At 35.9% G+C, this 72,089-nt stretch overlaps 1 pseudogene; it reads left to right on the top strand.

Moving 5' to 3' along the window:
- The first annotated feature begins 11,829 nt into the window (after positions 1-11,829).
- On the top strand, positions 11,830-25,883 carry LOC134732834 (uncharacterized; annotated as a pseudogene).
- The last annotated feature ends 46,206 nt before the right edge of the window (positions 25,884-72,089 follow it).

Here is a 72,089-nt window from a genome sequence, read left to right on the forward strand (position 1 = left end):
AAGAAATAGATTTGAGGCATTCTGTAACGTAACTAGGATATAGGTTAAAATTTTGAATAAAATGATGTTAAAATATGTGTATTTCTTTCTTAATATTTAAAGTTTCAAGTCCCCATCATTATACACTATGTTTTTATCCTTCTCTGCAGTACATGTGATTAACATTTCTAGCTGAAGTGGAAATAGGAAATTGTCATGGCTAAATTGCTTCTTGTTAGGTCACTTTCCATTACAATGTGTGTAGTAAAATCTCAATGTGCTCAGTCATTTCCAGGAACAAGAACCACTTTATGTTTTTTATTCATTCTCTTTAAAAGTTTTGCTTTGATTAATCATAAGGTGCCTGAACATTCGTTCGAAAGCTGTGCCAAGTATCTTCAAAGTCACTGGTGTGTAGAAATAAAATACACACTTTCAAGTTATTTTAAAACATAAAATACTGACTTTAAAGGTTCTAATACTTCTGTGACATAAATGCTATTTATATCAGATGTAGGCATCTCTGAAACTCACCAATAAACATAGATAGATTTCTACGTTGTGGAAACCATCTGAAATATACATTTAGGCTCTTAGGCATGAACCATTAATGTTTGTTGTGGTTTAAACCTCTATGACTAAAATATTCATCCTGAAAAAATACTATTCTACTAATAGCTAATCAGAATGCTTCTGCTTTAATTGTATGATTAACGTTCCTGTTTGATCCTTACACACATGCTCCTGGAGCTATGTGGCACATGCTTCAGTTTGTCCGGCTTTATCAGCCCTGGCTCTACTTTTCTCACTCCAGCCTCATTAGCTAGGTGACTTTGGGCAAGTCTGTTAACCTCCCTGGACCTCAATTACATCTTCTATAACAGGAAGAAGTTAGAATAGAAGCCATCTAAATTATAATCTAATACTGATGTTCTATGATGAATAGCAACCTTTAGTTAATCGTGAAACTGTCTCAGTACTCTGATTCTAAAGAATTACTTTACTTAATTTGAATAAAATGATCACAGCCTTACTGCATGTTAGCCTTGGGTGTATTTTTTAAGTATAGTTTCATAATATCTCAGTAAGACACAAATTAGAAAACTTGGTAAACAACATTAGCTCATTAAGGTAATATTTCAATATTCTGAATATAGAAAATGTATAGTTCTCCAATCTGAATAATTGGCATGCTCATATGAAACTAATTTATTCACATGAATAATAGCAGTTCTTTGTATCCCATTTGTTCACCCTACTCTACTCCAGAAGCTGAACAATAGAGCAATACATTAAGGAGCTAAGTGACACTTAAAATATCCTGAGCACTTTGTTGTTCATAAAGCTGTATTTAAGAACTTTATTGGGCCCCAAGCTGAAGCTTCATGCATTTTCCCCTAAAATGTCAACATTAGAACTTGCCAGTAAGGCAATTTGGGTTCTTAAAGCTTAGCTAGCCAGACACAGGAAAATAATAACCTGTAATGATCTGCCCTGCATTGCAAAAGAGACCTTTCTCAAGGAAGGCTCAGAATGAGGCAAGAGTATGGTGAGGGAGTGAGAGAGTGAGGGAGACAGGACAAGGAGGGGAGGGGGACAGAGAGAGAAAGAGAAAGAGAGAAAGAGAATTGACCATGTTACAGACATAGAAATTGAGGCTCTGAGAATAAGAGACTTTCCTCATCAGAGTATTAAGAAGGTATAAGAATGGTCTGGTTAGCGCTGAATCTGGTCCCTTTCACTTTCACACTCTCTTGCTCTTGCAGGCATGTCTCACAGGCACAAGACATAGATACATGTTGATGTGTACTTCACAGCCACTAAATGAGCCTCCACTTTATACTTTGATGCTTCCTAATCCTTTATAAAGAGAACAAACATATCAGTGTAAAACACGACCAAGGAATCAGAGTATAATTTTAGGACATACGGATGCATAAAGACAGATATACTCAAATGGATATACTAAATAGATATACTAAAATGTTTAACTTTATTGAGCTTACAGTTTATGAAAAAAACAAAATGAAACAGAAAATGCATTTTGCAGTAAATTTTCATGTAGTAATTTGGATATCAAGACTAATTTAAACCCTAGTTTGTCTTGTGATAAGCATCATTAGGCAGTAAGTTAGACAATCCTGAGCACTATAGCACCTTCGTCAAAGGCATCCTTGAAGGTGGCCTTGTACTTTACCTCTTCCACCCCAACTCCATTCTCCAACACATTATTTAGCTGGAAAGCATACAATCTCTGATTGAAGTTGTGACTAGACCAATATGAGCCAGGCATGGGCTGATGCACAGTCTCAGTGATTTAACTGCTTTGCCATGCAGTGCTGAACAAGCCTAGTAATAAGTTCTGTCAGATTCCTTGGAAGGAAAAGTAGTTGCCCCAAGCGATAGAGCTCACTAGTAGGGGACACCAACTATTTGCTTCACTAGGCTAACAGCCTCCCCTTTATCAAACTGAAGGTGGGGTGGGATACTGTGAGATCCCTTACAAGCTGAAGACCTGTTTTTATGAAATCCTTTTAGTATGTAAATAGTGACTTTAAAGGACAGCCAAGATAAAATACATTTAAGTTGAATTGCTTTTCTCACTGAACAAAGTTGTGGAAATCTTGTCTCAGAAAAATGTCCCAGTAAGTTTGTATTCATGAGTACTTTTTTTACTTAATATTTACTTTTGTAAGTACTTAAATATATTATAATTTATTTATATAATGTTTATATAATTTAAATTTATATTAAATAGATTTATTACAAACTATCTTGAAACTGTGGATTAAATAGAACATCATTTAATTTTGACATTGGTTAACCTGCACTGCAATATTACCTTGATATAATTTAGGAAGAGAATTATGGCATTATAATAAAACGACTGAGTTGAGTGACCGTTAAGAGAAATAGCAACAGGTGCAAAGAGGAAGAGTTATGAAAACCACCCATATCTGCATTAGACAGAAAAATTATCTGGTTTTAGTATTTGCTATTTTGTTTTGAAAAATATCTTAAGTCATGACATCTTCATAAAAATTAAGAATGGTTTAAATAAAGGAGCTAAAATAAGATGAAGGTAACATTCTTATTGGATGCCAAAGACAGCTTTAGGAAAAGTCTAGATTTTAATCAAAAAGATTGCATTTTAAGGAATACCTTGGAAGAGGGGCTCGCTATTGACTGAAAATGATGTGACCACTTTTACTGATAGGACCATTAAATTCTCGCCATCAGTACTCGTGATCCCTGCCTAGGTTATACTTTAATAGCATGAGCTTTTAGAAGTTTCACTTGTATGAAAAATAAAATTGGGAATAGAGTGATGGTTTTCTTTTTTCTTTTCTTGTTTTTTGAGATGGGGTCTTGCTCTGTTGCCCAGGCTGGAGTGCAGTGGCTCCATCTCAGCTCACTGCAACCTCCACCTCCTGGGTTCAAGCTATTCTCGTGCCTCAGCCTCCCGAGTAGCTGGGATTACAGGTGCCCACCACCACGCCTGGCTAATTTTTGTATTTTTAGTAGAGATGTGGGACTCACCATGTTGGCCAGGCTGGTCTCGAACTCCTGACCTCAAGTAATCCACCTACCTCAGCCTTCCAAATTGCCTGGATTACAGGTGTGAGCCACTGCTCCCAGCCTGATGTTTTTCTTTTTAATCTAGAATAGAAACAAACAAAAAACTAGAATGTATGACTTCTTATTTTAGTAAACACTGAAAAATATTCTAGATATATAAACAGTTATTGGAAATCAAAACAATTTAATTATAGAGAATATAAGGTTTTTAAATAATTTTTATTTTAGAGACAAAAAGTTATATTTTTTAAAAAATACCTTTCTCAGAAAAAAATGTACTGATAATCTAATGCTCTGTTACAATATAAGTTAAGGTAAGATATATGCACAAATCAATATATTATTTAGTATAAATTATTGTGTTAGAGTAGGTAGTTAGGTAGACATGAGCAGGGCAGGAGAGGGCCCTCCCCGACCAACCAGGGATGTCAGGTGACCATCAGGTGAGGGTCAGGCAGCTGTTAAACTGTATCTCTAAAATAATAATAGTTTGTAGCCAGTGCCAGGGAAACGCAGCCTCCTAATAGATAGAAAACGCCCAAAGCTGGTGATCAGCAGCTTCCCCATAAGATCTCAGTAGTTGAGTGAATGAGGTCAAGAATGTGTACTAAGAAGAAAAATGGCAGAATTTAACTGGTATATAACTTTCTGCTAGGAACATTTGACTAGTAAGGGAAGAATGCCTCACGTGAACATGTGTGCAACTTTCGGAAACACACTGCACATGTGGCCCTTCCCAAGTGCTGGCAGACCACTGCACACACAGACAGCCCACCCCAAGGGAAAAATCAGGGGAGAGATAACACAAGCCTGGAAGCATGACAACACACCAAACCTCAAGTCAAAGGTCAAACCACAGAATTGAAACTCTCAAGTCATCCACTTGGTCTGCTTCCCAGTGTACTTTACTTACTTCTTGCCCTAAAAGTTTTTAATAAGCTTTCACTTCTGCTCTAAAACTTGCCTCAGTCTCTCACTATACCTTATGTCCCTTGGTCAAATTCTTTCTTTTGAGGAGTCAGGAACTGAGGTGCCTGCAGACCTGTACAGATTTGCTTCTGCTAACAATAGAATCACAAAATGACAAGGAATCCTGAAATTAATCAACAATTTCTTTATTGATGCATCAAGATTATTCTTAAGCACTTCTGGAAAGAGACTTATTATTTAGATAATGTAACTCTTATATATGAATGCCGTCTTTGAGGAGGTTCCTCTTAATGCTAAATATTTCTGCTGTGGTGTATAATTTTGAAGGAGTAGAATTTCTAATAGAATATATTTAGCATATTGGAGTTTAAATAATATTTTTCAAATAAGTAGAAAACTACCTGAGTTTTTTTTTCCTCACAAAAGAGAACCAAAATAATGAGGGCAGTATAAAGGGAGATGTATCATATAAATACCAATTGGCATACATGGAAGTGAGAGACAAGCAAATCAAAGGGCTGGTGTATATATATATATATATATATACATATATATATATATATATGCATAGAACAGCATATAATACATATAATATATAATATTGCTATTATTTTGCTGTTGTTTTGATTGTTTAGTGATTTATTATTTAGCAAATAAATTTTTTAGCAGTTATATGTTATAGGTTATTTATATTTAATATATTTATCCTTTATTTTCTTTCTTATTTTTGCTATCTTACATTGTTCCCAAAAGATACTTCATTTTTCCACAGGAAATTAAGGTAGAAAAATTAATATAAGAAACAATGTATTTAAATAGCTTTCTCAAAGGTAATTTTTTAAAGCTGAGAGAAAAATATTAAAAGGCAAATGGAATATTACGCCAATAAGGAAAAAAAAACTTTGTAAGTGTAGTTGTAGTAAATGTTTTATAGAATTAGTAGAGAAATAGAAGCATATATACACATAATAATGATGGTACAATTAGAAATATAAATACTGAATTTAATACTGCCAGGAAGTAACTGAACAGCTTAGCCCAGAGGCAAGAATAGAAGACTGTACAATGTATGTAAATGGAAAGATCTAAATGATTTAGCTTCTTTTGAAGACCATATATTTGTATTTTAATGACTCTTAAAGATTATACTACAATGATTATTGCATCTGTATACCAGAAATGAGGATTTAAAGAATAAAATGAAAAGCCAGTGTATTATGCTATATTTTCTAAATTTAAATAATTTATTTCCAAGTTAGGTTTTTTCCACCAGGGTTATTGGGTTATTGAGGCATAATTGGAAAATAATGATTGTATATACTTAAGGTATTACAACGTGATGTTTTGGTGTACATCTATATATTACACATATATATGTGTGTATACATATATATATGTGTGTGTGTATATATGTGTGTGTGTGTGTATATATATATGTGTGTGTGTGTATTACCACAATGTAATTAACTTCCATTGCAAGAACTCTTGACACAGGGGATCAAAGCAGACCCAGCTACCACATTATTTATACCTCTACAACTTGCATTCTTAGGTCTAGTTTGGTAAGAAAGAACACTCACTCCAGTCTAGCAAAGCAACTTTATTATTCACAATAATAATCAACAGAAGTCTGGAATCCATGGCAAGCCAATTTCCCAAGGATTAGAAGAGCTGCCCAAGATGGCTGGAGTCTCATATACATGTGCCCCATTTTGTAATGTAGTTGAGGTACCCTGAAATCACTCTACTCTGGGTTTCATATCCCAAGTGATACTTGGATGACTAGGAAAAAGTATTGCAGGCCACCCTGCTCTGGAACCGAGGAAAACAGAGGAGGATGTTACATAACATTACTCCTTATCTTAGGATACTGCATTTTTGGCACATTCTACAATTCTGACAGCTACAAGCAGGATGAGGTAGAGAGCTGGGTCGAGGCCATTCAGTGGCCTATCCTCCTGCAATTTACCTCTTATCTTTAATATTACACATATAAAAGCCAGTATATTTTTTCATGCACACTAACTTTCCTCAATCTGGAGGCAGAAGTTTGTCCCATCAGATTGATGTACACCTTGATTAATGCAATCTCTTTGCAACATCATTGAGCCATAGGCAGATGTATTTCACTAGGACCATGAATATCACTGCCACAAACAGCATGCTCAGGCCTGCTTGAAACAGTGAATAGCTCAGGATTCCAGTGATTCAGGTAGAAAGCGGCTAAACAGATAAATTGCTGAATGAATTAGAAAACAGACAAATAAATGTAATCCAAGTTTATGCTGCCTACAAGAGTACATCAGGCTTACTAGAGACCTACCAAACCAAGTATAGTTCATTTATGTCTTTTATGAGATCTTTGGTATTATACATAGGAGTCAGTGATAAGTGACAAAAAAGTGATAAGAAATCTGTCCCTGTCCATGGCAGGCATTACTTCCTCCACTGCCACTGCTTTGTCAGCTCAGCAGACATCCCTCAACTCCATCAGGAAGAGTATTTTAAAGAACATAATTGTTCTAGACTTTAATTGCTAGACAGAATTGCTCGGTCCAACTGAGAGGAGTGTGTGTAGTTGTCAGTACTTCCTGCTGGATCAGTGTTTCAAGAATTATAGACAAGTCAAAGAGATTTTCCACTCTGCAGATCCACTTGCTGCAGACAGTGAGACCATTAGAAGAATCATTTATTGATCTCTTTAGCCACCTTTTACCTGAATCACTGGAATCCTGAGCTATTCACTGTTTCAGGCAGTGAATTTGATCAACTGGAAAATTTAATCTAATAATTTGAGTAATTATTGATAGATGAAACTTATTTCCATTTTGTTAATTGTTTCTGGCTGTTTATTATAGTTTTTGTACTTCTTTCCTGCTCTGTTGTTATCTTCCTTTATTATTTGATGACTTTGTGTGCATTGACTCCTTGCCCTTTATCTTTTGTGTCAGCAACAGTTTGTTTGCTGTCCAACTTTTTGGATAACTTGGGGCTCACCTAAAGCATCATATAGTTCAAACAACCTGTCTCAACCTGCTAGTAATTTAACTTAAGCCACATATGAAAGGTCTACACTTTAACTTCGCTTTCCACATTATTATTGTCATAACTGACATCTTTTTATAATGAATCAATTAAGAAGTTATTATAGCTATAGCTATTTTTAATATCTTTCTTAACTTTCATACTAGAATCAAAAGTGATTTGTAGACTACCATTACAGTATTCAAAGATTCTGAATTTTACTATGCTCTTACCATTAAAGTCAGTTGTATACATTCATACATTTTACTGTTGTTAGTGAGCATCTTATTTTAACTTAAGAACTTCTTTTAGCTTCTGCTAAAGCAGATCTAGTGGAAAAAAAACCTCCCTGATGTTTTGTTTTAAAGTATTTACCTCCCTGTCATTACTGTAGGAGGGATTTTCTAGGTATAGTTTTTGTTTGGCAGATTTTTTTCTCTCTCAGATCTTTAAATGTTACCTCCTACTCACTCTGTGTCTGCAAGCAGATTTCTGCTGAGAAATCTGCTCACAGCCTCCTGGGGTTTCTTTCTATGTTATGGGTCACTTTTTTCTTGTTGCTTTTAAAATTTTCTTTGGAATTTTGAGAATTTGTTTATACTTTATGTTGGTGAAGTTGTGTTTAATCCATTTGGGATTCTCTGAGATTAATGAATCTTAATGTTCATTTCCTCCTCCAAATTTGGAAAACTTTCTGTCATCATTACTTCAATAAGTTTTCTGTCATTGTTTTTTCTTTCTCTGCTCATTCTGGTACCCCCATAATGTGTATGTGTGTGTGTGCATATATGTATATATTTATTTTTTTAATGGTGTCCTGTGAGTCTCACAGACTTTCTTCACTATTTTTCATTCTTTTTTGTTGTTGTTGTTCCATTGACTAGGTAATTTTAAATGACTTATTTTTAAGTCTCTGATTCTCTTTTCTCCTTTATTGAGTCTGTTATCACAGCTTTCTGTACAGTTTTTCACCCAGTTTTATTCTTCAGTTCCAGAGTTTCTCTTTATTTTTATGGCAGTTTATCTTTGTTGAACTTCTCATTATTTTCATCTTTTGTTTTCCTGAATTTATTTAGAATTTATTTAGTGTATTCTCTTGTAGCTCACTGAGCTTCTTTAAGATGGTTATTTTGAAATCTTTGTCAGGAAGTTCATAGATCTCCATAGGGTCAGTTACTGGTGCTTTATTTTGTTTCTTTCATGTTACCATATTTCCCTGATTATTTATGATTCTGTGTTTCTGTTTTGATGTCTACTCTTTAAAGAGTAAGCTCCATTTTCAGTCTTTAAAGATTGGCCTTGGCAGGAAAATCCTGTCAGCATTCAGCCCATCCATAGATTTTGAGTGGGCCGACTGTGGAGATCTGTGGGCAGACTTACTAGTGGAATCCTTGGGCAGACTGGTCTAGTGCCTATGTCAGTGTGTGTGAGCAGGTCTTGGGTCTGGGTCCATAGAGGTTTGCCTGTTGCCTGGGTCTGTGGTGGCAGTCAGAGAGCCTGAGTCCATGGAGATGGGTAGGGAACCTGGGTCTGCAAGAGCCAGACAGACAGTAGAGTCCCATAGGGTTGTCCTGGCTGCTGAGACTGTGGGAGCAGGCATTGAGATTTGGTCAAGACAGCCCAGCATGTGGCCTGGGTTTATGGAGTCAGATGCGGCAGTAGGGCATATATTGAGTCTTAGTCTTCAGGGACTGGGTTGCCACTGGGGCAAACCTTGTGCCTTGACCCACAAAAGTAGGCTTGGACCTGATTCCATGAGAATGCCCTGATGCCTGGGTCCATAAGTGCAGGCAAGGTGCCTGAAGTCATGGGGACTAACCTCGGGCTTAGAAAATAAGAAAGAGGTAATGAAGGTAATATAAAAATGTTCTTCCTACTCTCATCAATTTGTATTTTCTTAACTCGTACTTTAGGGATGGTTGTTAAAATTCGTTTTTCTGAGGAGTGAGCAGTGGAAACTATTATTCCACCATCTTGCTTATGTCACTTCCCTGAAAATAATCTTTAAAATGTATTTAATTACGTTACATTACAAATATATTAGACTACAACAATTAGCTCTTCAGAGTAGTTGAAGACAATATTCCATGGACAGGTACTTTTTTTCAAGCACAAAATCTTTTGAATGTTGCTTTTTAAAAAATCTATAATTCACCATGTCACTGTTTGCAAATTAGTTCAACATGTGGCAATATGTGAGAAGCTAATGCTATTTAAATCATGCTGATTAAATAGATGAGCATCTCAGTTCTAATGAACATTAATTTCATTCCAAAATACAAGATGATGGAAAAAGAAACAATTTTCTATGTCATTACAGCTGCAGCAAAATACAACATGATTGCTCATCACAAACTTGAGCCTGCTTAATGCTTTTATCAAGTGCAGTTTCTAATATCAAACAGCAAATGTTTTATTAAAAGTTCAAATTATATATAGTTTTACATTCTTGATTCTAAATTAATAAACTTTAGGTTGTTCTAAAGCTATCTTATTGCCATGGAAAATAATTCTGATCATTTTTTATTTTAATAGCAAAATAAGTAGAAACTACTTATTGGAAAATGCAAAATGTTATTTGCCATTAAGTTTTACTAAGAATAGATTTATTCTATAATAGATAACTCATGGGAAATTTAATATCCTCATGAATACTAATACAAGGGGCATATATTTGTTTGCTGACAGCTTAGCCTTCAGATAGAAACAAAGAAACTATTCTATCATAAGAAGTCAAGAAAATTTTATTCTAGCCTTAAGTCACCATTGTTTTCTTTATGCAATTGTAGCAGCAATGCAGTTGAAGGGCATAAGGAGTGTACACATACCATTATGCCCATCAATCAGGGCAACTGCTGTTTTCCTAACTTGAACTCTCAGAATGTCAAAGTTTCATCAAAATTCAATTAAAATAATATAAAGTTACTGACTACAGTGGTGTTTGCTTTTTACAAAAGTTTTTTTTTTTTTTTTGGTGAAGAGTGACAGAAGTTGATACTTCTGTTTTGATAAACAACATGTTATTTAGAGTTGATATGAAAAAGGTAAATAGAACCTGGTAAATAAGAAATTCAAATCAAACATTAAAATAAATCTTTATTTTTTTTTGCTTGATTGTTCCTTCAGCTTCATCATGAAATGCCACTTGTACTTGTATTAAAGCAGATCTGGAGGAGCCATATATATGTATATTTATTTACGTATATATTTTATGGAAGTTGTTTAACACACACATTTCATAAACAAATAGATTAAAGTGTTTAGAGGTACGGAAAGATTTTTGTCTTTTTAAAACATAAAAAAATTAAATACTAATTAGGAAACCAGCTTAGAAATACATAATGACTGTAGAGCAAGGAACATTTTTCATTATTCCAGTATAAATGCTATGCTGTCAAAAGAAAAGTAAATGTGAAGGGGCAGAGATAATGGCAGAAAATGAGAACAGCATTCCTTATAAATAACTTGAGCATCAAGAAATGGTCCTTAATTGTAAGGTGAGATTTGGTCCTTGGCATAATAGAAGAAGTATATAACTAATGTGCTTACCGAGTGCTCCAGAGAAAATGACCTGGGTCTAAGAGAGCAAATGGAACTCCATCAACTTTCATGAATAATAAATTCAGAATAAATTTATTTTCTGGTTAAAAGTGAATTGTAAATTAATGTCATTTTATAAGTAAGTCAATTTAAAATACTTTTTTTAAAAAAAAAAAAAACCTCAGATCTCCGAGACAGGCAGATCACTTGAGGCCAGGAGTTCAGGATAAGCCTGTCCAAAATGGTAAAACTCCATCTCTACTGAAAACACACACACACACACACACACACACACACACACACACACACACACACACACACACACAAATTAGCTGGGTGCGGTGGCAAAATGCCTGTAATCTCAGCTACTTGGGTGGCTGAGGCACCAGAATTGCTTGAATCTGAGAGGTGGAAGTTGCTGTGAACAGAGATGGTGTCACTGCATTCTAGCCTGGGTGATAGAGAGAGACTCTGACTCAAAATCCATCCATCCATCCATCCATCCATCCATCCACACAAAAAGAAACAACAACAAAACTTCTCAGATCTATATATCATAAGGTAGTTTAGGCACGTTTTTCATTACCATTTTTAGGTTTATTGGCTGGAGCCCTATAAATTAGACTGATAAAAGATTAACAGTAGAAACGGCATGCAAATTTTATGTGATGTCAATTTTTACATGACACAAATGCCTTCTTAGAGAAGAAGACCCAAAAAAGCAATTGACCTAAAAACTTATATACTATTTTTAACAAAGTACAATACATTGTGGAGATGTCACAACACAAGGTAAAGGTTTTGGGGCTTCCAAGGGCAGCAAACTGTGGGAAGGTAAATATATGGTGAAAATTAATGGAATATAAGGACTATTTTAGCAAGTTTTGTTTGCATAAGCCCATCTCTGTGTTAACTTTCTGTGTTCTTCATAGCCATAAACTTTCCATGAAAGAGGGTATTTACATCAGTCCTTGTTTGTAAGGAGTTTCTTCTTTTAGGCAGATGAGGGGAGCTTTGCCAAGGCTTCTTACTGCATCTCTTGAATCTCAAATGTCTTTAGCTCAAAATAATCATTATGCCAAAGTGAAATATTTTGGGTGGTGTAGATATAGAGGTAGAGATAGATAAATAAATGGAGACATAGATATTTTACCACGTTAATCATTTTTAATCTATAATTCAGTAATGTTAAGTATGTTAACGTGGATTGTGAAATTGATCTCAAAAACATTTTCATCTTGCAAATCTGAAACCATGTAGCCAATAAACCACAACTCTTATTTGTCTCCTTCCCTAAGACCACAGTAATTACTGTTGTACTTTTAAATTCTGTGGATACTTTAGGTACTTCAAATAGGTGAAATTGTACAGCATTTGTCTTTTCATGGCTAGTTTATTTTACTAAACAATGTCCTCATTTTTTATATTTTAGAATGTGACAGAATTTTCTTCCGTTTAACACAATAATATTCCATAGTATGTATATACTTCATTTGTCTCTTCATCCATTAATGGATGTTAGAATTGCTTTCACCTCTTGATGATTGTGAATGGTGCTATTGTTAATATGAGTGTACATTCATCTCTTTGAGATCATGCTTTCAATAATGTTGGCTATGTACCCAGAAATATGCAGAATAGAGAACCCAGAAACAAATCCATACACTTATATTGAACTCATTTTTTTAAAAAGGTGCCAAGAACATACTTTAGGGAAAAGACAGTCTCTTCAATAAATGGTGCTGGGGAAACTGAATATATATATATGCAGAAAAATGAAACTACTCCCCTATCTCTTACCATATTCAAAAATCAATCTAAGACCTCAAACTAGGAAACTCCTACAGGAAAATATTGGAGAAAATCTCCAGGACGTTGGTCTTTACAAAAAATTTTTGAGCAGTAAACCAGTAGCACAGGCAACCAAAGCAAAAATGAGCAAATGGGATCGGATCAACTTGAAAACTTCTTCATAGCAAAGGAAATGGTGAAAATAATGAAGAGACAACCCAAAAAATGGAGAAAATATTTACAAACTACCCATCTGGGTTCTTTATTCTGTTACATTGATATATGTGTCTGTTTTTATGACAGTAACATGCTATCTTGGTTATCACAGCTCTGTAGTACAACTTGAAGTCAGGTAATGTGAATTCTTCAGTTTGTTTTTCTTCCTTTGGATAACTTTGGCTATTCTGGGTCTTTTCTGGTTCCATATAAATTTTAGAATTTTTTTTTCTACTTCTGTGAAGAATGTCATTAGTATTTTGATAGGGATTGAATTGAATCTGTAAGTTCCTTTGGGTAGCATTTACATTTACTAATATTCATTCTTTCAATTCATGAAACTTGAATATTTTTCCATTTTTTTGTGTCCTCTTCAGTTCCTTTTATCAGTGTTTTATAGTTTTCTTTATAAGACTCCTTCATTTCTTTGGTTAATTTAATTATATTTGAAGCTATGTAAATTGGATTACTTTTTTTTTTTTGAGACATTGTCTATCACCTAGGCTGGTGTGCAGTGTCATGAACATGGCTCACTGCAGCCTCGACCTCATGTACTTAAGTGATCCTGCCACCTCTAAACCTCCCCAGCAACTGGGACGATAGTCATGCACCACAAAGCCTGAGAAATTTTTGTGCTTTTGTATTTTTTTGTGTGTATAGATTGAGTTTTACCATGTTTCCCAGGCTTGTTTCAAACTCCTAGTTTCAAGCAGTCTACCTGCTTGGCCTTCCAAAGTGCTGGGATTATAGGCATGAGCCAGATTACTATTTGTTTTTCTACATGGCTCATGACTTCCAGTACTACGGGGAATAACAGTGGTGAAAGTGGGCATGCTTGTGTTTCAGATCTTACATAAAAGGCTTTCCATTTTTCCCCATTCAATATTGTACTAGATGTGGGCCTGTCATATATAGATTTTATTATATTGAGGTATGTTCTTTTGATCCCCAATTTTTTGAGGATATTTTATCATTAAGGGATGTTGAATGTTATCAAGTGCTTTTTCAGGAACACTTGAAATGATCATACAGTTTTTATCCACCATTCTGTTGATATGTATCCTGTTGACTGATTTGCATGTATTGAACCGTTCTTACGTTCCAGAGATAAATCCCACTTGGTCATGGTGAATGATCTTTATAATGTATTGTTGAATTTGATTTGCTAGTTTTTTGTTGAGTATTTTTGCATCAATATTCATCAGAGATATTGGCTGGTAGTTTTCTTTTTGTGATGTGTCTTTGTCTGGTTCTGGTATCAGGGTAATGACCTTGTACCATGAGTTTGGAAACATTCCTTCCAGCTGTATTTTTTAGAATAATTTGAGTAGGATTGGTATTAATTCCTCTTTAATTGTTTGATCGAGTTCAGCAGTGAAGCTATCCCACTTGGTCATGGTGAATGATCTTTATAATGTATTGTTGAATTTGATTTGCTAATTTTTTGTTGAGTATTTTTGCATCAATATTCATCAGAGATCATTGGCTTGTAGTTTTCTTTTTGTGATGTGTCTTTGGTTTGGTATCAGGGTAATGACCTTGTACCATGAGTTTGGAAACCACCCATCTGGGTTATAATGTATTGTTGAATTTGATTTGCTCGTCCTGAGCTTTTCTTTACTGGCAGTTGTTTTATTTTGGCTTCAATCTCATTACCTGTAATTTATTTTTTCCAGTCTTGGATTTCATCCTGGTTAAACTTTGGTAGATTGTATGTGCCTGGGAATTCGCCTACTTTTTCTAGATTTTCCAATTTCTTGGTATATAGTTACTCATAGTAGACAATAATGATCCTTTGAATTTCTGGAGCATTAGTTGTAATGTCTCTTTTTCATTTCTGATTTTATTTATTTAGATCTTCTCCCTTTTTATCTTAGTCTGGCTAAGTGTCTGTCCATTTTGTTTTACTTTTTTTTTGAGATGGAGTCTTGCTCTGTCCCCAGGCTTGAGTGCAGTGGTGTGAGCTCAGCTCACTGCAACCTCTGCCTCCCGGGTTCAAATGATTCTCCTGCCTCAGCCTCCCAAGTAACTGGAACTACAGGCATGCACCACCACTCCCAGCTAATTTTTGTATTTTTAGTACAGATGGGGTTTCACCATATTGGCCAGGATGGTCTTGATCTCCTGACATCATGATCCGCCTGCCTGGGCCTTCCAGAGTGCTGGGATTACAGGTGTGAGCCACTGTACAAGGCCTACTTTTTTAAAAAAAACAAAAAAACAACTTTTTATTGTATTGACTTATTGTATTATTTTCTTCATTTGAATTTCATTTACTCCTGCTCTGATATTTATTATATCTTTTCTTCCACTAAATTTGGGATTGATTTCATCTTGTTTTTCCAGTTCTTTAAGATGCATAATTAGATTATTTATCTGAAGTCTTTCCTTCTTTTTGATATAGGCATTTATAGCTATAAACTTCCTTGTGAGTACTGCTTTTGCTATAGCCCATTGGTTTTGGAATGCTGTGGTTTCATTATCATTTGTTGCGTGAAAGTTTTCAATTTCCTTCTTAATTTCTTCATTGACTTACTGGTCATTCAGGAGCATATTGTTTGATTTCCATCTATTTTTATAGTTTCCACAGTTGTTCTTGTTATTAATTTTTTGGTTTATTCCATTCGGAGCAGAGAAGATGCTTGATATTATTTCTAATTTTTGAATGTGTTAAAACTTGTTTTGTGACATAAAATATGGTCTATCATTGAGAATGATCCATGTGCTGAGCAAAATAATTCGTGTTCTATAGCCATTGAATTAAATGTTCTGTAAATATTAGACCCATTTAGCCTATAGTACAGATTAAGTTTGATTTTTCTCTGTAGCTCTTCTGTCTGGAAGATCTGTCCAATATTCAATCTGGGATGTTGAAGTCTCCAGCTAGCTCTTATAATGATTTCTTTATATATCTAAGTGCTTCAGTGTTTGGTGCATATCTATATTTAAAATTATTATATCCTCTTGCTGAATTGACCCCTTTATCATTATATAGTGACCTTCTTTGTCTCTTCTTATAGTTTTTGTCTTGAAATCTATTTTGTCTGTAAAAAGTAGGGCAACTCCTCTTTTTTTGTTTCCATTGGCATGGAATACCTTTTTCCAGTCTTTTTTTTTTTTTTTTTCAGTCTATGTGTGTCTTTATAGGTGAAGTGTATTTCTCGTAGGCAACAGATGAATGGGTCTTGTTTTCGTATCCATTCAGCCAGTCTATATATTTTGGTTGTTGGAAGGTTTAGTCCATTTATATTCAATATTATTGATAAGTAAGGACTTACTCCTGCCATTTTGTTATTTGTTTTCTGTTTTTTGTTTTGTTTTGTTTTGTTTTCTGGTGGTCTTGTCTTCCTTCTATCTTTGTTTCCTGTCTTCCTTTAGTGATGGTGGTCTTTTCTGGTGATACGAATTAGTTTCTTGCTTTTAAGTTGTTGTGTATTCATTGTGTGTTTTTTGGTTTGAGGTTATTATGAGGCTTGCAAATACTGTCTTACAATCCATTATTTTAACCTGATAAAAACTTAATATTGTTTCCGTAGACAACCAGACAAAAAGAAAACTATAAAAATTCTATGCCTTAACTTCATCCCCACTGCTTTTTAACTTTTTGTTGTTTCTGTTTGTATCTTCTGGTACTGTCTATGTCTTGAAAAGTTGGTGTAGTTATTATTTTTGATTGGTTCTGGTTAAAAATGAATAGTTTATATCCTACAGTTACAGTTTGCAATACTCTGTGTTTGTCTGTGTATTTACTGTTACTAGTGAGTTTTGTACCTTTGGGTGATTATTTATTCTTCATTAACATTCTTTTGCATTTGTTTCTTTCTAATTAAAGTATTCCCTTTACCAATTATTGTATGACAGGTCTGGTGTTGGTGAAATCCCTTAGCTTTTGGTTTGTGTGGGAAAAATATTTATTTCCCCTTTATACTTGAAGGTTATTTTTGCCAGATATACTATGCTAGAGTAAATTTTTCTTTTCCTTCAGCACTAAATGTGTTATGCCACTTTCCGCTGGCTGGAAACGTTTCTAATAAAAAGTCTGTTGCCAGATGTATTGGAACTTCATTGTACATTTATTTATTTCTCTTGCTGTTTTACGATCCTTCTTTATTCTTGATTTCTAGAAGTTTGATTATTAGATTCCTTGAGATAGTCTTTTCTGGGTTAAATTTGCTTGATGTTGTATAACCTTCTTGGACTTGAATATTGATATATTTCTCTAGGTTTGGGAAGTTCTCTGTAATTATTCCTTTGAATAAACTTTCTATCCCTATCTCTTATTCTGCCTCTTCTTTACTGCTTATATTTAGCTGAAGGCCCTGGGGTGCTACAATCAGCAGGTGGTAAAGCTAGCTGCATGTGAAAGCCTTTGATCTTCCATTTAGAGCAGTGAGGTCCCTAGGCCCTGGGTGAGTCCAGAGGTGCATTCCAGGAGTCGGGGACTAGATTCAAAAACCTTAGAAGTCTATCTGGTATTTTATTGTATTGATGCTGTGTTAGCACTCAAACCACAAGATATAGTCCTTCCTAGTTTTCCCTCCACTTTCTAAAGGCAGAGGAGCTTCACCGTGTCATCATCACCACCGGAGACCATGTAAAGTTCTGCTAGACTAACACTGATATTCCCTTAAGGCCTAAGGTCTTTTAAGTCAGCTTGTGGTGAATGCTGCCTGTCTTGGGACTTCCCCTTCATGGCAGTGGACCTCCCTCTGGCCTACAGCAAGTCCAGAGATGCCATTCAAGAGTCAAGTCTTATAATTGGGTACCCCAAATGCCCACTTGGTGTTCTACCTCACTGTGGCCACGCTGTACCTAATGTGCAAGACAAAAGTCCCCTTTACTTGTCACTCTGCTTTTCTCAAGCAGTAGTTTCATCTTTTAGTCACCAAAGCTGGCAATGTACTTGAATCTCAAAGCCACTCCACCCACACCATCAATTAGCATAAGCGTGGTGCAGGGAATATTTCAAGGTACTGAGGGAGGGAGAACACAGCAATTGTGAGTGCTGTCTTACCTGAAGCCAGCAAGTCACAGAGGCTCATCCAAGGCCTTCTACATAGTACCTGGGTATTGCAGCTAGTTGTTCAGGGCCCAAAGGCTCTTCGGTTAGCTGGTAATGAATTTTTTCAGGAGTGGGTTCTTCTCTTCAAGGCAACATGTTTATTTCTGGCCCAAAGTGTGTCTAGAAATGTCATACGGACATCCAGGTCCCATTCTAGGACCCAGAATGAGGGCCTCACCACTCTGACCAATTCCCTATCCTGCTGTGGCTGAGCTGGAATCGAAGATGCAAAACAAAGTCCTCCCCACTCTTCCCTCTCCTCTCCTTAAGCAAAGGAAGGGTTGTCTTTTGGAGCCACAAGCTGTGTAGGCTGCTGTTAGAGGAGGGGTGATGCCAGCACTCCTTTGGCTGCCCCATCTAGTGTCTCAGTAAGTTGTCTGACCCCCACCATCCCACTGTCTGTGGGTCTAGTTCAGACCTGGACTCACTTAAGAGTTGCAGTACTTATGTCCTAGAATACCTCAGAGCACTGTAGCCCTTGGTTGTGAGGTTTGCAGACACTCAAGTTTGGACAACTGGGATCCATGATACCACTCTGACTAGGACTGCTTCAAATGCTCCCTCTCTGGGCTGGCATCAGCTGAGTTTGCTCTGGATTTTCCTTCAGCTCTAACAGGACAGCACTCAGAATTGCTGTGCTCTTCCTCCCTCAGTACCTTGAGATGCTCCCTGCATCAACTTCTGCTGATGGATGGCGTGGGAGGAGTGGCTTTGAGATTCAATACTTTTTTTTAATCCCTTCAGTGCCTCTTTCAATGTTATATAGTCCAAAGAAGGTACTATGTGAGGGCTCACCTTATTTTTTGTTCTTACGAATTTTTGTGTGTGTAGATAGTTGTTAAATCGGTGTTCTTCTTGGGGAATGATTGGTGGAGGCTTCTGTTCTGCTTTCTGTTCTGTTCCCAATCTTCATTAATGTTTTGATTTGCACTTCTCTGATGATTACTGATGTTATCTTTTCATATGTTTCTTGGCTATTTTTATACCGTCTTTGAAAAATATCTTTTCAAGACCTTTGCTAATTTATATGTATATAGACATATACATAAGTATATGTATGTATACACACATATACTTATGTATATACATATAAATATGTACATATGGAGCCGGGCATGTTGGCTCACTCCTGTAATCCCAGCACTTTGGGAGGCTGAGGCGGGAGGATCACGAGGTCAGGAGATTGAGACCATCCTGGCTAAAATGGTGAAACCCCATCTCTACTAAAAATACAAAAAATTAGCCGGGCGTGGTGGCGGGCACCTGTAGTCCCAGCTACTTGGGAGGCTGAGGCAGGAGAATGGCATGAACCTGGGAGGTGGAGCTTACTGTGAGCTGAGATGGCGCCATTGCACTCCAGCCTGCGTGACACAGCGAGACTCTGTCTCAAAAAATATATATATGTACACATGTATATATATATACATATATATACATGTGTACATATATACTTATGTGCGTATATGTATACATGTATGTATATACGTATACATATGCATACATACGTATATGCATATACGTATACATATGCATACGTATATGCATATATGTATACATACTTATGTACATATATGTATATACATAAGTATGTGTGTAGATACATGTATGAATATACATATCAATATATATAACTATATAGCAACAATATATTTATAGTTGAGCTGTAGGAGTTCTTTACACATTCTGGGTGTTAACATCTTATTATATGTATATGCTTTGTAAATATTTTCTCCTATTGTGTAGATTGCCTTTTCATTGTGGATTTTTCTTTTGATGCACAAAAGTTTTTTAGTAAGCTTGTCAGCTTGTTATGTCTTATTTGTCTATTTCTGCCTTTGTCACCTATACTTTTGTCATATCCAAGAAATCATTGCCAAGTCCTATGTTCTAAAAGCATCTTTCTTATATTTTCTTCCAGGGGTTATATGATTTGTGCTTTTACATATAAGTGTTTTATTAGTCTTAATTTTTGTTTATGTTATAAAATTAGCATCCAACTTCATTATTTTGCATGGGCAAATCCAATTTTTCCAATACCTTTTGATGAAGAGATTATTCTTTCCACATTATATGGTCTTGATATATGATATCTTGATATTAGATATCTTGATGTTAAATATCTTGATATTTAATAGTCAAATATCAAAGATTATTTGACTATACAAGATAGTTTATTTCTGGGATATGTATTCTTCCTTAATTTTTAATTTTTGTGGGTACACAGTAGGTATACACAAATATATACTTGTGGGGTACATTAAATATTTTAATACAGGCATGCAATACATATTAATCACCTCATGGTAAATGAGGTATCCATCACCTCCAGTATACATCTTTCATGTACAAATAATCTAATTATACTTTGTTATTTTAAAATGGATAACTTAATTATTATTGACTATAATCACTCTGTGTTATCAATTATGAGGTATTATTTATTCTAACTTTTTCTTGTACCCATTAACTATCTCCACTTCTCCTCTCCCCACCACTACCCTTCTCAGTCACTGTTACCATTCTTCTACTCTTATCTTCGTAAGTTAAATCATGTTAATTTAAATTATAAAAATAATGTCATTCTTTTTTATGGCTGTACACTACTCCATTATGTATATGTACCACATTTTATCAATACATCTGTTGATGCACACTTAGATTGCTTCCAAATCTTGGCTACTGCGAAGACAGCCGTAGTAAATGTGGGGGTGCAAATATCTCTTTAATATCCTGATTTCCTTTCTTTGAGTGTGTACCTAACAGTGGGATTGCTGGATCATATAGTAGTTCTGTCTTTATGTTTTTGAGGAAACTCCAAACTGTTCTCCATAGTGGTTGTACTAACTTATATTCCTACCAACAATATATGAGATTATTTTTCTCCATATTCTCCCCAGCATTTGTTATTTCCAGGACTAATTATTTTTCTTTTCCCTGAGGACAAATTCTGACTCCCAGCAAAGCATATATAAGGACAGCTTTTAATGCAGATCTCTCTAGATACAAGCTTTCCTACCTAACACATACCTTCCTAATCATTCATGTGGTAGCCCATATCTGGGAATATCAACTATCATATTCTATGAGATTCTGATTTAAGGCCTTTAGGGAAGAAGAGCCCATTTGTGGCTTAAATAGAGCCCTGGATTTGTCCCTTTTTAGAGTATTGGCAGAAAGTCCTTATGGGATTATTTAAGGCACTTGTTCTCTATGGCTGACCTTGACAGGTTTCCTTGTAATTGGGCAGTAAGCTTATCAAGATAGACATATATGCCATTCCCATTTAAGAAAAGTTGGCAGCACTTATAATGTTGTAGATGGATATTAATACTAACTCTTGGGCTCTGTATTCTATTGCATTGGTCTATTTGTCTGTCTTTATGCCAGTGCCATGTTGGTTTTATTACTATGGCTTTGTAATATATTTGAAATCAGAAAGCATGAGTCTTTCAGCTTTTTTTTAATTTTGTTGTTTAGAATCTCATGAGATTTTATATAAACTTTAGAGTTTTTTTAATTTCTTCAAAAAATTCATTTAGAATTTTGATACAGTTTTATTAAATCTGAAGATCGCTTTGGGTAGTATAAACATTTTAATTATATTTTTTTCCAATCTACAAATATAACATCCTTTTTTATTTGTGACTTTAAAAATATCTTTTAACAATGTTTAAAAGTTTTTTTGTACAATTCTTTCACCTCTTTGGTTACGTTTATTTCAAAGTATTTTCTTTTTTTATACGCTGTTGTAAATGTAATTGTTTTCCTAATTTTCTTTTCCGATTGTTCATTGATTGTGTATAAAATGCAAATGACCCTGTGTACTGAATTGCATTTCTATACAGTTACAACGAATAATCTGAGAAGAAAATTAAGAAAAAAATACTTTTACGGGAACAACAGGCACTGGGGATTACAAAACAGGAGAGGGAGACTGGGTAAGAGTTGAAAAAAACTACCCATTTTTACTATGCTATCTGTATGATGGATTCATTCATATGCTATACCTCAGCATCACACAATATCCCTTCATAACTATTTGCACATGTATCCCCAGATTCTAAAATAGAAGTTGAAGGTGGAAAAAAATGCAATCGACTTTTGTGTGTTGAATTTTTATCCTGCTACTGTTTTGAACTCATTTATTAATTCTAATTTTTTTAATGTAGAATCTTTAAGATTTTCTATATATAAGATAATATCATCTATGGACAGAGAAAATTTGGCTTTTTCCTTTCCAATGTGGATGCTTTTGATTTTTTTTCTTCTTGTCTAATTGCTCTCGGTAAGGTTTCCAGTACTATGTTGAATAGAAGTGGTGAGGGTAGGAATCCTTGTCTTGTTCCTCATCTCACAGGAAAGGATTTCAGTCTTTCCCCATTGACTATAATATTCATTATAAAATCTTCATATGTGGCTGTAATATTTTTCAGTAGTTTCCTTCTATTTCTAGTTTGTTAAGGGTTTTTATTATAAAAGTGTATTGACTTTTTTCAAATACTTTGTATAAATTGAGTACATTCCTTTAAAAGACAAGGTAAATTTAAAACCTGTAATTAATAATGGCCACTTTGTTGTCAGTGTAAATAAGGGCGTAGCAAATCGTTAACCCAGTAACCCGTGGATGGGCCAAATGCACTCAGTTGGTAGCGGCAACTGCTTTGCTAAAAGTAGAAAAATAAATTCTAGAGGAAACCCCGTTGTGAGCACACCTCACCAGTTCAGAGATTTTCTAAGTCAAAAAAAGCAGAAAAGTAGCTTACTAACTCAAAAATCTTAAAGTATGGGGCTACTATGTTAGAAAAGGGTAATTTAACTCCAACCACGGATAATTCCATTAACCCAGCAGATTTCCTAACAAGGGATTTAATTTTTTTTTCTTTTTTTATTATTATTATACTTTAAGTTTTAGGATACATATGCACAATGTGCAGGTTTGTTACATATGTATCCATGTGCCATGTTGTTGTGCTGCACCCATTAACTCGTCATTTAGCATTAGGTATATCTCCTAATGTTGTCCCTCCCCCCTCCCCTCACCCCACAACTGTCCCCAGAGTGTGATGTTCCCCTTCCTGTGTCCATGTGTTCTCATTGTTCAATTCCCACCTATGAGTGAGAACATGTGGTGTTTGGTTTTTTGTCCTTGCAATTGTTTACTGAGAATGATGGTTTCCAGTTTCATCCATGTCCCTACAAAGGACATGAACTCATCATTTTTTATGGCTGCATAGTATTCCATGGTGTATATGTACCACATTTTCTTAATCCAGTGAATCGTTGTTGGACATTTGGGTTGGTTCCAAGTCTTTGCTATTGTGAATAGTGCCACAATAAACATAAGTGTGCATGTGTCTTTATAGCAGCATGACTTATAGTCCTTTGGGTATATACCCAGTAATGGGATGGCTGGGTCAAATGGTATTTCTAGTTCTAGATCCCTGAGGAATCGCCACACTGACTTCCACAATGGTTGAACTAGTTTACAGTCCCACCAACAGTGTAAAAGTGTTCCTATTTCTCCACATCCTCTCCAGCACCTGTTGTTTCCTGACTTTTTAATGATGGCCATTCTAACTGGTGTGAGATGGTATCTCATTGTGGTTTTGATTTGCATTTCTCTGATGGCCAGTGAAGATGAGCACTTTTTCACGTGTTTTTTGGCTGCATAAATGTCTTCTTTTGAGAAGTGTCTGTTGATGTCCTTCGCCCACTTTTTGATGGGGTTGTTTGTTTTTTTCTTGTAAATTTGAGTTCATTGTAGATTCTGGATATCAGCCCTTTGCCAGATGAGTAGGTTGTGAAAATTTTCTCCCATTCTGTAGGTTGCCTGTTCACTCTGATGGTAGTTTCTTTTGCTGTGCAGAAGCTCTTTAGTTTAATTAGATCCCATTTGTCAATTTTGGCTTTTGTTGCCATTGCTTTTGGTGTTTGAGACATGAAGTCCTTGCCCGTGCCTATGTCCTGAAGCGTATTGCCTAGGCTTTCTTCTAGAGTTTTTATGGTTTTAGGTCTAAGGATTTAAATCTTAATTACCAAACAAAGATCCGACCAGACCTAGGAGGAACTCCCTTCAGGACAGGAGGATAGATGGTTCCTCCCAGGTGATTGAGGAAAAAACCACAATGGGTATTCAGTAACTGACACGGAGACTCTTGTGGAAGCAGAGTTAGAAAAATTGCTTAATAACTGGTCTCCTCAAACGTGCGAGCTGTTTGCACTCAGCCAAGCCTTAAAGTACTTACAGAATCAAAAAGACTATCTCAATTCTGACTCAAAAGGTTACCTACACCCTCTCTGAAATGAGTTTGCATAAGAACTGCTTTTATGGGAATGCATCTTGATGGTGCAGCTGTGTTGTTATGAAATACTCAGGAATTCAGCCCAGCTCTAGGACTCACCCCTGAGCGCAAAGGCAATGTTGGGCATGCTGGTAAAGGACCACTAGAATCCAGCAGCCTGGACCCATTTCTTTGTGGTCAAGAGAGGCAGGAAAACAGGTGCAGGACTGCTACATCAGTGAGCCTAACTAATCCGATAAGCAGAGGTCCATGGGTAGTTATGCACCCTGGAAAAGAATAAGCATTAGGCCCTTAGAGGACATGCTAGGACTAACGCTCATTGGAAAATGACTAGGGTTGCTGGCATCCCTATGTTCTTTTTTCAGATAGGAAACATTCTCCCCACCCCAAGGCAAAAACGCCCCTAAGATGTATTCTGGAGAATTAGACCAATTTGACCCTCAGACGCTAAGAAAGAAATGACTTATATCTTCTGCAATACTGCCTGGCCATGATATCCTCTTCGAGGGGGAGAAACCTGACCTCCTGAGGGAAGTATAAATTATAACACCATCTTAAAGCTAGACCTCTTCTGTAGAAAGGAGGGCAAATGGAGTGAAGTGCCATATGTGCAAACTTTCTTTTCATTAAGAGACAACTCACAATTAATGTAAAAAGTATGGTTTATGCCCTACAGGAAGCCCTCAGAATCTACCTCCCTATCCCAGCATCCCCCCGACTCCTTCCCCAACCAATAAGGACCCCCCTTTTACCCAAATGGTCCAAAGAAGATACAAAAAGGGATAAACAATGCACCAAACAGTGCCAATATTCCCTGATTACGCCCCCTCCAAGCAGTGGGAGGGGGAGAATTTGGCCCAGCCAGAGTGCATGTAACTTTTTCTCTCTCAGACTTAAAGCAAATTAAAACAGACCTAGGCAAATTCTCAGATAACCCTGATGGCTATATTGATGTTTTACAAGGGTTAGAACAATCCTTTGATGGGACATGGAGAGATATAATGTTACTGCTAAATCAGACACTAACCCCAAATGAGAGAAGTGCCGCCATAACTGCAGCCCGAGAGTTTGGCGATCTCTGGTATCTCATTCAGGTCAATGATAGGATGACAACAGAGGAAAGAGAATGATTCCCCACAGGCCAACAGGCAGTTCCCAGTGCAGACCCTCACTGGGACACAGATTCAGAACATGGAGATTGGTGCTGCAGACATTTGCTAACTTGAGTGCTAAAAGAACTAAGGGAAACTAGGAAGACTATGAATTATTCAATGATGTCCACTATAACACAGGGAAAGGAAGCAAATCCTACTGCCTTTCTGGAGAGACTAAAGGAGGAATTAAGGAAGCATACCTCTCTGTCACCTGACTCTATTGAAGGCCAACTAATCTTAAAGGACAAGTTTATCACTCAGTCAGCTGCAGACATTAGAAAAAAATACTTCAAAATTCTGCCTTAGGCCCAGAGCAAAACTTAGAAACCCTATTGAACTTGGCAACCTCGTTTTTTTATAATAGAGATCAGCAGGAGCAGGCGGAACGGGACAAACGGGATAAAAAAAAAAAAGGCTACCATTTTAGTCATGGCCCTCAGGCAAGTGGACTTTGGAGGCTCTGGAAAAGAGAAAAGCTGGGAAAACTGAATGCCTAATAGGGCTTGCTTCCAGTGTGGTCTACAAGGCCACTTTAAAAAAGATTGTCCAAGCAGAAATAAGTTGCCCCCTCGTCCATGCCCCTTATGTCAAGGGAATCACTAGAAGGCCCATTGCCCCAGGGGACGAAGGTCCTCTGAGTCAGAAGCCACTAACCAGATGATCCAGCAGCAGTACTGAGGGTGCCAGGGGCAAGCTCCGGCCCATGCCATCAGCCTCACGGAGCCCCGGGTATGCTTGACCATTGAGGGGCAGGAGGTTAACTGTCTCGTGGACACTGGCACGGCCTTCTCAGTCTTACTCTCCTGTCCCAGACAACTGTCCTCCAGATCTGTCACTATCTGAGGGGTCCTAGGACAGCCAGTCACTAGATAGTTCTCCCAGCCACTAAGTTGTGACTGGGGAACTTTACTCTTTTCACATGCCTAATTATGCCTGAAAGCCCCACTCGCTTGTTAGGGAGAGACATTCTAGCAAAAGCAGGGGCTATTATACATCTGAACATAGGAGAAGGAACACCCGTTTGTTGTCCCCTGCTTGAGAAAGGAATTAATCCTGAAGGCTAGGCAATAGAAGGACAATATAGGCTAGCAAAGAATGCCCGTCCTGTTCAAGTTAAACTAACGGGTTCCACCTCCTTTCCCTACCAAAGGCAGTACCCCTCAGACCCAAGGCCCAACAAGGACTCCAAAAGATTGTTAAGGACCTAAAAGCCCAAGACCTAGTAAAAGCATGCAGTAGCCCCTGCAATACTCCAATTTTAGGAGTACAGAAACCCAACATATAGTAGAGGTTAGTGCAAGATCTCAGGATTATCAGTGAGGGTGTTGTTCTTCTCTACCCAGCTGTACCTAGCCCTTATACTCTGCTTTCCCAAATACCAGAGGAAGCAGAGTGGTTTATAGTCCTGGACCTTAAGGATGCCTTTTTCTGCATCCCTCTACATCCTGACTCTCAATTCTTGTTTGCCTTTAAAGATCTTTTGAACCCAATGTCTCAACTCACCTGGACTGTTTTACCCCAAGGGTTCAAGGAGAGCCCCCATCTTTTTGTCCAGGCATTAGCCCAAGACTTGAGCCAGTTCTCATACCTGGACACTCTTGTCCTTTGGTACAGGGATGATTTAATTTTAGCCACCTGTTCAGAAACCTTGGGCCATCAAGCCACCCAAGAGCTCTTAAATTTCCTCGCTACCTGTGGCTACAGGTTTCCAAACCAAAGGCTCAGCTCTGCTCACGGCAGGTTAAATACCTAGAGCTAAAATTATCCAAAGGCACTAGGGCCCTCATTGAGGAACGTATCCAACTTATACTGGCTTATCCTTATCCCAAAACCCTAAAGCAACTAAGAAGGTTCCTTGGCATAACAGGTTTCTGTGGCATATGGATTCTCAGGTACGGCAAAATAGCCAGACCATTATATACACTAATTAAGGAAACTCAGAAAGCCAATACCCATTTAGTAAGAGGGACACCTGAGGCAGAAGTGGCTTTCCAGGCCCTAAAGAAGGCCCTAACCCAAGCCCCAGTGTTAAGCTTGCCAACAGGGCAAGACTTTTCTTTATATATCACAGAAAAAAAAGGAATAGCTCTAGGAGTCCTCACACAGGTCCAAAGGACCGCAGATTCCCCCAGGAAATGAAATAGAAGAAAGGCTTGACCCCTTCACTTTATGTATTTGATTAAGCATCAGACTTCAGCTTTAGAGATTTCTTTAATAAGAACTATTCATAGTATTAAAAAAATGCTGCCCATATTAGTCACTTATCAGAACTAGTTAAAAGTCCTATGTAAGCATTTATTCCTAAATAAATCAAGTCAAAAAAATTACAGAAACTCACCCCACAGGTAAAGTTTTTTTTTCCTAAAGAAAACTTAATCCCAGGCTCACCCTGAGTAAATTATAATATAATAAATGCAAAGGAATAAGATGATGAAAAAAAGAGTAATAGTGTGATTATCTGTCTACTTAATAAAATAAATAAATTATACATAAATAGAAGTGATGCAGCAAGAATATGGACTACCAAGCTCCAGACCCTTCTTGCCTGGAAGAGATACTGAATTAATAACCACACACTGCCTAGAATACCTCCACTTATACTCTAGAAACTAGTTGGGAAGTTACAGTACCCAGGCCAATATAAAACCAAAAAGGATTCCAGAGAAATGTGTAGAAAATTTGCAGTGTTTTGAAGGCATGCCCGTGTTCTCCCCTCCATACAGCACAGCATATACAACTGGAAAGAAACTTCCCAAGCTTGGGCTGTTCCCTAGGGTTAAAAACAAAATAGTGAAGAATTCCTCTTTGGTATTTTGTTCATTCATTCTTTTGCCCCTATCTTAGGTTAGAAACAAAAGAGGAGGCAAGTATATCTTGGGAATTTTAGAATTTTAGAAACAGAGAAGGAGACATTATTACTTCTTATTTGAGAGAGAGCTTATTTGAGAAATGATGACTTCAAGCTCCCTAAATTTGAGGAATTAAATGGACATAAAAAATAGAAAAGCTGAAAGAACTCTAGGACATATGCAAGGGAAACCACACTCAGACATTGTAATAAAACTGTCTATAGTAAAAAAAAAAAAAAAAAATTGAAATCAACAAAGAAAAAAGTCATCACATACAAGAAAATTTACATAAGAGAATCAGTGAATTTTTTTGCAGAAATCTTGCAGGCCAGAAGGAGGTAGTAGTTACATTAAGGTGCTGAAACAACAATCCCTATCATCCAAGAATCTTGTATCCAGTAAAACTTTTCTTTAAAAGTGAAAGAAGATTTAAGACTTTCCTCAATAAATAAAAGTTGAGAAAGTGACCTACACTAAATCTTCTCTACAGAAACACTGAGGGAAATCCTCCAAGTTGAAATGAAGAAATGCTAGAAAGCAACACAAAGCCAAAAGGAAATTTAAAGTTCAACAGTAAAGGTAAATATAGGAACAAACTTAGTAGCCTGTACAATTTCAATATCAATTCATAAAATTTTAATGACAAAAACTGTAAATCTGTGCTAATTAGAGAAGACAAAGAATTTGTGGCACTAATAACATAATGTGTGGGATGGAACTGTGAAGAAGAGTTTTTGTATGAAATTGAATTGCAATTGCTATTAGTTTAAAAGAGAATGGTGTAACTTTAGGATCTTTTGTGTAATTTTAATGGTAATCTAAAAGAAAATATCTACAGAATATATGCATATGAAAATGAGAAGAGAATCAAATATTATGACTATAAAAAGTTATTAATACACAAAAGATGACAGTTAAAAAGTAAAGACAAACTAAAGCTAAAAGAAATACAGTAAATAATTAAAATGGCAGTAAGCCTTTGCCTATCAGTAATTCCTTTATTTTATTATTTATTTTTATTTTTATTTTTTTGAGAAAGAGTCTCACTCTGTCATCCAGGCTGGAGTGCAGTGGCATGATCTCAGCTCACTGCAACCTCCGCCCCCAGGTTCAAGTGATCCTTGAGCCTCAGCCTCCCATGTGGCTGGAACTATAGGCATGCACCACCCTGCCCGGCTAATTTTTGTATTGTTAGTAGAGATGGGATTTCATCATGGTGGCCAGACTGGTCTTGAACTCCTGACCTTAAGTGATCCACCCATCTTGGGCTCCCAAAGTGCTGGGATTACAAGTGTGAGCCACCACGCCCAGCCTATCAGTAATTATTTTAAATGTAAATAAATTTAATTTCCCATTCAAAACACATAGATTAACTGAATTATTTTTTAAGGATGTAACCCTAAGGCCTTCTCTAGAGAGATTAATTTTAGTTCTAAAAATAAACATAGGCTGAACATTTTTTCTTGAAACAGAGCAGAAAAACTGGAAACTCTAAAAAGCAGAGCACCTCTCCTCCTCCAAAAGAATGCAGTTCCTCACCAGCAATGAACAAAGCTGGACAGAGAATGACTTTGACAAGTTGAGAGAAGAAGGCTTCAGACGATCAAACTACTCCGAGCTACGGGAGGAAATTCAAAACAATAGCAAAGAAGTTAAAAACTTTGAAAAATAATTAGATGAATGGATAACTAGAATAACCAATGGAGAGAAGGGCTTAAAGGAGCTGATGGAGCTGAAAGCCAAGTTTTGAGAACTACGCGAAGATTGCAGAAGCCTCGGTAGCTGATGCGATCAACTGGAAGAAAGGGTATCAGTGATGAAAGATGAAACGAATGAAATGAAGCAAGAAGGGAAGTTTAGAGAAAAAAGAATAAAAAGAAATGAACAAAGCCTCCAAGAAATATGGGACTATGTGAAAAGACCAAACCTACGTCTGATTGGTGTACCTGAAACTGACGGGGAGAATGGAACCAAATTGGAAAACACTCTGCAAGATATTATCCTGGAGAACTTCCCCAATCTAGCAAGGCAGGCCAACATTCAGATTCAGGAAATACAGAGAACGCCACAAAGATACTCCTCGAGAAGACCAACTCCAAGGCACATAATTGTCAGATTCACCAAAGTTGAAATGAAGGAAAAAATGTTAAGAGCAGACAGAGAGAAAGGTCGGGTTACCCACAAAGGGAAGCCCACCAGACTAACAGCTGATCTTTCGGCAGAAACTCTACAAGCCAGAAGAGAGTGGGGGGCCGATATTCAACATTCTTAAAGAAAAGAATTTTCAACCCAGAATTTCATATCCAGCCAAACTAAGCTTCATAAGTGAAGGAGAAATAAAATACTTTACAGACAACCAAATGCTGAGTGATTTTGTCACCACCAGGCCTGCCCTAAAAGAGCTCCTGAAGGAAGCATTAAACATGGAAAGGAACAGCCAGTACCAGCCACTGCAAAAACATGCCAAATTGTAAAGACCATCAAGGCTACGAAGAAACTGCAACAACTAACGAGCAAAATAACCAACTAACATCATAACCACAGGATTATATTCACACATAACAATATTAACTTTAAATGTAAATGGGCTAAATGCTCCAATTAAAAGACACAGACTGGCAAACTGGATAAGGAGTCAAGACCCATCAGTGTGCTGTATTCAGGAAACCCATCTCACGTGCAGAGACACACATAGACTCAAAATAAAGGGATGGAGGAAGATCCACCAAGCAAATGGAAAACAAAAAAAGGCAGGGGTTGCAATCCTAGTCTCTGATAAAATAGACTTTAAACCAACAGTGATCAAAAGAGACAAAGAAGGCCATTACATAATGGTAAAGGGATCAATTCAACAAGAAGAGCTAACTATCCTAAATATATATGCACCCAACACAGGAGCACCTAGATTCATAAAGCAAGACCTGAGTGACCTACAAAAGGACTTAAACTCCCACACAATAATAATGGGAGATTTTAACACCCCACTGTCAACATTAGACAGATCAACGAGACAGAAAGTTAACAAGGATATCCAGGAATTGAACTCAGCGCTGCACAAAGTGGACCTAACAGATATCTACAGAACTCTCCACCCCAAATCAACAGAATATACATTTTTTTCACCACCACATCACACCTATTCCAAAATTGACCACACAGTTGGAAGTAAAGCACTCCTCAGCAAATGTAAAAGAACAGAAATTATAACAAACTGTCTCTCAGACGACAGTGCAATCAAACTAGAACTCAGGATTAAGAAACTCACTCAAAACTGCTCAACTACATGGAAACTGAACAACCTGCTCCTGAATGACTACTGGGAACATAATGAAATGAAGGCAAAAATAAAGATGTTCTTTGAAACCAATGAGAACAAAGACACAACATACCAGAATCTCTGGGACACATTCAAAGCAGTGTGTAGAGGGAAATTTATAGCACTAAATGCCCACAAGAGAAAGCAGGAAAGATCCAAAATTGACACCCTAACATCACCATTAAAAGAACTAGAAAAGCAAGAGCAAACACATTCAAAAACTAGCAGAAGGCTAGAAATAACTAAAATCAGAGCAGAACTGAAGGAAATAGAGACACAAAAAACCCTTCAAAAAATTAATGAATCCAGGGGCTGGTTTTTTGAAAAGATCAACAAAATTGATAGACTGCTAGCAAGACTAATAAAGAAGAAAAGAGAGAAGAATCAAATAGATTCAATAAAAAATGAAAAAGGGGATATCCCCACCAATCCCACAGAAATACAATCTACCATCAGAGAATACTAAAAAAACCTCTATGCAAATAAACTAGAAAATCTAGAAGAAATGGATAATTTCCTCAACAAATACACCCTCCCAAGACTAAACCAGGAAGAACTTGAATCTCTGAATAGACCAATAACAGGCTCTGAAATTATGGCAATAATCAATAGTTTACCAACCAAAAAGAGTCCAGGACCTGATGGATTCACAGCTGAATTCTACCAGAAGTACAAGGAGGAACTGGTACTATTCCTTCTGAAACTATTCCAATCAATAGAAAAAGAGGGAATCCTCCCTAACACATTTTATGAGGCCAGCATTGTCCTGATACCAAAGCCTGGCAGAGACATAACCAAAAAAGAGAATTTCAGACCAACATCCTTGATGAACATTGATGCAAAAATCCTCAATAAAATACTGGCAAACCGAATCCAGCAGCACATCAAAAAGCTTATCCACCATGATCAAGTGGGCTTCATCCCTGGGATGCAAGGCTGGTTCAACATACGCAAATCAATAAATGTAATCCAGCATATAAACAGAACCAAAGACAAAAACCACATGATTATCTCAATAGATGCAGAAAAGGCCTTTGACAAAATTCCACAACCCTTCATGCTAAAAACTCTCAATAAATTAGGTATTGATGGGACGTATCTCAAAATAATAAGAGCTATCTATGACAAACCCACAGCCAGTACCATACTCAATGGGCAAAAACTGGAAGCATTCCCTCTGAAAACTGGCACAAGACAGGGATGCCCTCTCTCACCACTCCTATTCAACATAGTGCTGGAGGTTCTGGCCAGGGCAATGAGGCAGGAGAAGGAAATAAAGGGTATTCAATTAGGAAAAGAGAAAGTCAAATTGTCCCTGTTTGCAGATGACATGATTGTGTATCTAGAAAACCCCATTGTCTCAGCCCAAAATCTCCTTAAGCTGATTAGCAACTTCAGCAAAGTCTCAGGATACAAAATCAACATACAAAAATCACAACCATTCTTGTACACCAATCACAGAGAGCCAAATCATGAGTGAACTCCCATTCACAATTGCTTCAAAGAGAATAAAATACCTAGGAATCCAACTTACAAGGGATGTGAAGGACCTCTTCAAGGAGAACTACAAACCACTGCTCAATGAAATAAAAGAGGATGCAAACAAATGGAAGAACATTCCATGCTCATGGGTTGGAAGAATCAATATCTTGAAAATGGCCATACTGCCCAAGGTAATTTATAGATTCAATGCCATCCCCATCAAGCTACCAATGACTTTCTTCACAGAATTGGAAAAAACTACTTGAAAGTTCATATGGAACCAAAAAAGAGCCCACATCGCCAAGTCAATCCTAAGCCAAAAGAACAAAGCTGGAGGCATCACGCTACCTGACTTCAAACTATACTACAAGGCTACAGTAACCAAAACAGCATGGTACTGGTACCACAACAGAGACATAGATCAAGGGAACAGAACAGAGCCCTCGGAAATGATGCCACATATCTACAACTATCTGATCTTTGACAAACCTGACAAAAACAAGCAATGGGGAAAGGATTCCCTGTTGAATAAATGGTGCTGGGAAAACTAGCTAGCCATATGTAGAAAGCTGAAACTGTACCCCTTCCATACACCTTATACAAAAATTAATTCAAGATGGATTAAAGACTTACATGTTAGACCTAAAACCATAAAAACCCTAGAAGAAAACCTAGGCAATACCATTCAGGACATAGGCATGGGCAAGGACTTCATGTCTAAAACACCAAAAGCAATGGCAACAAAAGCCAAAATTGACAAATGGGATCTCATTAAACTAAAGAGCTTCTGCACAGCAAAAGAAACTACCATCAGAGTAAACAGGCAACCTACAGAATGGGAGAAAATTTTTGCAACCTACTCATCTGACAAAGGGCTAATATCCAGAATCTACAATGAACTCAAACAAATTTACAAGAAAAAAACAAACAACCCCATCAAAAAGTGGGCAGAGGACATCAACAGACACTTCTCAAAAGAAGACATTTATGCAGCCAAAAGACACATGAAAAAATGCTCATCATCACTGGCCATCAGAGAAATGCAAATCAAAACCACAATGAGATACCATCTCACACCAGTTAGAATGGCCATCATTAAAAAGTCAGGAAACAACAGGTGCTGGAGAGGATGTGGAGAAATAGGAACACTCTTACACTGTTGGTGGGACTGTAAACTAGTTCAACCATTGTGGAAGTCAGTGTGGCGATTCCTCAGGGATCTAGAACTAGAAATACCATTTGACCCAGCCATTCCATTAGTGGGTATATACCCAAAGGACTATAAGTCATGCTGCTATAAAGACACATGCACCCATGTTTATTGCGGCACTATTCACAATAGCAAAGACTTGGAACCAACCCAAATGTCCAACAATGATAGACTGGATTAAGAAAATGTGGCACATAAACACCATGGAATACTATGCAGCCATAAAAAATGAAGAGTTCATGTCCTTTGTAGGGACATGGATGAAGCTGGAAACCATCATTCTCAGTAAACTTTCGCAAGGACAAAAAACCAAACACTGCATGTTCTCACTCATAGGTGGGAATTGAACAATGAGAACACATGGACACAGGAAGGGGAACATCACACACCGGGGACAGTTGTGGGGTGGGAAGAAAGGGGAGGGACAGCATTAGGAGACATACCTAATGCTAAATGATGAGTTAATGGGTGCAACACACCAACATGGCACATGGATACATATGTAACAAACCTGCACATTGTGCACATGTATCCTAAAACTTAAAGTATAATAATAAAAAAAAGAGTTGCATGAAAAAATATTTGAAAATGGTTATGGCATGATTTAAAGTTGTTTCTTGGTTTTTCCTTGGTTTACTCCTTAAGAAAATGAAAATCTTTTGTGAACATTAAGAATGAAAACAATGTTTTGATTTTAATGGAAACTATATTACTTTGTAGAATCATATTTAAAAATTTAGTAAATTAACTATTTATGCTGTCTTTTTCTTCTCGTTATTAGGTATAAGGCCTGAAATGAAATTCATTCTCATGTCTTTCACTGACAGACCACTTTTATCAATTGCAAGCTGGGCTTGTATGCAATACATCAGTATGTGTGAATTTGTCATTTTCATCACAAATTTGACCCCTGTTGAAATGTGTCTACCTGAGTCACAGCGAGTATATACTGAAATTACAGTGAGAACTCTGATTCTGAGAGTTCACCAGAGAGATAATTAAATTAAGCTTGTTCACCTTCAAAAAGGAAATTTTGTTAACATTTGGAATGGACGGCAATAACGAAAGTATAAAACTCGGTTTACTTGACATCCTGATAAGGATGACAAATTAATGCTGATTTTTGGGGGTTGGGGAAATTAAAATTGAAATGATGAGATAAGAATCTTATAAGCACTGGATCTTTTTCTAAACAGCTTAAGGATTTTTTAATACTCAGTTTCACCAAGTTTTATTTTGTTTACCTCCTACTATATGCCAGGGACTATGAAACATTTGGAGGTACAAGTAAGAGTGAAATCTGTCCATGTCCTCCTAGAGCTCATATTTGGTCATAATAAATATTTAAACAAGTATTAATTATGCTTACTCTGAGGTGGAAAGTGAAAGGTAGACATGTGCTGGAGCTGCCCATTTAGTCTTGTTAGAGTTGATTATTAAATATTTAAGAATTTTGCAAGCTGGCTTGGGAGCTTGAAATTGGTCACGGTGGGAATAGTCACATGTTGGAAGTTGATACATGCTGAAAATCATCTCCCTATATTCCTCCCCAGCTGCTTTCCCAGAACACCACTAGGTATACCAAGGTGACCACAAAATGGTGGCCCAGTCAAGATAATACTGAGATATTCATTCAAACAAATATCCTTAACAGTATTTTTTAGTGTCAGTTCAATGAGGCTATTGAGTTTTGGGTACGAAAAGGATGGAAAGTTATATATACGCTTGATAATCTTAAGCTTTTCTACATGCTAAGTAATTTGGCACTTTTCCAGGCATTCCTAGTCCATTGCAAAAATAAATAAATAAATAAATAAATAAATAAATAAATAAGGTAATGCTACTAACCATATTACTCTCCTAAGAGGCAGTTTAACAAACTCCATGGGACCTAAAGCAGCATCCCAAATTATTCTTTCAGTAACATGGTTCTCCTTCTGAGAAGAATTCTGGCACATGGATTTAGCTCCATACTGTTACACTCCCAGTCCTCTACCTAGGGCCCTATAATGTTTAGCTTCCTTTATAAAACTGATCACCAGAAGCTGCCAAACTGGCCTTTAGCTTAGCCTATATTTGTTGTAGATACCTGCCTGTGGGCAGTGGCTTATGTGGCTGTGTTGACTTCTAGTAACACCTTCTAACTAATAAATATTCCAAGGTAGTCCAGAATATTGAGCTATCTCTTTTATTTCACTTTTTCTATGCCTCCTTTTGAGGGCTACCAGATAAAATGCAATACAATATTATTCATTGTTTATTTGAAATTACAATTTAATCAAGAATACCGTATTTTTATTTTCTAAATGGGACAACCCTGTTCCTCTCTAAATTGCAGTCTGACCCCCAGAGTTGCCGCATAATTTTGGAAAGTGTATAAGCATTTTAGATTTGTGATCAAAGGCAGTGGAAGTGAAGAGGAGATCATCTTTTTAATCTGATGTTTTTCTGTGAAAAGTTGCAGAGGCTTACAGGCTCATCTCTAAAAATTCTATTGAAGAATATATTTCTTGAATACTTTGAGCTTAGAGAAAAAGGGAAAATAAAGTTTAAATTGGAAAATGTAACCGTTTTTCTGAGGGAAGGTACATCAGAATGTCTCCAACAACAAATTAAAAAAAAAAAAACAAGAGGGGTGAAATAACCTAAACATATAGAAGAAGGGAAATCTCTAGGTCATAAAATTTTAAATTAAAGCCTTTGTGTGAGGTTCCAATGTAATTATTGGAGATTCCAACATGTGAGGTTTTAAACTTATTTAAAAAAAGCTTCTTAGTATCTGGAAGGCCTATTTCATGGAATATTGGTTAGAGAGCAGGCATTCAGGTCTGTCTATCTCAGTTTAAATTCGATCTCTGTTTTCATTCACTATGTGACTGTGCAAGTTACTTAATTTTCTGGGTCACAGTTTTGTCATTTCTAAAATAAAGGTGAGTAAATCACCTTACTCATAGAGTTGTTGGATGGTAATGTGTGTAAAATGCTTAGAACATTGCCTGGCACAAGATATATAGTCAATATGAATCAACGGTTAGAATTATCATAATTACTACCTGCTAAAAGAAAAAAGATGGTTACCAAACAAAGAACTGTGAAAAAATGTGGAAAATGGTTAATAAGGAGTAGTAATAAATGTGTAGTATGTTAAGATACAGTATGGGATTTTCATGGTTTATGTTATTACTTATGCAGTGAGTCTATGAAATAAAATGGGGGAGTCAGGTGAAAAGTATTCCAATTGTCTGGCAGCCTTCATGGGGTGTATCTTTCGCAATGGGTAGCAATAAGTTGATGGAAAGCCAAAAGAGTGCACTTTTCATATGAAAATTATTCATTTTTATTGAGTCAATTTAAAAAATATTTTTACTAAGGACTTGTTGAAATATCTTGACAGCTCAGCACAGTCTTTCAACTTTAATGTTATATTTATAGAAGTAGCTAAGTGTATAATATCAATAGTTTTATGTATTAATAACTATTGAGTAATACAAATCAAACTACAAATCATAAATTGACAACAAAATGGAAGCCTTTTAACTGACATTTAATAATCACTATTACTTTAGAGGAATAGCCTTATAAAAAGATGAACAACCTGCTTTTGTTCACAGATAATTTTCTAATTTTAGCTAGGATGACTTTTGCAGGAAATCCATTTCCTGCGGACTCTATTATTCCTTCTTTTCAGTCAGTGCATATACACAGTATATGTAAACAGGAAGATTTCTAACAGTCAGAACACTAGCAATGCAACTTCTTAACAATAACAACCATGGAAAAAATTTTAAATGGGCACGTTTATAAAAAGGAATCATACTGTTCAAGGTCCTCCTCACTTCTTTTGGTGACTCATTGTAGCTATTTATTTATGAGTTATGGGAAATGACAACTATGGTCTTAAACTTAATTTAGAAACTATTTTAGTTGCACAAATAGAAATTGTTTATTCACAAATCGTTTTTAAAGGAAAAGGAAAAAAAGAAAAATTCTACTGAATTCTAGACAAAATTTAATGGAATTATGTCATTTAAAATGAAGTACTTTATAGGTTTTAATGAAGTGTCTCGTCAGCCTTTAAAAATTCTGTTTCTGTGCTAGTTTCCATTCACTAATTTTACTTCTTTCTTCCATATTACCCTTTCATTTTTCCCAACCTGATTGTTCTTCATGAATTGAAAATCTCTGTTGAAGAATGTATTCTTTTTTCCCCTCATATTCCATGCTATAAAAAGCAGAGTTGGGCCAAACCAACTTTGGTTCTTTAAAGTGATATTTTGTAAGCCAGGACGCACGTAGGATTACTGTCTTTAGGGCTGTTGATTTGCCACTTATTCTTTCTTTTCTTTAAAAATAACTTTATAATGAATTTGACACGACTATTTTAGTTGCTTAGTTTTACGAGGAATTAGCTACCCAAAGTTTTATGGGAGGTCTAAAGGTATGCCACAGTATAGTTTTTGTAACTTCACAGAGTTCCCTCTTGTGTTATTTCCATGCAGTTTTTTTAATTCAAGTGGCAGTTTTTGAACAACCTTTTTAGAGATCTCCCAGCTATTTCCTCTCCTTGTCCCTTAAATCTACATGTCCTCATTTATTTTCTCCATTGTGTCACTGCCGCTCATTTTGGATTCAGTTCCCAGCAGGTTATCTTCACTGTGGGGTTTTGTCATGATGTTTGCTGGTGAAATTTAAAATGAATCTTTGAAGATGTAATCAAATTGAGATGATGTTATTACTGGATATGAACTAACCCCAAATCCAATGACTGGTGTCTTTTTAAGAGAAAGGAGAGACAGCAAGATGCAAAATGGCCATGTGAAAATGGAGGCAGAAAGCTACAAGCCAATGGGTGCCAAAGACTGTTGGCAACAACCAGAGGGTACAAAAGGACAAGGAAGAAGTGTTTTGTAGAACCTCTTGAGGCAGCATGGCTCAGGTGACACCTTGATTTCAGATTTCTAGCCTCCAGAACTGTAAAAGAACACGTTTCTCTTGTTTTAAAACACAGTTTGTGGTAGTTTGTTATGGCTGTCCTGGAAAACTAATATAGAGCCCTTGTACATTTGACTGTAGCCTTTGACTTATTATTATAAAAATGCTATCATCAATGACAAAATCAATTCCACTTTAATATTATTACCACATTTGATCAAGAGAGGGCATATTATGTAAGACAAATGTGAAAGAGCACTGATGATATTTCTTGGGTTCCTGCTCTGTGCTAAGATCTGTGCTAAATATTCCACATAGATTAGTTCATTTGCTATTCACAGCAACCTTATAAGGCACTAATCATTGTCACCCACCTTTTCATAGATGAAGTGTTTAAAAGAGAGAGAGGTTTTGTTTTTCCCCTTAAAGCTAGTTGAATAGCAGAGCCATGATCAAATCTCAGTTCTGGCAAGCATTAAAGTCAGAGTTTGTGAACGTCGTACAATAACAGCATTTCCTTCACAGTAGCCATTCAAAGATTATTAAAAAGGGAGATAATGTTGTTAATCATGCTTAGAAGTTTAAAAACTAATATTTTATTCAAATAAATAATTTCCTAGAACCACAAGATTCGAAAGACAGGCAGAAGTTTGTGGAACATTGCTTGTGTTAATCACTCTCACTCCCTGCCTGCCCCTAGCACTTCTCCTCTGCAGCCCCACACAAACACTGGTCTTTGCAAAACACAGGTTAAAAACTGACATCATCATTTTAGTGTAAGGCAAATGAGACTTACGGAGACAAATTGACTTTTCCACAAACGTTGTATCAGATCATGTCAGAGCTGAGATCAATGAATGTACTGCTGTGAAGGAGAAGATGAGCCAATACTTTTACAGCATAATTGATATGGGCCATCTGGGCTTCAGATTTTTCTTATCACAGATAAAATAGGAAGCTCAGGCATTACAAAGCAAACTATCCCACAACTGTAGGCAGTACCATGAACAGCTGTGAGCAATGTGCAGTTTATGAAATAACACAGATGTTCTTCATTAAAATATTACTGAGCCATTAAATGCCATTTTAAATAAAGACGATTTACAAAGGTAATAATTGATAGTGATTGAGGATGCACACGTCTTGGCTGTGTATAAAATGCACTGTCTTCTATACATTACTTATTAGGCCTTATAAAATACAGATTTCTTGAGCCTAATAAGAATGAGGTGCATTGGAACTAACTGCTGAAAGTTCTCTTTTACTTTCTTTCTTTGCATCTAATCATTGGAAAAATGAATTGACCTTAGGTGAGCATGAGAAATATTTCAAATTTTATTTTTGTCAAAACTCCTAAATATGTAAAGCTTTGAAATCTGGGTTTTGTAACAGTCTGGCTTCCCTAAGGCACATTAAGTTTTTCCAAGATCAATTAATTTTAAATTTCACCTGATGAAAATGTGATAGCTGAAATGAGTTGCCCTAATCTGCACTCCCGAATGTTAGACTATCTTTTATGATCCTATTTCTTGGAAATAACATTAGGATAATAAATAGCCATAAAAGGGTTAAAGCTAAACTGAAAATTTTGAAAGAAACCAAAATAATTGGAGTCAATTGAGATATGTATTTAAATACAGAAACTTTTAATGCCCTCAATATATCAAGCCATCAATCTGTAACAAGCAACCATTGATTGTCTCAGTTGCTAAGTCACTCATGTATACATTAAGCATTTTCTAATATGTCTATACCACCCTGAATTCCACTACATGGAATATTCAAATAACTCTCTGGAAAGATAACAGGAGACGGAGGCTGTTATACCATGTACATTAATAGCTTGTGCCTCAGGCTACAGGTGAGTCTGAAACAGCTTGATGTCATGGTATAAAAATCAGTGCTATTGTAATAATTAGTTATTTTGACATTTCTTGCAAATTTCAGCCCTATGACTCTCATATTTCTCAGTTCATAACTAGACATTAACTGAACTGGAAACAGCTTGCACCTTTTCTTCAAAAGTCTTAGCCCAGAGCTTCCATGCTCAGATCAATTTTTGAAAGTCCTGCCTTAAGTAGGCATAACCCTTTCTTGACTCTGAACCTAGATCCCTGCCTGATCTAATGGCAAATTAGAAACTTCTACGCAAGTCAATGGGGTTTAGACAGAACCTTTTGCCTTAGTGCCCTGGGTTTACTTATATGATATTTAAACATGCCTGGGGTATGACAGTACAAGTTTTAGAAGTCAACTTACAGAACATTTTTGTGACTGTGGGGCAGGCAAAGATTTCTTAAACTAGACACAAAAATAACCATAAATCTCAGAAAAAGATAAATTGGATTATAATAAAATTAACAACTTTTTTTTTTTGAGATGGAGTCTCGATCTGTCACCCAGGCTGCAGTGCAATGGCACAATGTCAGCTCACTGCAAGCTCTGCCTCCTAGGTTCACGCCATTCTCCTGCCTCAGCCTCCTAAGTAGCTGGGACTACAGGCACCCACTGCCACGCCCATCTAATTTTTTGTATTTTTAGTAGAGACTGGGTTTCATCATGTTAGCCAGGATGGTCCCAATCGCCTGACATTGTGATCTGCCCACCTTGCCTCCCAAAGTGCCTGGATTACAGGCGTGAGACACTGCACCTGGCCCTAATTAACAACTTCTATAATAAAAAACCACCATTAATAGTGTGCAAAAATAACACAGAGAGTAGGAAAAAATATGCCTGAAGGACTTATAATCTGGAATATAGAAGGAATGCCTAAAAAATAAGAAAAGATCTAACAATCTAATAGCAAAATGGGAAGAAAATGTGAAGACACCATGAAGAAAATAACCAAATGACCAATATAGATATAAAAAGGTGTCCAACTTCATTAGTCTTTAAGAAATGCAAATCAAAATTCTAAGGTGAAGCCATTAGAATGGCTAAGATGAAAAAATACAAAATGTCAAGTGTGATGAAGACGTGTAGCCAAACAAAATTTTTCTACATTGCTGTGGGTGTATTAATTATTAAGTACCTTGGGAAACAGTTAATCAGCATTTACTAATGCTGAGTTGCATATTTCATGATGTAGCAATTCTGTATCAAGAAAAAACCCACAGAAATAGAAATAGGTATACATGCTTAACAAAATACATGAGTTAGAATGTTTATAGTGCCACTATTCATAATTGTTTCACACTAGAAATTACCCATGTGACCATTAAGAGTGAATAAATTGCAGTATATTGACAAATGGAGTATTATTCAGCAATGAGAATTAATGACCTACAACTACACACAAAAATATTCATGAATATTACAAAATACTTTTGAATTAGAAAAGCCAGAGGCAAAAGCATGCATACTGTATAATTTATAAAAATATAAGAATATTCAGATAAAACTAAAGTATGCTTTTAAGGGGTAGGGTAAAAGGGACCTTAAGGAGATGGTAGTAGATAGAAGTCATCACTAAAGTGACACCTAGAACCCCAATGATGTTTTGTTTCTTGTTTTGGGTCCTGATGATGTAGGTGTGTTTAATTTGTTTAAAGTTATCAAACTGATGCAATATTTGCACTTTCATTTGTATTACACTTCAATAAAATGTTTAAAATATATATGTGTGAGATACTTAAAGGCAGGCTGTTTTTCCTATTCCTAATTTTACCTCTTATTTTCTGGACTAATTTATCCATCTGTGTACCTTAGTTTCTGTTTATCAAACAAAGGTTCGTTCTAAAAAGCTAAGCTTATTGCTAAGAGCTCCCTCCATTCCTATGCAGTCTCTTTCTTCATCTAGATCTGGATCCTGCCTTAATAAATATTGCACATCACTTTCATGGTGTTCTTTCACCAGATGTATAGCTATCACCAGTGACATAAAGCCCCTCCAGTCTTGACAATTTCTACTAGTTTCATTTGTGGATACATGGGCACTGATGTCTGGACTGGCCAGGGGTTTTCTAAGCCCCTAGAGATTAATGATTTGAGCTATTAATTAGTGCCAGAATGGACTAGTTTTTATGAGTTTGGTGAGTTTATATTAGTCCTATCTAAGCCACCTCTGGGATATTCTTCCTTGTTCTCTTCTACTCACACAGAAACACACCTTTTATTCTTAAATTCCTATGAGAAAAGCCCCATTAGCCTATGTTATATAACTGAAAAGTTGTCTAATTAATTTAGGTTTGGACTTTACATTTTAAGGCACATAAAACTGGTTCCTATATGATTATTTAAAAGAAGTAAGGCTTTATAAATTCTATGATGTTGTAACATTCGAGATTTAAGGTTTTATATAAAATATTTTTAGGTAGTATCAAATAAGAATAGAAATTTCTCCTTTTTGGATGACATGAAAAGTCAATCTGCAGAAGAACAAAGTTTCAAAATCATGGGTAAATTATTCTGATAAGTTATCTTTCATAGTTCACCACATTTCCCATTCAGTAGCTACTAAACATGCTGAATAGGTTATGATCAGGGAATCACTTTATTTTTTTCTGGCCACTTCTTTCAAATATAGTGTATCAGATACTAATTCCCCACACATTTGTTAAAATCTTAGGTAGATCTCATAACATTCTCTTCATTTTCAGACATTAAAATAACTTCATTTTTTGAAATTAATATTTAAGGCAAGTCTTGTTCTCACATTTATTTCCAGTCTTCTCCTTGAACTCTCAGCTCATGCTCGATCTGCTTTTTCAGGACAAGAAGTAAGGGAGGATGTTGTAGTCTGTTTTGGACCTTCTTGTTTCTTTTAATTCTTCTCCTTGCACTCAGCTCCTGGCTAGTGCACAGTTGAGAAGAATAAGGGCAAACATCTCTGCACTTAGCTGATAAGTGTGATTTAGTATAGTATTAGCTGGTAAAAAACTCTTTTTCAAAGCAGATGTTCTAGTTTTTGCTTTTCTGAGTAGTATTAGTAGTAGGTTCTTTCAAAGCTCTCCGAATTTCACTGTCCAGATATGGCAATATGCTCTGTGACTGCATATTTGTCAACCCACAGCTGTTACCTTGTGATGAAATTCCATATATATTCTTTTTTGCTGGCACTCTGTATTAATTTGGGATCTTTAAGGTGGTGAGTATCTTTTTAATGACTAAGAAAAACACAAGTTGAAAATTAAAATGTTTTTATACTTACAGGCCCTGGAGGTACACACCATGCCATAATGGAGGTGGGTCAGCACCAGGAAAGAGAGGGATAGCAATCTGTGAGCCAATGCTTTTATTGAGTCTAGGGCATTATCCAAACAGGGTTCCTGCAGCAAGTTTTAATGGGTGGGTTTGAAGCAATGAGGCACAAGTTCCAGAAGGTCATGCTGTGACTGAAAGGTGGTTACTGTGAAAATACCTACACAGTCCATAAGGGGGTCAGTGAGGCTGCTCATGTATGTTTTATCTAGCTGTCCCACAGACAGGTGGTCATGAAGAGGAAGTTGTATAAGGCAGTTGTTTAATACCACAATGAGGAACTGGCAGGGTTTGAGGGGGAGTGAGCTGAAGAGTTGAAAACTGTCTCATAGGTGACTGTGACCCACTTCTGGTATGAGAAAGTCCAACTTATACTCACAGTGGATGCCAAGGCAACACCATAATGATATGAATGCATTACAGACCCCTTTGTTCAATAGATGCTCCTTTTGGGCAGTGTCCTTTTATTATATGCCAATTCTGTCTACCTTTGTGATATGCACTGAGCCTGAGAGAACCAAGGTACTTTGTTGTCACCAACACCAGGAGTGCAGCTTTCTCCTGTTACTGTTCTTTCTTGGCAGGCTTCCCAAGGTTGCTTCTTGTCAGAATGTTCTAGATAAAAGTTGTTACAGGTAGCTATGTCCCACCTCCAACTTTTATATGTAATTTGCTCTCACAGCACTGTTGACTTCTGCTCTGGTGGCTGCTGTGGCCAAGCTGAAGCTTCAGCAGCCCTGTTGATATTTTTTTCAGGTTGTACAATATGCGCTTCCCCTCTAGCAAGCATCCACAGTCTCGGGGAGGGCTCTCTTGATGCCTCTATCATTTGCCTTGAGGTGCAGCAAAAGAGGGATAATCCCCATCATTGCCACTGTGAGGATCAAGCAGAAATTCTGTAGCATTCTATACTTCTACCAATTATTTTACAACAGCCTCTCACACCACTCCTGTGACAATACATCCTTACTATGCCTGATATATAGCTATTTATAGTTCTGCAAAAAAATTTTTAGATTATAAGTTCCTCTGACCAGACAATACTGCTGTAGAACACAATCCTAAAACCCTAGGATAGAGCAGGCTTAAGGTTCTTAAGGATGAGACAGCTAAGTAATATGTTTGGCATTTGAGAATTTTCCAGACATTGCATTGTTGTTAGGTAAAAGAATGAAGTGGTTTTCTTTAAAAAATTGTAGTACTTTACATCTATGCTGGAGTACAACACTTCAAACACCAAATGGAATGTGTGTAGTAAAAATGATGCTTATTTAGTTTTCCAGCCATGAGTTAAACCACCTGTGTCTTGAGACACCCGCACTGGCTCTTCTCTGGCCAAAATACCTAAAAATACAACTTCTTAAGTGATATACTACTTTTATTTCATTGTCCTGGGTGACATAATTGGTTAAAACATTTGCAATGCATTTTTAAGCAACTTGATCTAGAGCTAGGGAAAGGGAACAAATCATAACTTGTACTTTCCACACGTTTTGACATTCTCCATATGGCATTTGGATCAGGAAGTTGCTAGAAAGAAAAATAGAAAATAAAAAAAAATCAAAAACCAAAATCTTTATTTTTTTCAATGCAGGCCTCATTACCTATTTCATACCAACTGAAGAAAGCAAATTGCAATTTTTCTTGCTATTTCAAACATCTCTCTTATGTCTTTACCTGAATTCTTCCCTCTGACCATGCCTGGCATATCAATTCTCTTGAAGAACATACCTTACTCTATTACTCTATATGAAGTGTTCCAATGATTTTTTTTTGTTTGACAATTACTCTTTGTTTAAACATTTCAGCTTGGCATGGAAACTTTTCTTCAGTTTATGAAACAAGTACTCCTTATTTTTGTGTGCATTTTCCTCTAATATATTTTATGCTTTCCCAATGAATCTGTTTCTATCCATGTTCCTTGCTACTTTTATTCTTTCCTCTTAAAAAAAGCCTTTTTATTTTGAGTATATTCTTTTTATAAATATTTAGGTTGTAAAATGCAACAAAAATGGCAATATATCCAAAATCACACCATCAGAAATAATGTTTTTAGTATCAGCTGAACATTTTCTTAAAAATTTGTCAAAGCACCTATAAAGAGGAATAAATAATCACACTTTCCACAAACTCTCCATTTTATTTGGTGCCTTAGTTAGTGGAGCAATATCTACATTATTTAACTAAAATAACTATTTTACTGTTGAGGATATCCAAGCAAGGTAGTGGAATAGGATTCCCTCATGTTTGTGCACAGAAACATCAACTTGAACAATTATTCATGTACAAAAATACCTTGATGAGACGTAAGGAAATCCAGTGAAAGGTTACCAAAATTAAGGGTGCCACAAAAATTTAAAAAATGAAACACATTGAAGAGGGTAGGAAGAACCATTTTACATTACCCGTGTCACCCCTCACCTAACCTGGGGAAGTACGGCATAGAGAGAGCTACCTTTTACTTAGAAAAAAGGAGAGAGAAGTGAGCATCAGACTTTGCCTTGTACCCCAATACAAGGCCCATCCCACTAAAACTCAGCACTGAAAAGGCTCCCAAAACCCCAGACGTCAGGCTGGTACCCACAGACTGAGCTTCCAGGCCTGACCCAGCCTCATGCTGGAACCTATAGCTCCAGGTCCCAGGGATATTCAGGTTCAGGTCCCAAGGACTAGGTCCCTGGGGCTGCTACATCATTTTGCTGACTTTAGTGGTCCCAGGTCCTAGACTGCATTGACTCTGGACTGGCCACAGCAATGAGGCAGTCCCAGCTGCCTGGGGATCTAGTCCCACTTCTTCCAGGCCAACTCTCATAGACTTCTCTAAGTCTACCACTGAGCCAAGCTAACCCTAGTGGCCCTGGGCTCCAGACCACCCCCAGCACCGGGCCAACGAGGAAAATAGAACAAGACAAAAGATCTACAAAACAAACAGGAAATCATTAACGAAATGACAGGAAAGTGTACTTATCTATCCATAATTACCTTGAATATATATTGATTAAATTCTCCAAGCAAAAGATGTAAAGTGGTAATATGAGGCAGCTGTCTTTGTTTTTTGTTTGTTTTTGTTTTGTTTTTGCTTAGAGTTTCTTTGGCTTTCCAGGCTTGTTTTTGGCTCCATATGAAATATAGAATAGCTTTTCTAATTATGTAAAACATAACAGTTGTAGTTTGATAGGAATAGCATTGAATCTCTAGATTGCTTTGTGCAATATGGCCATTTTAAAAATAATGATTCTTCCAATCCATGAGCATGTAATGGTTTTCCATTTGTTTGTGTCATCTATGATTTCTTTTAGTAGTGTTTTGTAGTTCCCTTTGTAGATGTCTTTGACCTCTTCAGTTAGATGTATCCATAGATATTTTTGGGGCATGTGTGTAAATGGGATTGCATTTTTTATTTGGTCCTCAGCTTTAACATTGTTGGTATTCATTATTTGACATTTAAATATTTAATATTATTGGTATCAGAAATGCTACTGATTTGTATATATTGATTTTATATCCTAGAAGTTAACTGAATTTATCAGTACTGGGAGCCTTTTGGCAGGGTCTTTAGGGTTTTCTAAGTACAGAATCATACCTTCAGCAAAGAGAGTTAGTTTGACTTATTTCTCTATTTGGATGCCTTTTATTTTTTTCTCTTTCCTGATTGCTCTGGCTAGCACCTCCAGAATTACATTGACTAGGGTTGGTGGAGAGGGCATTCTTTTCCAGCTCCAGTTCTCAACAGGAATGCTTTTGCCTTTTACCTGTTCAGTATGATGTTGGCTGTGGTTTTGTCAGAGATGGCTCTTATTATTTTTAGGTATGTTTTTTGATGTCTAGTTTGTTGAGGCTTTGTATCATGAAGGGATGCTGGAGTTTATCAAAATCTTTTTCTATATATATTGAGATGATCATATAATTTTTGTTTTTAATTCTGTTTATCTGGTGAATCACATTTCTTGATTTGCATCTGTTGGATCAAACTTGCATCTCAGGAATAAGCCTACCTGATCGTGGTGAATTAAGTTTTTGATGTGCTGCTTTATTCAGTTTGCCAGTATTTTGCTGACGATTTTTGTGGCTATGTTCAACAGGGATATTGGCCTAAAAATTTTTCTTGTTTATTGTGTTTTTTCCAGCTTTTGATATCAGATTGATTCTGGCTTTGCAGGATGAGTTGGGGAGGAGTCTCTCCTCCTCAATTATTTTGTAATAATTTCACTAAGATTGATATTTGCTCTTCAGCCGTGAATCCATTTGGTCCAGGGCCATTTTGTTTGGTAGGTTTTTCATTACTAATGTAATTTTGGGATTCATTATTAGTCTATTCAGGTTCAAACTTGAGAGATTGTGTGTTAATGGGAATTTATCCATTTCCTCTAGATTTTCCAGTTCGTGTTCATTATTAAAAGACAACAGCAATCAAAACAGCATAGTACTTGAACAAAAACAGACACATAAACCAATGAAACAAAATAGAGAACCTAGAAATAAAGTCATACTCCTACAGCCATCTGACTTTTTTAAAGTCAACAAAAACAAGCAATGGCGAAAGGACAGTCTATTTAATAAATGGTGCTGATATATGGGATATAAATTGGCTAGCCATAAGCAGAATAATAAAACTGAACCCCTACCTATCACCATACATAAACGCTAACTTGAAATGTATTAAAGACTTAAATGTAACATCTCAAACTATAAAAATCCCAGAAGAAAATCTAGGAAATATCTTTTTTGACATCAGCCTTGACAGAGAATTTATGGCTACATCCTCAAAAGCAGTTGCAAAAGAAAAAAAAAGTTGACAAGCAGGACCTAATTAAATGGAAGAGCTTCTGCACAGCAACAGAAACTATCAAGAGAGTAAACAGACAAACCACAGAATGGGAGAAAAGATTTGCAAAATATGTATTTGACGAAGTTCTAACATCCAGAATCTATAAGTAACTTAAATCAACAAGCAAAAACAGAAATAATAAAGTAGCTTTTGTATACATTAATAACAAACTATCTGAAAAGAAATTTAGAAGACAATGCCATATACACTAACATTTTAAAAACCACATAGAAATAAATTTAACCAAGGAAGAGAAAAACCTATACAGTGAATACCATAAAACATTAGTGAAAGATATTGAAGGATACAAATAAATCAAAAGATATCCCATGATTATTGATTGGAAGAATTAATATTGTTAAAAAGTTTATACTAACCAAGGCAATCTACAGATTTAAGGCCATCCCTGTCAAAATGCCAGTGATATTTTTCACAGGAATAAAAAAATTCCTAGAATTCATATGGAACCACAAAAGACCCCAAATATTCAAAGTAATCTTGAGCAAAAAGATCAGAGTTGAAAGCATCTCAAAACCTGACTTCAAATTATACTCTGAGGCTGTGGTAATTATGGTACTGCTATAAAGAGAGAAATATAGACCAATAAAACAGGACAGAACATCCATACGTAAGTCCATGCACTTATGGTCAGTTGATTTTCAGCAAATTTATTTCCACATGGTGGATACTGTACAGCCTTAAAAAGGAAGAAAATATCCTGTCATTTGTGACAACATGGGTTAGCCTGGAGGATATAATGCTGAATGAAATGGGCTAATCACAGAAATAGCAATACTGTATCATCTCACTTATATGTGGAATCTAAAAATGTTGAACTCGTTGAAGCAGAAAGTAGCATGTAAGGGCTAGGGAATGGCGGAAGGTGGCTGCGGTGCACATCGGGTAGATGTTGGTCAAATAAATTTTTTCATTTAGATAGGAAAAATAAGTTAAAGAGATCTACTGTACAACATAGTCATTATGGTAATTAACAAAGTATTGTATTTTTGAAAATTAATGAGAGTAAATTTAAGTGTTCTTAGCCCAAAAAAGGTAAGTATGTGAGATAATATAAATGCTAATAATTTTGGTTTAGCTATTCCACAATGTGTATATATCTGAAAACATCATGATGCACATAACAAATATGCACAGTTTTTACTTGCCAACTGAAAGAATCAATTAATTTTAACAATGAAACTAAGAAAATTCCTTTTGCTCCATGAAAATTGTACCTGAATTATATGGTTATTCAGACTTAATGAAGATATTCAGTTTTTATTACACATGAAGATCTCAATAGATGGAGTTCTTTTCAGCCCGGCTTAAAAGAACTGTTACATTAAAACTATAAAATGTACTATTTGTTTCCCTTGCCTTAATATTGCTTTATAACCTCACTTTAGGAGAAAATATTATTTCCACTTTATAGATAAGGCATGGAATTTGTGATAGTTTCGTATAAAGAAGACAACATGGATACCTTTATACTATGGTACTGTATCTTTGTCAGTATCCTCATATGTGCAAGCAAGTAAGCTTAGCGTTGCTCATGAGAATTATCTACCTTTGTTAAATAATGAAGTTCCTGCTCCTACTTTTCCTGAAATATGCTACTTTGAGTTACATGTATAAGAAGCTTCAATTTGCAAATCAACCCTAGCAATTCAGAGTATCCACCTTTTGGGACTTTTGGTGTAAATTGTTCTGAAATCACACCTCTCTCCAACAGTGAATTTCATGTGTACCACATAGCCTTATATATACCTTGTCATTCAATCTTTACAAATTGGTTGGGGAAAAAAATCCAATTGTAATTTTGCGATATAGTTGCAGAAAATAGAAAAATGTATTTTTTAATAGTCTTAGGCGTCATTTTGATGGCATTACACTAGCGGACTGAACATAAATCGTCTCTCACAATTATAGATATGTACCTTTGCTAAAATAATAAAAATAAATTAGTATTTACTATTGGTAGAATTTTGGAATAGTCTGACACCTTCATTTGATTTATTAGAGAAAGTTTGAGTAACTGATTTGTATAGCTAATTATAGTCCCATCTAAGAACTTCAAATATATATTTATTTATTTTTAAAAATGTACTCTTGGCTGGGCACTGTGGCTTACACCTGTAATCCCAACACTTTGGGAGGCCGAGGTGGGTGGATCACCTTTGGTCAGGAGTTCAAGACCAACCTGACCAACATGGTGAAACCCTGTCTCTACTAAGAATACAAAAATTAGCTGGGCATGGTGGTGCATGCCTGTAATCCTAGCTACTTGGGAGTCTGAGGCAGGAGACTCGCTTGAACTGGGGGGGTGGAGGTTGCAGTGAGCCAAGATCGCACCACTGCACTCCAGCCTGGGCAACAAGAGTGAAACTCCATCTCAAAAAAAAAAAAAAAAAAAAAAAAAAAAAAAAAAAGTACTCTGAGATTCAAACCTTTATCTTAAACTATGTTTAGTCAAATGTCATGCATGTGCATCTCAGCCTGTGTCTGAACTGAATGAACATACATAATATTGTTTTTCACAGCCATGGAAAATCCAAAAGCCACTATGATTTACTTCACATGAGCTCTAGTTTCGGCATTAAATATACCTTCTCTTCGAATCTTGAATTTATTAATTTTTGGTAATTTACATTACAGAGGTTAAATTTGCCTTTTCATCTGCAAAATGTAATACCACTTCTCATTTATATAATCAAAATGTTAATATGAGGGTATGCTTTCTCAGTGTAGCATACATTGATTTTTTTATAGCAGTTATAATTTTATATTTATTTATGATGTTTATATTTCCCCATAAGCTGTAAGTGCCACAGAAATCTTCTGTCTTTGTTCTCATCATTATTCTTATTTACTGTTTTACGCAGGCATAACACATAGTAGGCCTTCAAAATTTATTAAATCAATAAAATGTATTGAATCAATAAAAAACATGCAAATGGCTTAGTGCAGTATCTGACACGATTTATATTACTTTTTATTAAAGCTATTTATTCACTGTAAAATGCTTCATAGCCAACAGTATTTTAGAATTTAGCCTTTGAGATTATACATGACAGTACTTACACTACGAGAACAAATTTATCTTAATCTTAATATTTCAACTGATTTAAAGTGAATGATGAAATAAAAAATGTGATTCATCTAAAAGCTGATTTACTAGATTTTAGCTTGAGTCCCCAAACAGATTCATTTCCTCTCTAGTTGAATTAGTTATTTTTAAAAGGATGTTACTAACAAGATACTGAGAGACCATTAGCCATAGCGATGCTAGAAGTCTAAACAACAATAAATGGGATCAGTTGAATGTCATATGCTCTTTTTGATATGGCAATCTAAAATTACTGCAAACATAGTGATAATTAATTATATCTCCTCAGATTATAAACTCATATTCTATACTGTGAACTGAAAGCAAATCTGATATTTTATAGCAAAATGCCAAGTGGAATTTGTTGTTTTGTAAGCGTTGCCTGGAATGAGGTAGTTGAAACAGGATAAAGATAAAAGGGCAATGCCAAAAAGATGATTTATTTCCCAATTGTTCATTCCTTTCCAATAGGCAAACAACAAAGCTGCAAACTGAGAGAATTTACTATATATGACACAAGAAAGCAAACTTGTACTTCATCATAATCTATTTTCTTTCTTAATACCAACACCTTATTTCATTTAAGAATTTAAGCAAATTTTGAAATTTTCAATGTCTGGTCATTCCGCGTATCTCTGGGGCTTAGCATTATGCCTAGCACACAGGATATAAAGAACGAATATCCACGGAAGGACTACATTTCAAATACATTTTATCGAAAAGTAAATAGTCTGACAAATCATAAATATGCAAATATTGCTTAACAAACTCCTATAGTATTACATGCCCTTCAGTGTTCTTATTTCATTAAAATTAGTATTAAGTAGTGTTCCTATAGCAGTAATATGAAACTAATGTCATCAATTGAAATCAATATCTTATTTGGACATGATAAAAGTCTGCTCCTTTTTAAGAGAAAGGAATTCCATATTCAGATTCCTTTGAATCTGCTCTGCCTAGATAATTCTTATTTTATGAAGAAATTACAAACTCTAGCAACTTGCTGTTATCACTCAGATAGTTGATGGCAGAACTCAATATCCAAGTTTCTCTACTTCTAATTGTTTTCAGTACAAAACAAAGATACTACTAATTAGCAACCCGACTCAAGTTGCTTTATCAAGGCAAATTATTTACTTTAAGTGAAGTATTCTGTTTTAAATAAATCCACAATTACCAATGAGATATAAAAATATACCAATGGGATATTGAAATTTGTTTCTAAAATTAATAGTTATATTATATGCTCTTCTGGCAAAAATGTTTTCTATTGATAGAAATTTACTGAAGTTATCAAATGATTTTATGTCAGAATACAACCACAAATTTGATTTAATTATATAATTTTCCTTCCTACTTAAACTAATGGACGTATAATCTGTTAGTCAAATAACTCGAATAAATATATGAAGATAAACATTTGAATCATTTCTTTTTCTTCTTAATATGCATTGGAGTAGCACAACTGTAATACTTTAGGATTTTTATTCAATTATTAATTATTGAACTCTGGGTTTCTTAAGCATTTTCTAAATGATAGATGAATTTAAACAAACACAGGACAAGTTTAAGAAAATCTTAAATCAAAGTTGTAATTCCAAAGCTTTCCCATTTCAGTTTCCTTCCATATGTTTTTATAATATGAAATTTTTTTCTCTTTATTTGTTTGTTGTGTTAATTTTCTCTTCCCACTGGACAACAAAATGTCAAAATCACTGATTAATTTCGCTTATAATTACAGCTTAGATGAATTTTCTAGGCATATGGTGGTTCCCTCATCGTATATTCATTTTGTTCAGGATGTTCTCCCTTTGAACTTAAAAGCTGGCCAAGTTATAATGAACTGTTTGGAGAATAATAAATTGAAAATACAACCAGAGACACTTCTTCTGTTCCGGTTGTCTCACTAGTGCTATTATTTTGCCCAGTGCTACTGAGTTTAGGGAAATCATGAGATACAGCAATATATTTATACTTTTAACTGCAGGTACTTGTTTACAGTGATAAATATCTGCCTACAATGTTGACGTCTCTCTATTTTTAGGAAATATTACCAAATTAGGCTGGGGTCTGGTCCCATCACCCCCTTAACCCTCCTTTTATTTCCACCTTTCTGCTTAATTTCACAGTATAATAGTAATCCCTTCCTGTTCTTTACATCAGAGGGGACTGCAGACTATTAATATATTTGTAAAATATATTAATTTTACAGACTATTAATATATTTGTATAATTTTGCAGACTATTAATATATTTGTAAAACAATGAAAAAGAGACTTCATTATTTTCTAACAAAATATATTTAACTTTATTAGGAAGGGCAATACTTGATAATTACTTGTGCTTTTCATGTATTTTAAAAAATAGCTTGTTGAATTTGTTGGATGTGCTGTTTGTGTTGTGGCCTAGGGAAATATCTCCCATGAATAATACTAAAAAGCAGCTTGGATGATATAGCTTAGAAATTCATCCAGTAAATGTAATGATAAAACTCACAGACAATATACAGTTGACCTTTGAACACATGGGTTTGAATTGTGCAGGCCCATTTATAGGAGAATTTCTTTCAGTAAATATATTGGAAATTTTTTCAGAGATTTGCGACAACTTGAAAAACACAGATGAACTATGTAACCTAGAAATTAAAAAAATTGTAAAGATATGTTATGAATATATACAATATATGTAGCTACTAATTTATTTTATCATTTACTTCTGTAAAATGTACACACATTATTATAGAAAGTTAAAATTTATCAAAATTTACATACACTTAGACTCTGCATGGCATCACTTGAAGTCAAAAGCAATAAGAACAAATGTAAAAATGCACTATTAAATTATAACTACATGAAATCAACTGTCATACATACTGTACTACTACAATAATTTTGTAGTCACCTCCTGTTGCTATTGCAGTGAGTTCAAGTGTTTTGAGTATCCACTTAAAACACCATGTGACAATAAGCATCACATGAGCAGTCATCGCCAACAAATGTAGTAAAAAGTAATCTCTTGCACAAAACACATATTTTTCATTGTGTTTAGTGCAATCCCAAAACTCTTGAAAAACACCAATGGAACTCATATAAAGTTCCACTAGTGGTGCTGGAAATGCCCCCAAAAAGCAGAGAAAAGTCATGGCAATATAATAAAAGTTAAATGGCTTGATAGATACCATAGATTAAAGTCTGCAGATGCCGTTGCCTGCTATTTCAAACTGATGATTCATCTTGAAAACAAATTATATAAACTTACTGTATTGATAAATACAGTACAGCAATGTAAATGTATTTTCTCTTCCTTATGATTTTCTTCATAACATTTTATTTGCTCTAGCTGACTTTAAGAATACAGCATATAATACATATAACACAAATATGTGTTTATTACCTGGTTATGTTATTGGTAAAGCTTTCTGATAACAGTAGTCTGTAACTAGTTAAGTTTTACTCCCCCAAATAACAATTTTTGGGGGAGTAAAAAGTTACATGCAGCTTTTTGACTTCAAGGATGTGGGAGGAAGCTCTGTGCCCCTAATCTCTGCATTGTTTAAGTGTCAACTGTAAGTCAATTCAGTACATGGCTAATGAGAGCTGGACTTCTTGTTTCCTATTTGGTTCCTTCTTTAGTTAACCTAAGTGCCTTTGCCTCAAACTCTAGCATTTTATCCTAAGTTATTTTATAATTAGTTATTCCTTTATAATTAAAGAGAGGAAGTCAGTCCTTCCTCAGTGCTTGTTGATTTTTTTTCTCATTGTGTCTTTTCTATCCAAAATATGTATTGTTCACATTCTTAAATATCATGCTAACTCATATTGTTAGCTCTAAAACACGTATGCATTTGCTGAGAGCTGAATTATATTAACATTTGGTTTCCTCTTACGAATGACATAAAACATTTTTACTGCTGCTTTTGAAGTTGTACTACTCCTTTTACTCCAACATATTTGGAGAAGATATTACATATTGCAAGATTCATGGCCTTCATTATCTCTCCAGTGTTATGTTTTGCATTGAAAAATATTTTTTTCTGTTATATTGATCATTTCAAGAGAGGCCAAAGATGTTCTGGGAACTTCGAAGTGGCTGGAAATCCTTAGGTACATAGCTATAACATCAAAACTTATTTCAGACTTACAGACTGTGGGGGGTGGGGGAGGAGGAGTATCCTGAGACCGCTTGGCCATAGCCACCCTGACCAGCCTGCCCTACAGTTTGTTCTTTCCAGGCGTTGTTATCATCACTGGAAGGCTTTCCTCACCCTCCTCATTGGGGAGCAGCCCTCTAGTCTGTTTTCAGTAAAGAGCAGAGCTTCTCTTTATCCTTGCTAGAGAAACCTCTTAGCTTTTTAATCAGAGAATAATTCTTGTTGTGGCAATTATTAGACTGCCATTTCAAAATAACCAAAACTACATTTTCTCTTTCTATTCTCTCCGTTTTTAATGAAATCCTTTAAATTAAATCAACAGTTTTGTAAATGGATGCTACCTGCTGAGAAAAGCTCAAAACCACCCATAACGACTCTTTTGATCACTGAGTATTTAGATTCCTGTCATCCCTGCCACCAAAACATATACTATATATATTACTCATGCATGCAGGCACACACACACACACACACACACATTCAGTTTCTCTCATACAGTTTTTTTTTTTTTTTTTTTTTTTTGGTTAGGAGAAAAACCACTAATGGAATGAATTAGGCTCTAGATACTCTCTCTCTCTCTCTCTCTCTCTCTCTCTCTACCATCATTTTAAATGTTACACAATCATAATTTAAACAGATCTTAAGTAATTTGTTCAAGATCCTATAAACTAGTAAGTGTTAGAGTCCAAATCTGAACTCAAGATCTCTCAGTTGCTAAGGTCCATGGTGATTTTACCACAGCACTAAAACTTTGTACTGTAAGAGAGGTCAGTAGGTTAATGACCATCGGATTCCCTAGAACTGAAACTCCAGCAGTGTTTTACAGTTCACAAAGTGTCATCATCGATCTGCTGTCATCTGGGTCTCTCAATAGCAGTAGGAGATATAAATTATTTTTTTACTTTAAACAAAAGGGATACTGTGGTTCATAGGGCTATGGGCTGAGAGAGAGAAATCCAAGATTCAGTCAGAGGATTTGGAAATGATATACCAAATGTCCTTGCATTTCTGTAAAAGCAGTAACAACTTAGAGATTTATTTTTGAGAAACTCTGTTATCACAGAATGTTAATGAAGAGACGACAGGACAAGAGGCTCTAGGTTATGACCATGAGGTGTTTGTCTTATCTGCATTGGGTTTATTTATTTTGTGCCTTCAACTCGTGGTGGGAGGACTAAACTATGAAGAACCCGTGAACAATATAGAGGATGAATTTGTTTTGTCCTCCTCATTCATCACTTTCATTTTTCAATGCTTTCTCCATAAATCCTTCTATACCGTGCGTGTAAAGGAGGCCCTCTTGTTTCTACTGTGCTAAGAGCATACTCTATTCACCTGCTTTGTGATTAAATCTGTTTTTCTATCCCAATCCCACTCTACATTCCTCATGTAATAAACTTGCCCATTGTGACAAATTTCATAGGATAGCCAGCCCCATAACAGAGTTACACATTTGAAAGTAATTTCCCAAGAAAAGCCTTATTCAAAATGACAATATGATAGTTATAATTATTATAACTAACATTTCACTTATCACGAGGCACTTGTGATATTAGGCACTGTGGGCAGCAAGCCACCCAGGCACCGAGGCAAAAGACTGAGGACACGAGCTGTTCCAGTATAATATAAAACAAGAATAGTCATACCAGATATAGATTTTAGATATGATTATATATGAATATCATTAATCATTAGTTGGTAGTAATTACTCTTTATCCCAATATTATAATAATCCCTGCTCTATAATCATAACCTAGGAAAAACCAGGCCATACAGGGATAGGAGCTGAGGGGACATAGTGAGGTGTGACCATAAGACAAGAGTGCGAGCCTTCTGTTATGCCTAGACGGGGCCACCAGAGGGCTCCTTGGTCTAGCGGTGACGCCAGCATCTGGAAAGATGCCTGTTGCCAGGCAGACTGTGGTCTAGCGGTAGCTAAAGGTGTCAAGGAACAACACCCGCTACTTAGCAGACTGGGAAAGGGAGTCTCCTTTTCCCTGGGGGAGTTTAGAGAAGACCCTGCTCCTCCACCTCTTGTGCAGTGCCTGACACCAGTCAGGCTTGCCCACAGTTATCCGGAGGCCTAACTGTCTCCCTGTGATGCTGTGCTTCAGTGGTCACGCTCCTAGTCCACCTTCATGATCCATCCTGTACACCTGGCTCTGCCTTCTAGATAGCAGTAGTAAATTAGTGAAAGTACTAAAAGTCTCCAATATGTAGAAACAATGGCATAAGCTGTCTTTCTCTTTGTCTTCTCTCTCTCTCTGCCTTGGCTGCCAGGCAGGGAAGGGCCCCCTGTCCAGTGGACACGTGACCCACGTGACCTTACCTATCATTGGAGAAGACTCACATTCTTTACCCTGCCCCTTTTGCTTTGTATACAATAAATAACAGCGCAACCAGATATTCGAGGCCGCTACTGGTCTCCACTCATTGGTGGTAGTGGTCCCCCGGGCCCAGCTGCCTTTTATCTCTTTGTCTTGTGTCTTTATTTCTACACTCTCTCATTGCCACACACAGGGAGAGACCCACTGACCCTGTGGGGCTGGACCCTACAAGGCACTATGGTAAACACTGTCATATTAATCTTCAAAAAAATCTCCTTGAATTAGGTGTGATTTCCATGTATCCCTTTTATACATGAATACTCTGATATTAAAGAGGTTAGGGTTGCCTAAAGCCATGTGGAAAGTGGTGAAGAGAGTGTTAAAAGAGTGATCTATTGATGTACCGTCTCATCATATAATGTCTGCCACAAGAGCATAGAGCAGAAGTTCAAATATAGACATCTGCTCTATATTCTTATGGCAGACATTATATGATGAGATAGTACTGCATTCATCACATGTAAGCCCATTACAGCTTTGTAGGGTCAACTCTAATTCATGTTAATTTCATGGAACTCTAATGTTGGTTTCTGTTCCTTTTCTTCAAACTGCAAACATTATTTACATTTGCTACTGAGTACATGTGTTTAAGGTATACAGCCAGCACGGAAACAATTACATTATCAAGTATCAGCATACACATGGTACAGGGCTAAAGCAATACATGTAACCAGAGGTTGCAACAGTATTCACCAACTGGAGTTGTAAATAACCCTGAATCTCAAAGGGAGAAAATGATTACCCTATGAAGGCAATCTGGCCTGCACCATGCTCTTCAACCAGAATAACTGTATTCTGTGTCTGCAAGTGCTTATCTTTCATTCATAAACATGCTCCAGCTTGCACAATCAACTAACCCATGAAAAGTATAGAAATAACAGTAAGCTAAATTGCCACAAAGAATCAACACAAGGCTTGAACTTCTGGTTCTGGAGGCATTAATGAATGATTTCTGCCTTGCTAGTCTTCTGCTGGCAGAGTTAAAAAGCAAATGAACAAATCATGCTGCATGTTGGAGAGATTACATAAGCATAGCCATTTGAAATCTGTATGTTTCTGTACAACATCCCCTAACAAGACATTCAGCAACAACAAAAGATCTACTGCAAAGCCTGTTGACATCTGTGATCTTTGGAAGCTGGCTGCTGTATGACAATAGATAAGAGCTACTTTTCTCTTAACTCTTTTAGGCAGTGTCTTTTTGAAACACTCTTTGCCCCTTCCCTGCCCTAAATTATTCCAGATATCAGCCAAGTGCCAGGAACAGCCGGTTTTGGATTCACTGCCCAGACCCTTGGAAAAGCACAGTCATTTCAGACTGTCACTGAAACCGCATTATCTGAACTACAGACCAGTAGGTTACTCACTGCTTCATCACACTTTGTTCATTTTTTCCATGGACCCATCAGCCCATCAAACCTTGTTTTTCTGGTTCTGACAATCAATTTATGGCCAGAAGATAAATATGCACTGGAATTCTGCTTTTTTAGGGGAAAAAATCCCAGCCCTAATAGACTAGCTGTTTCTCACCCGAGGTCTAGCTATGCCACATTTAAAATGGTTTCTGTTGATGCCACCATCCTTCCGATTTAGGCAAGTAGTTTCTCTTGCACCACAGCTTACAAAGGTTTCTGGGTGCAGTGCACTCTTCTAAAATTTATTGATATAGCCTGGCATCAAATGAAAAGCTAAGCTCAGCCTCTGTGACCCTTGGAACAAGCCTGTATTGCAAATAGCCACAAAACTTCAAGCCAGGATTTGGCTTGACAACCTGCTGACACTTCTCAGATGCAGAATATCTGTCAGGCTCGTCTTTGCTGGGACTGAGTAAATAGTGAAAAATAAAGGAGACTTCTCACTTGATTTTTCAGGTGTTTAACTCTTCAGTATATTTACAGATTATTACTTTTGTTGTGTTCACTGCTTCCTTGTTCAGTATTTCAGCCTGAAAGAATTCAAAAAATATTTCAAGCTAAAGAATAAAGTGACCAGACATGGTTTACAGTAAAAAAAAAAAAAAAAAAAAAAAGTGACTACTAATTTTGACTATAACTCAAAGTAAAAAATAATAAATTGTGAAAAGCTTAGAAATGAGTGAAAAATCAAATTGCATGTTTTTAGCAGATTTATTTCACATTCCAGAGTTGTGCTTCAAAATGCATTTTGCAATTCAGAAAAAAACTACTTTTTGATCCAGTTCACTTGTCTAAATAAGGAGGACATTAGACATAAGATAAACAGCAATTTTGTAAATTCTGGTGTCTTAAAGTAGTGCAATATACTTTGGTCTATATAGGATGCTATTTACCCAATACATGACCCCATCTGTGACAGAAGAGTCTCTCCTTAAATTTTTTACATGTGTAAGGTAATCATTTGCCATAACTCTAGTAAGCATTGGAAGAAAAGTTTATTTTAAAATGTCAAAAGCCAAAATGAAAACAAAACAAAGCAAAAATGGGAGACAGGCTTTTTACTTTCTCTGAATTTAGAGCATATTAAAAATAACAAAAAATATGTGCATGATATCTTGTAATGAGTATTGACTCACTTTATGGTGTATGTGTGTGTGTTTGCCCATATGTATGTGAGTTCACACACACACACGTTTGTGTGTGCACATGTTTTTGCATCCTGTTATTTATGCTTAAAGTTTTCCAAGCACTACCATCTGCTTTTCGTGCATTTTGGAATAGCACTATGCTGGACAATATTTCAAAACTTGACAAGAATCAGAAAACCTGAATTTTTTTTCCTGTTCCTGCTACTTAATATTATTTTGATCTTGGTCATACCTTTACATTCATTTTAAGCAAGTAAGTTTCATTTATTTTTACTGACATACTACAAATAATTATTTCCTCTCCTCATCTCTCTCCCCTAGGATTCAAATTTAGAATATGATATGATCTTTCTTAGCATTTAAATTTATGCTGTGAAATATGCTTGTATCATTACTCAGTTGGACAGCTGTAAGAGACATTCCTTGCCTTTTATCATAAGTGAGGCTATCAGTAAACATATCCTGCTTGCCACATTCTTTCTCCCTTGCATTCAAATTTGTTTCTAGTTGTATTGTGTTTACATTTCCATTCCATACTATACCTGCATCCTGTTCTGTTACACTGCCCTAGACTCAGTTTATGTACCTTTCTGGATTTGTGAACTTGCTTGCTTTCAGGCTACAATACCTCTAGCAAGAACTTTTAACATATATAAAGTTAGGTTGTTGTTCAGTCTGTAAAGCCCAAGAGTATTGCTACCATGGTTGTTCTTAGGCCCTCTCAGTCATATGAGAGGAAAATACCCAGAAAAATCCCTAAAGATACGTAGCTTGTGCCTGTTTCATTTGCCTCTCACCTTGAGTTTTTGGGTTTCACAGATGCTGCTGAGGCGTGAGAACAGCAGGGAGTGCTTGTTACCCCTGCTACCAGGCAGGCCCATAAGCCTGCAGGTGATGTGGGCAAATAGGGGTTCACTAATCTCTACAGGGCAGGGATACCATCATTGTTATTTTGGGCACTGGCTTCCATAGCAGCTGGTAGGGTTGCCTCATGATGCGATTCAGATGCTTAAAGGAGTTGAAGCCCTACAGGGCAAACTTTGGCTGATGGGATACAGAAACTTACAGATCAATTTTTCTCTCTAACTTCAGACAAGTAGTTCAGGGATCAGATGCCTTCGTAAGGCCTCTAGGAAGGTGTCCTTCAAGAAAAGCTGTAAGGAATGCTTCATAATGCTTTAGCCAGTAGGTAAAGCCTCAGCTCATTTTTTCAAATCCTCTTGTTTTGCTATTTTGCCCTTGAATACTTGATTTTTTGCTTTGCAACTTCCTTTCATTGAGGTCGTCACTTTATTATAATTTTGTTTTCCTTCTTCATGGCAAAATGCTGATCATAACTTTATTCCAATGGAAAATTTATGGAAAAATGTCTCTATCAACTTTACTGCATTTTTTCTACATTTTTTATTGCATTAAAAAAATATCTTCTGGGCCAGTTTATTTCTATTTGTACTGAATTAAGGAGTTGGAATTTTGGCCTATTTGTAGAGAGTTGTGAGATGGGGTAAGAGCATTAGTATTCTAGGTTTTTCATCTTCAAATTCCTTCTTCTTTGTGGTCACAGAGAAAATTGCTTCCTGCAAAAGTTGTGAGTCTGCATAATTTTTGTGTGTAGCTTTGTCTCCTCTGCATCTCTGAAACCAGTTTAGCATGACTTCTGCAAAAAGACATTATAACCTCAGTTCCATGCCCTGTTGTTAAAGGAGACATGTGCTTGCATGTCAAGGTGAGCCTCTCACTTTCCATGAGGGTAGTTTGGCAGGCAATTGTCATAAACTTCACTCCTTTGAGCCCTCTTGCCACTCTTTTTGCTTCTTCTTTTATTCTTGCCTGCATGATTTCTGCCTGTATTTAACTTCCTTTATTTTGTAACGTTTTAATCATATCTAAAAACACATATTTATAATCTGCTTTTATGGATTGGCTAACTCATAGCAGGTGTTTTTCAGTCTTACATAAAATGACAGAGTATTTAATGGACATTTTTGTTCAAAAATAATAATCCATGTCTTAGCAACCATATGGTTGAAAAGAAAAAATATTCAAATATCTGAATAATCAACAAATCACAATAAAATATAGTTATAATTTATGTTTTACATATGAAGGCATAGATATTAATTCTATTTGTATATATGAGAAGCTAAATAAAATAACCCTAAATTCACAATTATTGTAGAAATTAAATTAAAATACTGCATAACTTATCTGAAAGATTAAGCTTTATCAACTTTTTCAAATAAAAATATATAAATTGAAATCTATGTATATATGCATGTACACATATACATAGCACAATATCTTGTGTGTAAGTGGTATATGCTGAATGAATATGGAAGAAACTAAGGTGTTAAAAATTTAATTACTGGTTGTCTTCACCACTAGCTTCTTGGAGTTTAACACAGTGCTCTCATTAAGTAGATATGAAATATATATTTGCTACCTGATTAAACTGAGTGACTATTTTAGTTATGACAAAATACTGGTAGTCTATATTATTTTTCCTTGGGGAATTAGCAGACTTTGTGGTAGAATAATTCATACTGGATTAGGAGCTTTAGGAACCCAGATAATGTCTGGTGAGAAAAGCTGTTCAGGAAGAGATAGATCATGAATTCTCAGTTACACTGACGCATATTTATACCTCTAAAAAACTAAAGTGGAAAATAAAGGTATGCCATAACAAATGAGCATTAAAAAAGAAAAGTAAAGGTGATTAAAATTGTATTGTTGCTTATAAATGAATAATAGGGAATTAACTTGCATATTTTCACAGAAATGAATAGAATTGATATGTTTTTATATGTTAGAATTTTATAGGATGAAATTATAATGTAATTTATCTGCAAATTTTCTACATTATTTAAGGTTTTTAATGAGAATTTTATAATTACTGTGAAGCAGCTCAAAGTGATATTTTTGTTTCCAAAAAAACAAACAAACTCATATATAATTTTAGAATTCTGGTGGACCTGTTATCATGTATTTCTTCATTACTAATTGTATTTATAGTTTTCCACAGAAGATACCTATTGGATTAAAATTAGTCCTTTATGTACGCAAATCTAAATATATCCTCTTAAATAGGCTTTATGCTTCTAGTTATGCAGAACATTTTCTTCATTTCTATTGGCATTATTTTATATTAGACTATCTTAGTATCAGAGATATTTTATAAAACAAAACAGGTTGACACCTCTTGAATTACTATTCCATGTGTGTGTGTGTGCACGTGTGCATACACATGTGTTCCATAGTAAGGCATTAGAATTTCAAACAGAAATGTATGAAAATGATCATGGTAATTATTTCCCAAGTCATGAAGGGCATAAGATGGGATAATTCTCTTCTCTTTGGAGGAAGAAGATGTCCTTATTAATCTATTTTTTCTTAATCATGAAGTATTTCAGTTAAGCAGTAAGTTGAGCCTCCCACTATATTCTGTGTTATCTATTTTCTTCAGATATTATAAATCACTTGTATCAGAATTACTAAGGTGCTTACTAAAAATGCCTCTTCTGAGCCTCTATCCAATTGAACACTTGCCAACTCCAAGATGAACCAGGTATTGGAATAATCAGAAATAAACTTTAAAGTAGCTTTAACCATGTTCTGTAAAAGTTTTTGAAATGAAGGAAAATATACATTTCTTCAGATAAATAGAAATAGAGATACAAATGAAAGCTTTATAACTGGAAAACACAGTATATTAAATAAAAATTTACACAGAATGGGCTTAATAAGAGAATGTCAATAACATAAAAGAATCAGTGAACTTCATGGTATGTCAATACATCTAACCCAAGCTGAAGAACAAGGAGAAAAAAAGAATAAAAATGAACAGTCTAAACGTCCTCTGAGATTGTATCAAAATATGTAATACTTTTGTCATTGGAGTTTCAGAAAGAGAGAAGACAGAGATTGGTATAGAAAAAAAGTTTAAAAAATAATGGTGAACAACTTCCCAAATTAGGTAAAAGACATAAATTTACAGATTCAAGATTAATGAACACCAAACAGTACTCAAAGAAAACCACTTCCAGATATATTATATGTATGCTACAAGTCAAAGTAATAAAATCTTACAAGTAACAAAAAAAGAAAAGGGACACATTACATATATTAGAACAATTCAAATGACTGAATATTTCTTAGCAAAAATTGTTTACCCATAGCAAAACAACATTTTTAAAGTACTGAACAAAAAAAAATGTCAATCCAGAATGTCACATGCACCAGAAATATTTTTGATGAATAACAGCAAGACAAAGACATTATAAATAAAGAAAAGTAATAAAGATGGTATAGTTACGTTTCAAGAAAGATTAGAGGAGTTTCCAGGCAGAAAAACATGAAGGAATATTTCCTTTATGTTGGGAGCAAGCCCCCCAAAATCCGGCCATAAACTGGCCCCCAAACTGGCCATAAACAAAATCTCCGTAGCACTGTAACATGTCCATAATGGCCCTAATGCCCAAGCTGAAAGGTTGTGGGTTTACGGGAATGAAGGCAAGGAACACCTGGCCCACCCAGGGCAGAAAACCAACTTAAAGATGTTCTTAAGCCACAAACAATAGCATGAGCGATTTATGCCTTAAGGGCATGTTCCTGCTTCAATTAATTCGGCCCATCCCTTCGTTTCCCATAAGGGATACTTTTAGTTAATTTAACATCTATAGGAACAACGCTAATGACTGGTTTGCTGTTAATAAGTATGTGGGTAACTCTCTGTTCGGGGCTCTCAGCTCTGAAGGCTGTGAGACCCCTGATTTCCCACTTCACACCTCCATATTTCTGTGTGGGTGTCTTTAATTCCTCTAGCGCCGCTGGGTTAGGGTCTCCCTGACCGAGCTGGTCTCCGCACCTTTATACCAAAAGAAATGTGGAACTTTGCAAATGAAGAAAGAACGACAGAATGTTACTATCCAGGAAACTATGACAAATTATTTTTTCCCTTACATTTTAAAAATAAGCCAGGCACAGAGGCTCACACCTGTAATGCTAGCACTTTGGGAGGCTGAGGCAAGCAGATCACCTGAGGTCAGGAGTTGAAGACCAACCTGGCCAATATGTTGGGGAACCATCCCCAGTCTCTAATAAAAATGGAAAAAAAAAAATTAGCCAGACATGGTGACACATGTATGTAATCCCAGCTACTTGGGGGGCTGAGGTCAAATAATTGCTTGAGCCCAGAAGGTGGAGGGTGCAGTGAGCCAACATAGCACCACTGCACTCAAGCCTAGGCAATAGAGCAAGACTCCATCTCAAACAAATAATAACGACTTTTTTCAAACAAAATTTATAATACTATTTGTTCCCATATTAATATATGTGGATACAGTAATTGACTACATGTGCCAAAGCAGAGGAGTAAAAGGACCTGCATGGTTAAAAAAACTAAATATTTTACCCAAAATGGTCAAATGTTAAATGTATATAGACAGTGATAGGTTAGGTAAGCATCTTGTAGTCTAAAGAGTCACTACAACAGACATAACACAAGGAGACATAGGTAAAAACATAATAGATAAATTTAAATGAATAAAAATATTCAAATAATTTAAAAGAAGAGAAAAAGAAGAAAAAGGAACAACTGTTACAGGGAAGAAGCAGAAAACAAATCATAAAATGATCAAACTAAAGCCAGTCTTACCAATAATTTTATTCAATGTTGCTCTCCCAAACACACTAACTAAAAAGTAGATTTAAAATAAAACTACCATCAGAGAATACTACAAACACCTCTACGCAAATGAACTAGAAAATCTAGAAGAAATGGATAAATTCCTCGACAAATACACCCTCCCAAGACTAAACCAGGAAGAAGTTGAATCTCTGAATAGACCAATAACAGGTTCTGAAATTGTGGCAATAATCAATAGCTTACCAACCAAAAAGAGTCCAGGACCTGATGCATTCACAGCCGAATTCTACCAGAGGTACAAGGAGGAACTGGTACCATTCCTTCTGAAACTATTCCAATCAATAGAAAAAGAGGGAATCCTCCCTAACACATTTTATGAGGCCAGCATCATCCTGATACCAAAGCCTGGCAGAGACATAACCAAAAAAGAGAATTCCAGACCAATATCCTTGATGAACATTGATGCAAAAATCCTCAATAAAATACTGGCCAACCAAATCCAGCAGCACATCAAAAAGCTTATCCACCATGATCAAGTGGGCTTCATCCCTGAGATGCAAGGCTGGTTCAACATACACAAATCCATAAATGTAATCCAGCATATAAACAGAACCAAAGACAAAAACCACATGATTATCTCAATAGATGCAGAAAAGGCCTTTGACAAAATTCCACAACGCTTCATGCTAAAAACTCTCAATAAATTAGGTATCGATGGGACATATCTCAAAATAATAAGAGCTATCTATGACAAACCCACAGCCAATATCATACTGAATGGGCAAAAACTGGAAGTATTCCCTTTGAAAACTGGCAAAAGACAGGGATGCCCTCTCTCACCACTCCTATTCAACATAGTGCTAGAAGTTCTGGCCAGAGCAATCAGGCAGGAGAAGGAAATAAAGGGTATTCAATTAGGAAAAGAGGAAGTCAAATTGTCCCTGTTTGCAGATGACATGATTGTATATCTAGAAAACCCCATTGTCTCAGCCCAAAATCTCCTTAAGCTGATTAGCAACTTCAGCAAAGTCTCAGGATACAAAATCAATGTACAAAAATCACAAGCATTCTTATACACCAATCACAACAAACAGAGAGCCAAATCATGAGTGAACTTCATTCACAATTGCTTCAAAGAGAATAAAATACTTAGGAATCCAACTTACAAGGGATGTGAAGGACCTCTTCAAGGAGAACTACAAACCACTGCTCAGTGAAATAAAGAGGATACAAACAAATGGAAGAATATTCCATGATCATGGGTTGGAAGAATCAATATCGTGAAAATGGCCATACTGCCCAAGGTAATTTATAGATTCAATGCCATCCCCATCAAGCTACCAATGACTTTCTTCACAGAATTGGAAAAAACTACTTTAAAGTTCATGTGGAACCAAAATAGAGCCCGCATCACCAAGTCAATCCTAAGCCAAAAGAACAAAGCTGGAGGCATCATGCTACCTGACTTCAAACTATACTACAAGGCTACAGTAACCAAAACAGCATGGTACTGGTACCACAACAGAGACATAGATCAATGGAACAGAACAGAGCCCTCAGAAATGATGCCACATATCTACAACTATCTGATCTTTGACAAATCTGCCAAAAACAATCAATGGGGAAAGGATTCCCTATTTAATAAATGGTGCTGGGAAAACTGGCTAGCCATATGTAGAAAGCTGAAACTGGATCCCTTCCTTACACCTTATACAAACATTAATTCAAGATGGATTAAAGACTTACATGTTAGACCTAAAACCATAAAAACCCTAGAAGAAAGCCTAGGCAATACCATTCAGGACATAGGCATGGGCAAGGACTTCATGTCTAAAACACCAAAAGCAATGGCAACAAAAGCCAAAATTGACAAATGGGATCTAATTAAACTAAAGAGCTTCTGCACAGCAAAAGAAACTACCATCAGAGTGAACAGGCAACCTATAGAATGGGAGAAAATTTTTGCAACCTACTCATCTGACAAAGGGCTAATATCCAGAATCTACAATGAACTCAAACAAATTTACAAGAAAAAAACAACCCCATCAAAAAGTGGGTGAAGGACATGAACAGACACTTCTCAAAAGAAGACATTTATGCAGCCAAAAAACACATGAAAAAATGCTCATCATCACTGGCCACCAGAGAAATGCAAATCAAAACCACAATGAGATACCATCTCACGCCAGTTAGAATGGCCATCATTAAAAAGTCAGGAAACAACAGGTGCTGGAGAGGATGTGGAGAAATAGGAACACTTTTACACTGTTGGTGGGACTGTAAACTAGTTCAACCATTGTGGAAGTCAGTGTGGTGATTCCTCAGGGATCTAGAACTAGAAATACCATTTCACCCAGCCATCCCATTACTGGGTATATACCCAAAGGACTATAAATCATGCTGCTATAAAGACACATGCACACGTATGTTTACTGCCGCACTATTCACAATAGCAAAGTCTTGGAACCAACCCAAATGTCCAACAACGATAGACTGGATTAAGAAAATGTGGCACATATACACCATGGAATACTATGCAGCCATAAAAAATGATGAGTTCATGTCCTTTGTAGGGACATGGATGAAACTGAAAAACATCATTCTCAGTAAACTATTGCAAGGACAAAAAACCAAACACCACATGTTCTCACTCATAGGTGGGAATTGAACAATGAGAACTCATGGACACAGGAAGGGGAACATCACACTCCAGGGACTGTTGTGGGGTGGGCGGAGAGGGGAGGGAGAGCTTTAGGAGATATACATAATGCTAAATGACGAGTTAATGGGTGCAGCAAACCAACATGGCACATGGATACATATGTAACAAACCTGCACATTATGCACATGTACCCTAAAACCTAAAGTATAATAATAAAATTAAAAAAAAAACTATATGTGTATATAAGAAACACATTTTAAATTTGGAGTCTTAGATAAGTTAATGGTAAAGAGATGGATAATTATACAGCAAGAGAATGTTAATTATAGTAAATATGGAGAGTCTATATTGGTATCAAAGTAAACTTTAGAACAAAGAAAATTATCAGATATAAATAGCATCATTGCATAATGATAGAAGATCAACCCTCCAAGAAGCCAGTATAATCATAAATATGTGTTAATATAACAAGCTAATTTAAAAATACATATAATAAAATGAATATAAATAACAATAGAAATATACAAGTACATAATTATACACAGAGACATCAACACTCCTATATCAGCAATTGTTAGAACAAGCCTAAAAAATATAAAGAAGGATATAAAATGTTTAAATAATACTATGAAAAAATTTGACCTGAAATTTATAAATTGTTCAACCCCATATCAGAATGTATTTTTTTAAACCACCAATATAGATCATATGCTGTCATAAAAGAAACTATAATTGATTTAAAATAATGCAAATCATACAAATACATCATCTGATTTAAATAACATTTGAAAACTAATGATAGATAGATATCTGAAAAATCATCAAATATTTGAAGATGAAGAAACATACTTCAAAATAACTCATAGGCCAAGTAGGAAGTCTCAAGAAAAATGTGAAACTATTTTGAACAAAAAGAATATTTAATATACAATGTATGAAAATTTGTGGGAATTCGCTAAGGAAGTGCTTGCAGGGAAATTAATATCATTAAATTCTTATATTACAAGAGAAGAAATAATTCAAGGTTTTCCTCTTCTATCTTAGGAAAAATCAATGAATTTAAAAGCTCGGTTTTTCAAAGTTTAACAAAATGGATAACGTTCTAGTCATTCTAATAAAATTTGTATCAAACAAAGATACAAATTACCAATAGCAGGAGTGAACTGGGGATAATAGTACATTCACTACAGATATGAATAATAAGTAATACTACAAAATGTTAAGCTTATACATTAAACACATTAGTTTAAAAAACAATTTTTGAAAGGCATAAACTATAAAAATTCACTCAAAAAGAAAGAGATAATTTGTATAGCTCTATCTCTATAAAAGTACTGACATTAGTAGGTGAAAATCATCCATTAAGAAAAATTATCACAAATGATTTAATAGCTAATGCTCTCAAACATTTAATGAAGAAATAATACCTAGTCTACACTATGTCTTCCAGAAGAGAAAAACATCTCCCAACTTATATTTTATGAAGCCAGAAGTTAAGCTGATACTAAAACTAGAAAAATATACTTCCAGAAATGTAACTTACAGACTAATAACCTTCATGATCAAGAATCAGAGTCTTTCTCTCATATTTTTAAACCTGGCCTTAACAAAAGACAGTGTCTTTCTGTTGATTTCTTTGTGAGACCTGAGCGTGGTTGTAATCGGTGGCCTTGTTCTCCATCTCACACCCATTTGTAGATGTTTTGAAGAAAAGAAAGAATGGCCTAGCAGCAGAGGACAGAGTTTAAAAGTTGGAGAGAGTCCTCTTGAAATTCTAATTATTCCTAGAGTTTAGCAATCCTTATGCCCTTCCTGGGGTTTATATACAAGTCAATACATTTCCTTGTTTTGAAAGTCGGAGCCAAAAGTTGTTATTATATCTTGTTAAAATAATTAGGAGGCCTCATAAGCATTTACTCAATGTAAGTAGTAAAAGAAAACATAAGCTTAACAAATCAGAAACCACCAACTTAACTTCTAATTAAGTAGGGACTTTCTAGTTTAGACAATCAAATATTTTATTTGTCTTGCTTCATAGAAATTTTATAAAAGTTTTTCTCCCATGCCCCCTTAATGGATCTCTGAACCACTTGCAGTTTGGCACTGACCCATTCATCAATCACTGTCTCAAACTCATTAAAGTTTGAATGCACCTAAGATTATCTTTTAATGCTGTAATTCATA

This window comes from Symphalangus syndactylus, chromosome 17 (assembly GCF_028878055.3).
Source record: "Symphalangus syndactylus isolate Jambi chromosome 17, NHGRI_mSymSyn1-v2.1_pri, whole genome shotgun sequence".
NCBI classification, from domain to species: domain Eukaryota; kingdom Metazoa; phylum Chordata; class Mammalia; order Primates; family Hylobatidae; genus Symphalangus; species Symphalangus syndactylus.